This window comes from Lampris incognitus, chromosome 13, assembly GCF_029633865.1.
Source record: "Lampris incognitus isolate fLamInc1 chromosome 13, fLamInc1.hap2, whole genome shotgun sequence".
NCBI classification, from domain to species: Eukaryota; Metazoa; Chordata; class Actinopteri; order Lampriformes; family Lampridae; genus Lampris; species Lampris incognitus.
In genome coordinates this window covers 30,803,656-30,875,744 of record NC_079223.1, presented here as the reverse complement: position 1 = coordinate 30,875,744, position 72,089 = coordinate 30,803,656, and positions in this window count along the sequence as shown.

The following is a 72,089-nucleotide window of genomic DNA, read 5'->3' as shown; positions in this document are numbered from 1 at the left end:
CCAGTATCTCTTTCTCATCGACAGGGGAAGCATCTGACATGAAATGTTGCTGCTGTTTGTGCTTGTGTGCTCACAAGCCAATAGAATATCCTCAAAAGTTTACTGTGGCAAATGGGTGTGTGCATGTGTGCGTCCGTGTGTGTGTGTGTTTCGGCCGTGTGTGGTTGCATCTGAAGCTCCATGTGCCTTCTGTGTAGGGCAGAACTGAAAATGACAGTTATTAGGGATGGGAAGACGATGTTCTTTTATTCATTTTCATTTCTTGCTCGTTGCCTTTTGCCTCTCGCCCCCTCTGCCTGTTTGGTTATCCATTATTGACTCTCGGGCTCCTCTCTTAGTGTTCACAGCCTGTCAAAGATGCCATGGGTGTAATAGGAGGGGACATGGAGATAATGGCAGAAGAACCCTCAGTAAATAAATAAATGAATAAATAAAATGGGAAGGAAAGAAAGAGTGAGGAAAAAGGATAAATAAATCAAAGAGAGGAGGGCAGGTTGAAGGAGTGAAAAAAGGCGTGGACGTAGGAAGCGTTTCAAAAGTTAAGGCAGATGGACACCGAGTACTGAGAAACCCGAAGGCAATTTTGAATGCAGGATAAAGATAAAACTGCCACAAAATAATAGCGGGGGGATCTAGGGTGGGGGGAATGTATGGTGCCAATAGTGGGGTCTGTTTGTGAGATGTGTGCAATGAAAGCTACGTGTAATAATGGAAACATGTTTGGCGGGGTGTTGTGACGATGTGCGTGCGCCTGGCTACCAAAGTCCAAATCCATTGAGCGAGGGGTTGTCCGAGGAAGTCTGAGTCCGTGATCCAGGAAGTCAAATCTGAAGGGAGGGGTCCAGGGAGAGAGACGCGGAGGGAGATCGCTGGAGGGTGTCCGGGAAAAGCGATGGTCGCTGGGGACGAGGAGCAAGGGAGACGTGGGGAGCCGTGGAAGTCACGGAGGGAGGGTTTTAAGGGAAACAAAGACAGGAACACATGAGTTAGACACTGGGAGGAACAAAACAACAGCGTGGGAATAGACATGAGAAAAGGGTTACTAGGATCCATTGGACTAGGCTTGTCAGAGCTTTTACCGCAGGGTTCAGTATGTCGAAGCCCAGAGAGGCCTTCTGGGAGGCTTCTTGTACAGGGCTGCCTGATGGATGATGGCAAACATCTGGTGCAGCGCAGTGCTCGTCTCCTCAGAGCGCGAACCGAGCACTCGGATGTTCCCGGCTCCCGAGCTGGAGGAGCGGCTCAGACGTGCCGGCGAGGCAGCTCGGGGCAGTGAAACCACAACAGATCATTCATTTCATCTTGCGTGATCTCTTGCCACATTCTCTGCACTCACCAATGGGTGGAAACCGAGAAAAGAGTGTTACTCATGTAAAAAAAAAAAAAAGAAAGCCAAAGAGTCAAGATGTTCAACATTATTTCTATAGTCAGTGGATATAAAAAAGTCTACACACCCCTGAAACCAAGATAAATCATGTCAGAACTTCTTCCACCCTTAATGTGAAATTGCAACCTATAATATTCAAGTGAAAAACAACCACAAACATTTTTGGAAAAAAAATACAAAATTGACAATAACCTGGTTGCATAAGTATGCACTGTATTCAGAATTAACCAATCACATTCAAACTCAATTTAAGTGACTGTGATTAACCCCCAAATAAAGTTCAGCTGTTCCTGCAGGATTTTTCTGACATCTTCTTGGTTGCATCCCCCCGCAAAAGCCACGGTCCACAAAGAGCTTACAAAGCATGAATGGGATCTCATTTTTGAAAACTATCGAGCAGGAGAGGGGTGTAAAATAATTTCCAAGGCCTTAGATATACCATGGGACACAGTGAAGACAATCATCAACAAGTGGAGAAAATGTGGCACAACAGTGACGTTACCAAGAACAAGACTTCCCTTCAAAATTGATAAGAAGACAAGGAGAAACCTGGTCAGGGAGGCTGCAAAGAGGCCTACAGCAACATTAAAGGAGCTGCTGGAATTTCTGCCAAGTCCTGGTTGCTGCCTACATGTGACCACAATCTCCCATATTGTTCATATGTCTGGCTGGGCTATGGGGTAGTGTGGCAAGACAGGAGAAGTTTCACACGGAAAAAAAACATCCTAGCCTGGCCAAATTTTGATAAAAGATACAGCCAGTCTCCCAAAACCATGTGGGAAAAATGTATTATGGTCTGATGAGACGAAAATTGAGCTTTTTGGTCATAGAATCATGAATAGCTCCAAATACTAGTCGATTTTGACAAAAAACCTTCAGGTGTCTGCTAGAAAGCTGAAGATGAAGAGGAATTTCACCTTTCAGCATGACATCGACTCAAAGCATACATCCAAATCAAGAAAGGAATGGCTTCACCAAAAGAAGACTAGCGTTTTGGAAGGGCCCAGCCAGAGCCCAGACCTGAATCCAATAGAAAATCTGTGGGGATAGCTGAAGAGGGCTGTGCACAGGAGATTCCCGTGCAATTTGACAGATCTAGAACGATTCTGCAAGGAAGATGTGGGAAAATATTGCCAAGTCAAGATGTGTCAAGCTGACAGACTCTTAACCCAAAAACACAGAGTGCTGTAATGAAACCAAAAGGTACATCAACAAAGTAATAGTTTAGGGGTGTGCACACGTATGCAACCAGCTTATTGTAAGTTTTGTATTTTATTTCTTTTTCCTAAAATGTTCCAGTTTTTTTGTTGTTGTTTTTTTTTTACTTGAATTTTATAGGTTGCAATTTCAATTTAAAGGTGGAAACAGTTCTGACATGATTTATCTTGGCTTCATTTTTTTACATCACAAAAATCAGCCATTTTAACAGGGTTATGTAGATTTTTATATCTATTTGTAAGTTATATGTATAAAAAAATGCTATATACAGATGTATAATGTAACGCTGTTATTCACATTTTCTTATACAATGCAGCCTATCCGCAAACCAGGAAGTAAGTTTTAACATTCATGGGTTGTCCACCAGTGACATCACTAGCAGACACAATGTTTGAGGCATTTCAGAGACACACAGAAGACTGCTCTGTATTGTGGCTACCAATGGAGTGTTATCCCTACAACATATACATAATGTTGAAAATCGTAGTTGTTTCCCGATAAGACAATAGGCAGTGAAAACACATCTACACAACTAAATGAAGAGCAAATGCATAAATGATACGCTTTTTAAATGAAGTACCAGACATGACCAATATGACCGAAAGAAAAACTTCCCCAGCTGAGCAATCATGAGAATGCATGAATAAGAATTATAAAGCAAATGTCACATTACACAATCCACATTGGTAATACTTCCTTTCTTAACCTATTCCCTTACTGAAGGCCCAAACACGTGTTGTCTGTAGTTATTAGCAGAGTCAAAGAGCTACCGAATCCCCCCCCCTTTTTTTTCTCTCCAATTGTATTTTGCCAATTACCCCACTCTTCCCAGCTGTCCCAGTCACTGCTCCACCCCCTCTGCCGATCCAGGGAGGGCTGCAGACTACCACGTGTCCCCTCCGATACATGTGGAGTCGCCAGCCACTTCTTTTCACCTGACAGTGAGGAGTTTCGCCAGGGGGACGTAGCATGTGGGAGGATCACACTATTCCCCCCAGTTACCCCTCTCCCCTGAACAGACACCCCAGCCGACCAGAGGAGGTGCCAGTGCAGTGACCAGGACACAATACCCACATCCAGCTTCCCACCTGCAGACATGGCCAATTGTGTCTGTCAGGATGCCCGACCAAGCCGGAGGTAACACAGGGATTTGAAGTGGTGATCCCCGTGTTGGGAGGCAATGGAATAGACCGCTATTCTACCCAGACGGCCATGAGCTACCAAATTTTTGCAGTGTCTATATTGTCCAGTCTGTCTTGATGGATGAGACAAATCAGCAGTGGACTATGGTACTGCTGAGCGATTATTTGAGTCTTCTTAGGGTACCAAAACTCCTGTCTCGTTTTAACACAAGTGTGCAGTGATACATTATGGCCCACCTGATGCAATCATACAATAGCAAACCAGCTGTTCTGTTCAGATTTGTCAAGTTGAAACTCTGTCCTTCCTGCTCCTGTGAAGCAACAGGGAAAACATGGCACAGGTTTTCAGAGAGATTGGCGCTGTTGGATGGATTTAGTGAAGCAGGATTGTGCTGTTAAATTGGTGCAGACAGGCAGGAAATGTATAAAAGAAAAAAAAACAAGAACCACACATTTATGATGAGAGAAAGTGTCGGGGATTACTCGTCCCCTCCATCTATAATGGCTCCCCCTTGGAGGGAGGACAGAAGGACATGTGGTTGGTAGGACAGACAACAAAGGAGGGGAAGATGCTGAGGTGCTCTGCCATAGAATTTGCCACAATGGCAAAGGACCAAACAACCTAACAAGAGCGCTACGGATTTTCTAACTCTGCCACCCAAATGCAGGATTACTTGAAAGAGAGAAAGAGAGAGATGGGAGAGTGAGAGAAGGAAGTTAAATATAAAAGAGGTTTAAGAGACAAAGTAAAGGTAGAAGGAAAAAGGGATGTGGGGTCAGGGAAAGAGGAGTAGTGGCAGGGGGCAGTGGTGCATGGACACCAAAAAAAGTGATTGGCAAGAAAGTGAGCGAGAGGAAAAAGCTGGAGAGGAGGAGAGAAGAAGAGACCTGAGAGAGCAAGGTGTTCCTGATGGAGGTCACATGTTGAGGTTTGTTTGAGCGTACTGGCGCACACACACACACACACACACACACACACACACACACACACACACACACACACACACACACACACACACACACACACACACACACACACACTCTCTCTGTCACACAGCTGTTCTTAACAAGTAAGAAGCCTCTGAGCAGAAAAACTGTGATGTCTCTGGTGGCAAGTTGCAAAAAGCTTTCTCTTCACCTCTCTCTTTCCCTCTCTCACAAACCATTTCCAATTTCCTCACTGCTCAACTTCCTTTCTCTTTGTTCCTACTTCTTACCCTTTCTACCCTTCCATCATCTGGTCATCCATCCATCCATCCAACCTTCCGTCGATCCATCCATCCATGCATCCATCCATCCAACCAAACCACCATCATCCATTCATCCATTAGTCACCTATCCATCAATCAATGTCAGCTGTCTATCCAAAAGGTCACTCCCACAAACCATTAGTCTATCGATTAATTCATCAGTTCATCATGTATCCATGCTTCAATCCACTGATCATCAATCACTCTCTCCATCCACCCATTCATCCATCCATCCATTCATCCATCCATCCTTCCAACTAACATTCCATCCACCCATTCGCCAATATATCCATCCATTCATCATTTATCATTTTGTCAATTCATCTGCCCCTCCATTCATCTATCGCTCCAAACAACCTCTTCATCATCTATCATCACCCATCTTTTCTTGTCCAATCCATCCAATCCATCTGATATGTCTCATCTAACATTGGCTTAGAGAAAAAAAAAACACAAGACAGCAAGACAAGACAGTCAGAGGATACCAAACTGTGTACTCTGACAATTTATACATTCCCCTATAGGGCGTAGAAGTTTAAAACTCAAAGCATTTGCTCTTTCCTCATCCCTTTTCCTGATCCATCTCTCTTTCTCACCTCTTCACGTCTTCTCACACCCCACTTCTGCCTGGCAAAACTGAGAAAGCTGGCAAGTCCCTTGAGTAAGTTGGGGTGAGAGAGAACGAGCGGGAGAAAGAAAGAAAGTGATACTAGAACTGGGATCGGAAATGTGTGCAGCACTGATACAACACTCATGAGTACAGATGAATGCAGATTATTGTTGTTTGTATGTGATTGTCTGTATTAAGACACACATTGGCGGCCCCTTTACTCTCCATTGGACTTTCCAGGCATCTTCAGAGAAATTATCCTGGATTTAGGAGCTGAAGGTCACATGAACAAGATGGAAAGCACAGTCAGTTGAATAAATGAAAATAAATAGAAGAAATACTGTGAATTCCCATTACTTCTGCGAATTCAAAGCTGCTCACGTGTTTCTCTTTCAATTTTTAAGGGGGCATCAATCTATTTTTAGGGAGGCATATGCTTCTAAAATGTAGAACCCTGTCATCTGAGGACCTCTTTCTTAAGTGCATCTCTTAGCTTGCATGCATGCATGCAAACTGTCCAAAGGAAGGTCTAAAGTGTCTCAGATCGCAGAGCTGCATCACTCACTACAATTTAGCTAGTGTTTAGCTTTGTCCACATTAGCCACAGGGCAACAAGGACATTTGATCCACTGGACTGCCAACAGTCCCTTAAGGTTTATTTTCCGAAAAATAAATAAATACACAATGCAAGAGTTCAACGTTAAACTTGTCATGTTTCTGAAACTAGGCAAATGCATATTGTAGACAAACAGACAGACAGACAGACAGACAGACAGACAGAGAGGCAGATAGACATAGATAGAAAGATATATTTCCAAACTGAAAATAAGGTAATCTGATGAGGTACATGTATTTCTAGCCATTTAACTTCGTGCAGTAATGAACTGAAACTGTTGGCAATGTTGTGTGTTCTTAACTGATCTGACCGTTGCCCCGCGTCATCATTTATTTTTACCCTCTCCTCACAGTGCGGCATCCAGTGCAGCAACAATTTCACAAAACTGATCCACACTGTCATAGCAACAACTGCCAAACTTCACCTAAAGGGCTCTAGTTTCCGGGTCATAGCGCAGTCGGGGGTGCTGGCGCTGGTTCACGGCGCAAATCGATCTAAGGTGGGGCAAATACTTTTCTGCTAATTTTGGGACAAACTGCGCTGGCGATAATCGGGTTTATGGGAGGCGCAGTTGTAAAAGGGTTGGATTAGAAGGAATAAATTATCAGTAGGAGTGGTGGGGGTTGTCTTCTATTACGGCCAATCAAATCAGCTCCTCTCATTCCCTTTAAAAACCGCGCGTTCTCTGTCATTGCGAACAGCCAATTTCATAATGGACGGCGGAAGTCCGGACCGACTAAGGCGGGAAATCGTCTCCCGGGAGGAAGCGGATGTCCTTGTTCATGAGGCGCGGAGTTGCCAGGTGTGCATACAAAATACTTTAACACCGATTCCAATATGAGACAACACGAAAACATGGTTATTTGACAGGCTACCGTTTAATGTGTCTTTGTTCTCACCAGCGCCTTTCTCTCTTGCCTGCTCATTCCATGAACACAGCAGGAGACCTTAATGGTCGAGATCACGGATCAGTTAGCCTCGGCAATCAATTCGTTCTTTCAGGTTGAAGAAGGTTAATGGAAATCCCCGTCACCATGTTGTTTTCCATGCATAATGACGCATATTGACTGTTGTATGTTGGAAGACAATGATACACGTCAAGCAGATATTTTGATTAGTGATTGAACAGATTTAGGACAGCAGTCATTAGTTAAATTGTTCACGAAAGAGGCCGACATAATATACACAAAAGGGGCGTGTGTGAGTTTGGATACTTAGTGCACCTTCTCCTAAAGCCCGGAAACGAACACAAACACAAAACGCCTGCGTTTGCGCTATGATGACCAAGCGGAGACGCAGGCGTGATATTTGGTTCTATTTGAGCCCAAACTAGCAATGCGCCACCTGATTTTGACTGACACACCCTCCATTGCGCCCCCACGCCTATTTCGGCGGAAGCGATGTCATGATGAGCCCGGAAATTAACAAATGCGCGCGGGAGAGACAAAAACCACCTCCCGCTCAACGAAGCTGTCACGTCTGCAATAAGGCTGCCGCCGGCCTTGCGCCGACCGGAAGCGAGATCCTAGAAAGTTACGGAGTGAAAAAGTTGATTTTTAGGGATGATTTTTACCTAGATTCAGTCTAACTTTACATGAATGACACAGCTTTCATTAAAACAAAATTCTTCAGTGATGTGCGAGTGCGTGTACCAAATATGTTGTGTTGTTTTGACTACACTAAACACTGCTGCTTGCAAAAGCATTAAAATCAGCGCGCGCGCGCGCGCGCACACACACACACACAAATAGAAGAGGATCCTTCCACAACTTTTCCAACGATTGTGCACAAAAACAGACAACAGTCTCCCTACCCTACCTGTGTGTGCCCACATACACACACACACACACACACACACACACACACACACACACACACGTAAGGGCTTCTCAATGCGCTGTACATCGTACCACCCTATCTACTGTATGCTAACCCAACAGACCTGAGTGATAAACCACTTCCATTTTCTCCCTCAGCCTGTTTAGAGAGAGACTGGGGGAAGTAGAGGGGCAGCGAGAGATACAGGCACATCAGAGAAAAGGAGGTAATAAGAAGAGGCGTGGATGAGGAGAGGAAAAAAGGGAGGTGTACGAGAGGGAGAGATGAGAAATCAAGAGGGAACGGAAGAAAAAGGGTGAGAGGGCATGTTTATATTGCTGCGAGGTGGAGAGATAATATGAGGTACAAATTATTCATGTGCTTACGCTTATAGCCACGTCTCATGAGCAAGACCCATTTATACCTGCACACTCCGAACAACATCAACACACAAACACATTAGCAAATGTGCTGCTGACCAGATTGCTGTACAATTCATGATTCATGGCAGAAAAGCACAAATACTGAATGTGTAATAAATAATCATTGCACCCAAATTTAATCAGCAATATCCTTTCTTTCTTTCTTTTTTTTTGTTAAATGTTAACACATCAGTAGCACAATTTATAAAGCCGGTAAGTGGTATAAATAGGGTTGTATGTGATATCTGGAGTGTTGCCAAAGGGAAATGAGTGGTGGCTACTGGGGCAGGCCTAATGGATGTATTCCAGCGGGACGGGTCTTTTGGCCTGGGCACCAAAGAAGACAAATTGAGCTTCTCATATTCTTTCTACTCTATCTTGCATTCCCTTCATTTGATTTCACATTTGCATCTAAAGATGACACTTTTCAGTTGGAGCCCTATGTGATTTTAACTCTATGCACATTAGTAACTGCATCAGAGGCTCCATGCCAGGGCCTGAATCCCACAGCTCACAGATATTTGGCAGCTACTTCACATGCCATTGAATTGTTTGCACGCAGAAGCACATTGTCATTGCACATTTCCCCGAGAGCAACATTTGTGTGCATCAGCCCAGTGTTAGAATGTATGGCAACTTTGTGGCAATGCGGGACTCTCTACCATCACAATCCTGTTCAAAATGATCTGCACCATCCTGCACAGTATTCACCCGCATTGGTCACAAGACAAGGCTACATCGCTCAGCCAAGCTATAAAGTCACAGCTCTATGCTCGGTTTAATGTGCAGAGATTTAGCAAGATTTACAGCACCGAAATGAGGTCTCTCATGGACTCCCCCTTCTCTGCACTTTGTCCATGTATTATCTGTGACAGATACAACTCAGCAGATAACTACCGTGAGCGGTAGCCATTATTGTACAAGCAGCACGATTTGCAGTGCGAGCAACTTTTCCCAATAGCTCGCGGCAATCTAGAAATAAGAGAAGATGAGAATGGATGTAGATGAGAGAGAAGTGCAACAGTTTGTTTTTCTGTTTTTTTTATTTTAGTCAAAATATTAACAAATACCTCCAGCTCTTAAATCATTAGAATTCTATAAGTTTTCTGGAAGAAACAAAGATAAGGACACTTCTTCATACCTCTGGTAGTAGTGTATATACAATGTCATTTGAGGTATTTTTACATGGCATGGGCATACTGCAGGGCAGCAGCATGGTTACTGCAACTTCATGTGGTGAGCATGAGTGCAATTATCCAGTTACACCTGGATTTTGTAACCGTTCATAATTGTATCTATTCCTCTCTTTTTCTTTTCATGCACTTTCTTCGCCCCTGTTTCTCTTCCACTCGTTTAGTACTGGTCACCATTCTACTCTCTTTTTATCTTGCTTTCCATTTTTGTGCCTCTGATATTTCTCTTTTCTCCCACATTCTGTCTCTCTCTCTGTCTCTTGCATGACTCATCTGCCTTTGAGTATTTTCCCTCCATGTCTGAACAGGTGCTCAGCAAATCATTTGATGTGTGATGCAGATCTTAAAATAATGATCCCCAAAGACATGATGGATATCTGTACCCACGTAGCGGCACAGCTATTACCTCCTTTCTGTCCTCTTTAAATTGATGAGAGTGAGTGAGTGAGTGAGTGAGTGAGTGAGTGAGTGAGTGAGTGAGTGAGTGAGTGAGTGAGTGGGTTACATTGAGTGAGTTTGAGTGACTGAGTGAGTTTGAGTGGCTGAATGAGTGAGTTATAGTGAGTGAGTGAGTGAGTGAGTGAGTGAGTGAGTGAGTGAGTGAGTGAGTGAGTGAGTGAGTGAGTGGGTGGGTTAGACTGAGTGAGTGAGTTATAGTGAGTGAGTGAGTGAGTGAGTGAGAGTGAGTGGGTGGGTTTGACTGAGTGGGTGGGTTTGACTGAGTGAGTTATAGTGAGTGAGTGAATGAGTGGGTGGGTTAGACTGAGTGAGTGAGTTATAGTGAGTGAGTGACTGGGTGAGTGGGTGGGTGAGTGAGTGAATGAGTGACTGACTGACTGACTGACTGACTAACTGACTGGGTGAGTGAGTGAGTGAGCCAGCAAGTGAGTGAGAGAGTGAATGAAAGAGGGAGTAGCCTGCTGGGAACAGGGCAGATGTAGAGAGTGTATGTTACATGTGATCTTGGTTGACAGATGTGAAACCTAAGCCATGTTAGCATTGGAGAGAAAGAGGCCAGCAGAAAGACAGAGATAGATGTGAAACTTAAGTCCAAGATAAAGAGAGGCAGAAGGATGGAGAGACAGAAAGACAAATGGGAATCTTAACCCATGTAGAGGTTGAAGGACAAATATACAAGGCAACCAACCTATTGGTTTCCACAAATAATGACGCTGCTTACTCAGAGCACATCTGTGTTTGTGTGTTTATAATGTGTGTGTGTTTGTGTGAGTTTGTAATGGAACCTGACACGACCATGCCCAGCTCTGTTCTCACAGTAACGAAGAGTGTGTGCCGCTGCTTTCTGAAAGCCAATGACTGGATACTGCAAATGGTATGTGTGTGTGTGTGTGTGTGTGTGTGTGTGTGAGGGAGGGAGAGAGAGAGAGAGCGAGAGAGAGAGAGAGAGAGAGAGAGAGAGAGAGAGAGAGAGAGAGAGAGAGAGAGAGAGAGAGAGAGAGAGAGAGAGAGAGAGAGAGAGAGAGAGAGAGGTAGAGTATGTGTCGGGTGGGGCGCATGATGACACTAACTGTTCCCACATTCATCAGATGGCTGTGACACAAACATACTTATACACAAGCAGGCACCCATAGGCACAGAATTCCCACTGCACACACACACACCTACATACTCATGATCAGGAACTTACAAGCAAACACACACACACACACACACACACACACACATTAGAGAGAAGTGCTTCAGTGGCCCTTTCAGCTTCAGAGTCAATTGAATAATTCAAAGCAATTAATGCTGGCTAGAGCCCCAGCTTCTCTCTCTCTCTCTCGTTCTCTCTCATTGCCCTGGGAAAAGATCTCCTCTAGTCTGCCAAAGCCCACGTCATTAAGCTTAGCACATGCTAACAGCTAACCCATCCACACTTGATGTCCCGGGCTATGTACGTAGCGTACAGATGAAGCCATTTTAGATGTCCCACGTTGAGATGCAACAATTTTGTCTCATAATATACTCATTCAGTATCATTGTATAACATTTGGGAGACTGTTTTGAGCAGTTCTCACACTGGATAAAAACAGGTTAAGTGCATGACCTCTACACTGAAAACCGTTGCAGATGAATATCGGTTTTGCTTCTATCAAGAGACATGCTGTTTTGTTTTTGAGTCTTTCGGCACTGACATGAAATCTCTCATTTCAATATTATTAGCTTCTTAAGTATGGACATCTAAAGCTTCCAAACGGTCATCCATTTCAGAGACGGAGAACCCCCATGTGGCTTTCCATATGATGCCCTAGTGTTTTGTTTTTGTTTTTCCTTCTTCTTATGATCTTCAACCGTTTGGTCCAACTAAGTGGTCATGGAGCATTTTAAGCAGGTCGGTCACGTTGAAATTCAGAATGACGCAACTCAGGATAGTGGTGGGATTGGATTCAAGGTCATTTATTGATATATTTTGTTTGTTTGTATATTTAAGAGTCACCTCTGTCCCCTTTCTTGCGCTCTCTGTCTCTATATATCTGTGGTGGCCCTGAAAGGTCGAACTTTGCGAGACTATAGTGGCTCGCTGACTGGCTGAAGCGTAATCAAGCGTGCAAGACTATTTCCCCAAACTGTGAAAGATAGAAACCCACGCACGCGCACACACACACACACACACACACACACACACACACACACACACACACACACACACACACACACACACACACACACACACACACACACACACACAGGCCTTGCTAGGCTATTTCCTGGTTCTGACACTGTGTCATTTGTTACACAGACATCTCTTCTCCTTCACCCACCTGGCTGGACCATGGCCAGAGTTGGTTTTGTTGTGTCTGCCTGCTCAATAAGAAAGGCACAAAGGAGGAAGGAGGGAGAGGCAGAGAGGAAGAGAGCGATAATAGGGGGAAAAGATGAGAGAGAGAGAGAGTGATCTGGGAACAGAGGTAGGGATGGGGCAAATCTGGGATTGATAGAACTTAGTTTTGCCTCCATTAAGATTTCATAAATTCTTGATATGTTTGCCATTATTGCAATTCTACTTAATATGATTAATGAATAAGCAGAATCAGTTACCTTTTGAGCTCTGGAGAGGATAAATGAATCCTTGGATTGATGGATTTATGTATCAATGGATTGATAGACAGATAGAGGGACTGTAAGATGGGTGAATGACTCTTGTATCATGGGTTGCTTTTGCTGTAGTTGTCATATAAGTGAAGGGGAAGAAGTAGGAAAAGAGAAGAGAGACTTGATGGGGGATGAAAAAGAGGATGACATAAATGAATGGAAGAAAGGACATCTCTGGATTTTTGATGGTACAAAACATGAAAGAGGATGTCGGGTTCTTGTATGGGGAATGGATGAAAAGATAAATGATGGATGGATGGATGGATGGATGGATGGTTGGATAGATGGATGGACAGACAGATTTCTACATTGACAAGTCTTGTCTGAAAGATGGTCACACCCTGTGTTGTTAATTTTAACCAATAAGCAGGAGTTGGAGAAAGTGATTGAGGATCAAGGAAAGAATAGAGAGAATGGAGGAAGGGTATGGGGGAAAGATGGCAGTTAGCAGGAAAGATGGGGGGACAGCTGATGGATGGGGATGGGGATGAATGAGGCAGGATTGTATGGGGGCAAAGGGAGGAGGAAAGGGCAGAGAGAGGTTTGGATTGAGGGACAGATGAAGTGAGGGAGAGAGGGCTGGGGCAGAAAGCTGTATGGCAGCTAGACACAGTCCATCATGTACCCTGTCGCGCAATGAAAAGAGGAAGGACAAAGTCTAACCAGGATTTATCGTCCATGTCTCGCCCCTGGAATAAGGCTTGGGATATAGATCATTACTGGGGACACAAATAGACTCATATGCACTTGGGCCGGGGTCAATTCACTTTCTTTTTCAATCTGTTCAAAATGTCTCTCCGTGAAGACCACACATGCTAATGAAGTCCTCCAACTCTGCGCAAAAAAAGCATTAAAGGCATGTTTTGCAGTATAACGCGATGAAGAGAAGCTGTGATTAATTCACCGATGAGTGTGCACTGGATGTAAAATATCACATTGTTCTTGCATCATATCACAAGAATACTGGTTATCAAAGGCTGATTACACCAGTTTGTTCTTTTGTGGGGCCATTTATCGTTAACTCGTCTATTGCAGCTCTGATCGATCTACTGACTTTGATAGCTTGCAAGTCGTTGGGTACTAAACTGATGTTAATGCTGCAATGGATGGATATTATTCTGTACGCGTTCCCCTGAGCTTTTATTTTTATTTTTTATTTTTTTGGGTGGCATGATGGCCCAGTGATTAGCACTGTTGCCTCACAGCAAGAAGGTCCTGGGTTCAAACCCCAGCCTGTCCCACATCCTTTCTGTGTGGAATTTGCATGTTCACCCATGTCTGTGTGGGTTTCCTCCGGGTGCTCCAGTTTCCTCCCTCCATCAAAAAGACATGCATGTTAGCGTTAATACTCCTGTCTGTGCCCCTGAGCAAGGCAATGGAAAGAAGAACTGGAGCTGGTCCCCGGGCACTGCAGCTGCCCACTGCTGCTATACAATAGGATGGGTTACATGCAGAGAACAAATTCATTGTAAGAATACAATGTCAAATAAAGTGGCTTTCATTTTCTGTAATTTAGTCAGTGGTAAGATTTGGACTCATCTGATCCAATGCATGTTTTTCAAAATCTTGAAATCATTGCCCATTTCTGAATTTCTTTCCAAACCAATGTCTTTTTTAATGTTCCCCCTCTTTTTCCCCCCAATTGTATCCGGCCAATTACCCCACTCTTCCGAGCCATCCCAGTCACTGGTCCACCCCCTCTGCCAATCTGGGGAGGGCTGCAGACTACCACATGCTTCCTCCGATACATGTGGAGTCATCAGCTGCTTATTTTCACCTGACAGTGAGGAGTTTTGCAAGGGGGACGTAGCATGTGGGAGGATCACGCTAGTTCCCCCAGTTCCCCCTCCCCCCTGAACAGGCGCCCCGACCAACCAGAGGAGGCGCTAGTGCAGCGACCAGGACACATACCCACATCTGGCTTCCCACCCACAGACACAGCCAATTGTGTCTGTAGGGACCCCCAACCAAGCCAGAGGTAACACAAACCCTAATGTAAGTAGGTGTGTCCAAACGTTGACCGATACTGTACGTATATATTTGAATATGCGTATGTGTAAGAAAACAACAGTTTTGGGAGCGTCGTCATGATAAAGACTGTGGGGCATTCCCACCAACCAAAAACATGGAACAAGTTTGTGAAACAGAATGAAAAATTAAGTCATTTTAAAATTATTATTGCTGGGTGTCTAGGTAGCATAGCGGTATTTTCCATTGCCTACCAACACGATAATCTCCGGTTCGAATCCCCGCGTTACCTCCGGCTTGGTCAGGTGTCCCTGCAGACACAGTTGGCCGTGTCTGTGGGTGGGAAGCTGGATGTGGGTATGTGTCCTGCTCGCTGCACTAGCGCCTCCTCTGGTCGTTCGGGTGCCTGTTAGGGGGGGAGAGGAAACTGGGGGGAATAGTGTGATTCTCCTATGCGCTACATCCCCCAGGTGAAACTCCTCACTGTCAGGTAAAAAGAAGTGGATGGCGACTCCACATGCATTGGAGGAGGCATGTGGTAGTCTGCAGCCCTCCCCGGATCAGCAGAGGGAGTGGAGCAGCGACCGGGACAGCTTGGAAGAGTGGAGTAATTGACTAAGTACAATTGGGAGAAAAATCCCGCCCCCCAAAAAAAGTATTTTTGCTAATATCCTGATCTTTGTGAGTGCTAAAGCCTTTAATATGTTACAGACAGACAGACAGACAGATAGATAGATAGATAGATAGATAGATAGATAGATAGATAGATAGATAGATAGATAGATAGATAGATAGATAGATAGATAGATAGATAGATAGATAGATAGATAGATAGATAGATAGATAGATAGATAGATAGATAGATAGATAGATAGATAGATAGATAGATAGATAGATAGATAGATAGATAATAGCAAGTAATGCTAGCTAATTAAGCGTTCCTCACTGCACTCCATTTTGTAGGGGAATTGGTTGATGTTGAGCCGTCTCATGAATCATCAGTTGAGCACCATGCTGCAGACTAAATGGTAATTTCCCTTGGCTCATAACCAGTGAATTAGAGAGTGACTGCTTTTGTCAATGGGTCCAATATGTTAAGGACTGTAACCTACATCAGGGTCCATTATCACTGTGGTGATTTGCAACAGATGGCTTTGGAAAAAGAGAAGGAAGGTAACGGACAGGGACATGGAGAAACATAGCCAAACAGGCTAAGAAACAATTACAAGTGTGATAGAGAGAGAGAGAGAGAGAGAGAGAGAGAGAGAGAGAGAGAGAGAGAGAGAGAGAGAGAGAGAGAGAGAGAGAGAGAGAGAGAGAGAGAGAGAGAGAGAGAGAGCGAGAGCGAGAGCGAGAGCGAGAGAGGAATATGGAGGGGGTAATGACAGGGACTTAGATAGACAGTGTCTCAGAGAGAAGAAGACATTCTAATGCCGCCCTCGAGGGTTACTGATTGTAATGACTGTAATAACGTTACATGATTAGTTACTGTAATGACTGTAAATCAGGCCCTGCTAAGGTGGAAATACTTTTATAAACTCTGAAAGGTCAATAAGTAACCTGTGTGTGTGTGTGTGTGTGCGTGCGTGCGTGCGCACGCACACGCCTCTAACTGGGTGACCCCACAAATCAATTTAATACTTTTCTTGGTCAAGCTTTTCTCCCAAATAATGGCTTTGCGGGGCAGAATTGGAGGAACAACTCATTTGCCACCATATGAAATGGAAACAGCTGAACATCCCTTTCTCTGCCTCCCACTGTTGCATAGGTGAAAGACATTTTGACCAAGGGTTTCGACCAGGTGGAGATAATCATACATCACTTTTGCAAGAGGGACTTTTTATTTTTATTTTTTTCTTGAGAAACTTAAATGGGGTCAAAGAGTCACCAGACTGAGGGGGGTTTAATGAGAGTGTGAAATTATCCCCTTTGTCACCCTTGCCCTCGGGGGAGGCTGAAAGCAGTGCTCTGTGTTAACAAAACATACACGCACACACACACATGCACACACACACGCACCTACACCTTTGCTAACTGTCTCTGCCTGTTCCTCATTGTCATCTCTGCTCTTTCCCCTTTAAGTGCAAGCAAAGTGCATGTGGAGGTCCTGTGTGTGTGTGTGTGTGTGGGTGTGTTTGTGTTGCCAGTTAGAATGGCTTTCCGCTGTTATTTGCATGGTTTTAATTAGGAGAGCTCTGTGTTTCTTTGTATCCATTTATGAGTCGGCATGTGTGTGCGAGAGACTGTTTTGGATTAAAAGAGGGCGGTACCACGGGCCTGTTCTGCATTAAGTGGAAAATTACCTCTAGCAGGTGGGTCAAAATAGGGACAGGGTAACGGTTTTAAAAAACAAGGATGCTGTTTTGCCTCTTAAACGCTGATGCCGTTAATAGCTCTTACAGCGCGTAAGTTTACCATCACCGATGAAGCAAATACTTTAGACTATGGTTCGAAGTCAGGGAAGTGAAGTCATATAACGTGGAGGTATATTGTGGCAAAGCTGTTCAGACAGTGTTTTGTCATCTGCAGGAAAGCAGGAAAAACCACAAAATGAAATGTCAGTCACTAAACGCTGCAGGCAAAATTAAAATGGAGACGTAGATAAGGTGTGAAACATGTCCTCGGAGTTTAAAACTGGGCTGAGTAGCATTTAAGGCAATTGGGTCATTTTGGATGGACAAGCGATAGGTGAAATTGTGCTTGAATATATTTTCTGAGCGTGGAACCTAATTAGGGTTGCTGTAGTGCCACAGAGTGCTTTTAGAGATGAGGAATAAAGTGATTTGACTGGCTGACAGCTGAGACCTGGAAGGGCAGGGGCGATGTTAATATTGCTAATCCATGGTTTCGGAGATATATTATCATAATGGATTAGGAATGTCAAACAAAGTGTCTTTTGTTGTTTGTCAAATGACTTTGCTCCAAAACTTGTATAATGTAAATTTTTTTTAAAAACTCACAGAAAAGAAACAGTCATCTTGTGAGGTAAGTGACAAATTTGGTCTAAGCGAGACCTTTTCAGGGACAAAGACCTACTGCCCGAGTGTCTAGACATCCTTCTTTTGAAATTCAGATCTAACCCTATTAGCTGAGCGGTACTTGTGATTCGTAGAGAATGTATTCATAGCTATCAATTGTAAAAGGCAAAACAATAAACAAGTGATTCTGTTTTTGTTTTGTTTTTTAACTGGCGTAGTGCTTTATCCATCATGCTAAGGGGATGTACTTCCTGCAGCAGCTGAAGAAATCCAACCTGCCACAGAATAAAAGCTCAGTTCTGCATGGCTATTGACGAGCACCCTTCTTTATATGATTGTATGGCGTGGTTCAATCACCTCAGGGAATGTCCTACAGCTCTCCATCCGGCCATCAGAGAGGCCCATCGGCCCCAAGCTGCCCTTTCTCCAGGACCTCTTTGACCCCGGGTTGATGAAGTGTGCAGACAAGATCATGGCCAACCCTCGCCACGACATCGTCCGGGCTCCCCTTTACAAGAAGCATTACTGCACAATATTTTTTTTTTAATTAAAAAAAACAAAGCACGAGAATAGTTTCTTCCTCAGAATGGCTCTCATCACCAAAGAACAGACTTCTCTCAACCCACTTCCTCCCTCTCTCTCTCTCTCTCTCTCTCTCTCTCTCTCTCTCTCTCTCTCTCTCTCGCTCTCTCTCTCGGTCCAACTGTAGCACCATAAACATTAATAAAAATGAATACTCTAAGACTACACCTTGTCCAATGACAACTTCATCAACTATCTACTATACTCAACAAGCACCAGATGTGTAGTTAGTTTTAAGTAGCCAAGTTATACTACTATAATTAAAACAACTAACTCAGGGTAATTCTGCTAATACTGGAAATATAGCCATTCCTTTTGACACCATGTTTCTTAGTGGAGCAACACTCTCATTTGTACTGTACAGAGGACAGTAATTATGGTCTGAGCACCTTTACTTCACTTGGCTCCATATACTTACATCTTCTACTATTTCTTAACCCATTAAGTCCAATTCTTACTTGGCTAGCAAAACATCATCTGATTCTTACCATTAATTCAATTTGTAAATCGGTGTCATCTGCATTTAATCTCAGTGTGTACCCCACCCCCCACCCCCCCAAGCCATTTGAGTAAAACAGTACTTTAATAGTATCTGTAACTGAATACTGTCGTGTTTTACCAGACTAACACACAGGACTGAAACTCAAATTTCTTTGCAGTATTGTCACACTATTAATATGGCGTGGTGGCCTAGTGGTTAGCACTGTTTTCTCACAGCAGCCCAAGGCCGTCCCAGGTCCTTTCTATGTGGAGTTTGCATGTTCTCCCCGTGTCTGCGTGGGTTTCCTCCAGGTGCTCCAGTTTCCTCCCATCATCAAAAAGGCGTGCATGTTAGGGTTAATACTCTGCCTGTACCCCTGAGCAAGGCAATGGAAAGAAGAACTGGAGTTGGTACCCGGGCGCTGCAGCTGCACACTGCTGCTATACAATAGGATGGATTAAATGTAGATCCAAAGGAGTTGAATCAAGTGCGACTGGACTTGGTATATAAATATATACCAAGTCCAGTCGCACTTGATTCAACTCCTTTGGATAACCATGACCTGGATGAATGAGAACACTCATAGACATTAAATGCAGAGAACCAATTTATATTGAAACCTGTATAATGACAAAATAAAGTGGCTTTTATTAAGCATGGCACACATCAAGCAGTTACCTAAGTGTGTGCCCTGTGTCTTAATTTCTCCTTTTTTCTCCTGCTTTATACTCGTTCTGAGAAACCCCGCAGTCAGACTATCAAGCGTAGCGGCCTTGAGTGAAGCTACAAAGGCATGGTATGCAGTCTTATCTATTGCGCTCTACTCCTGTTTCCTGTCCAGTTTATTTCATAAGTAAATCTTTGTAACTGTCCTCGCTTGGACACTATTTTCAGAATGTCACCACATTGTCGAGTTGTTGTGTGAGCTCATTTACTCTGTACTTTTCCACTATGCATTGACCACGTCTGTTTTCCCCTTACAAACACATTAATTGTTGTTTCGCAATCCTTGTGGTGTAAGTGTGCAGAGTCCCCTTCTCCACAACAGCAGCTATTATTAATGATAAAGTGATGGCTCTATTATTATTATTGATAAAGCGATAGTACTTTACAAGAATTGGCTTCACTGTCACATTTACTTCCAGTTTCACTGAGCCACATAAGAGATTTAGCTCAGTTGTCAAATGATGATGAACATTTTAAGAGAGGAAATATTTGTGTCCAGTGAATTAAGAATTAGTGGGGAGTAAATGCTACAACAATTACACTGCAGTTACTGTTTACAGGCTGGATTGATTGTGAGTGAAAGTGATTGACCCCAGGCCTGCCTGGAGCTAGCATGACTTAGTCCAATACAAGGATTTGCTGATGATGTAATATGATGTCTGTCGGTTGGGAGCAAGGAATGAAATGTTGATTTGCTTGCTCAGCATATTTTATTATTCCCTTCTTATTTCACCATTTTATGTTTCGGCGCATTTCTGCAACAGCAGCAGAATAACTACCTCTTTCTATGGACAAAATGCAACACAATGTTCCCCCCTGTTTCTGAAGACTGTCTGATTTGGCTAGTCCCGGCTACAGATGCTTGCAAAATTATCTGTAAGTGTGTCAGTCATCTTGCAAATCCTAATCCAGCATTAATATGTCCATCAAAATGTTCAGCGATATTGACATAGATTGTTTAGGCATGCTCTAAAAGAGTTCAAGTTGGAGTTTGAAATATAAACTCTTTTTGGAGACACCAACCACCATCATAGGTGGAAAAAAAAAGTCAACACAGTTTAGTTAATTAATGTAAATGTGGACTAACCAGCCTGTACAAAACTCATGTTTCACTGTCGTGGGGAATTTTCTGGATCCCCGATAAGATGTGATGCTGGGTCTCTTTACCCTGGTGTATCTAATTATTACTTGGGGCCTTTTGAAAGTATTCAAAATAGATTTGTCCTATTTCTCAACAGCCATATCTTAATGTATTAAGAGCCAATACTAATGCCTCAAAATGTATTCCATGATCCCCCAAGACCACCCCTGTCCACACACACACACACACACACACACACACATACACCAAGGACCATAATCTCAGTAGTGGTAGTAGTCCTCTATGATTAATCAAGGTGACAAAAACATTAAAACATAGATGACATATATACTTTGAATAGCCGCTATTGTGTCCCCTCAAAAAGCTAATGTTTTTTCTTTATATTTAGACATCCTATCTATTCCACTAAGCTTCACGGGAGATTCTGATTATGAGGTAGGTACTTACTGTCAGATGCAGTTAAATGTGATGCAGCTCTAAAAGGTTTGAGTGCCTCTGGTTTTGACAAGCTGTGGGTGAAGTACACTCAGTAATTCAGGTAAATTAGACAATGGCATAACTTCAGAAAAAGGCTTTAAACAGGTGTTTTTGTGTCCTGGGTAAATATATATTAGTGGTGGGCGGTCTGATTCTATGTGTTGAGTCAGTGGATATGAGTAAGGACGTCTCAATGAATCTTAACTTCCAAACCACTCAATAATTTCTAGTGTGTCGAGCTTCTGGTACGTCTGATACAAGAGTCCTCAATGCTTCTTATTTGTCCTGTGCATTAGTTCAGTTCAGGGCTCACATGCTTGATCAGTGTTACATGATGGATTGGATGCTCATTGATGGCTTACTTAATATTTAGCAATCATCTCATCATCATCCGTTTCTCCGGGGTCAGTTTGCTGTGGCAGCAAGCTAAGTAGGGCACTCCAGACATCCCTTTCCCCAGCAACGCCCTCAGCTACTCCTGGGGAATCCCAAGGCATTCCCAGGCCAGACTGAACATGTAATAACTCCAGCAAGTTCTGGGTCTACCCCGGGGTCTCCTCCCAGTGGATGTGCCCAGAAAACCTCCAAAGGAAGGCACCCAAGAAGCATCCTAATCAGATGCTCGAACCACCTCAACTCGCTCCTTTTGAGGTGAAGGAGCAGCGGCTCTACTCCGCACTCCCTGTGGATGTCCAAGATCCTCACCCTATCTCTAAGGCTGAGCCCAAACACCCGACGGAGGAAACTCGTTTCAGCTGCTTGTATATGCGATCTCACCCTTTCGGTCACTACCCAAAGCTCATGACCATAGGTGAGGGTTGGAATGAAGATTGACTGGTAAATTGAGAGCTTTGCCTTCCAGCTCAGCTCCCTCTTTACCACAATGGTCCGGTACAACGTCCGCATTACTGCTAATGCTGCACCAATCTGCTTGTCAATCTCCCGCTCCATCCTACCCTCACTCATGAACAAGACCCTGAAATACTTGAACTCCTTCACTTGAGGCAACAACTCATCCCCAACCCGGAGGAAGCAAGCCACCATTTTCCGGTAGAGAACCATGGCTTCAGACTTGGAGGTGCTGACTCTCATCCCGGCCATTTCACATTCAGCTGCAAACCATCCCAGTGCGTGCTGGAGGTCACGTTCTGATGAAGTCAACAAAACCACATCATCTGCGAAGAGCAGAGATGCAATTCTGAGGTTCCCAAAATGGACACCCTCCTCACTTTGGCTGCACCTTGAGATCCTGTTCATGAATATCACAAACAGAATCAGAGACAAGGTACAACCTTTGTGAAGTCCGACACCCACCAGAAATGTGTTTGACTTTGTGTCGAAAATGTGGACACAGCTCTCACTTTGGTTATACAAAGACCAGAAAAATACTCAGCAATTTTACCAAAATGCCAAAACTGTACTGTTTGCTGAATTGGCCGCTTGATGTACTTTTTAATGCAAATTGAGGTTTCCTATTCAGCATGGGAATGATCAGATGTTGCATTTAGACATGATCTGTTTAGCACTGTTTTATATGTTCAACCAGGGCCATCACAGGGGCGGGGGGGGGTGCAAAACCCTGCTTACTGACATGCATGAATCACGGTCACACAGAGCCTTTCTACTTCTACTGCACACGTAAACTTGGTGCAAAACATTTTTAACAAGTAGAATAATACAGCATCATCATGCACATAGTCTTAGCTATGACTTTTTGCTATTATAGTCTTTCATGGGGCGGCATGGTTAAGGAGGTAGAGTGGGTCGTCTAGTAATCAGAAGGCCTTTGGTTCGATCCCTGGCTCTGAACCCCTAACTGCTCCTGATGAGCAGGTTGGCACCTTACATGGTGGCCTCTGCCATCAGTGTATGAATGTGTGTGAATGAGGGATTATGAGGCATACACTGTAAAGTGCTTTGAGTGGTCAGTAAACTAGAAAAGTGCTGTATAAGTGCAGCCATTTACCATTTACCATTTCAAAGGGGAAAAAAAATCTGTAAAACTATTGGCTTTACATCATCAAGTCAGCTCAGCTGTCACTTTATTTTGGCATGTTGAAGTATGCAGTATGTTACAAATCAATATTTCAGGTCTATAGCCTACATTTCATTCAGATTTTAGCTCATTTTTCAGACCGGCCATTACACGTAGCCTACGGTCACATACCACAAGCCACCATAACTCTGAAAGTGTTGACAAATTTATACAGTGATCCCTGCAGTGATTTATGAAATTCTTCCTTCTTTTTACTTTTTCTTTTCTTTTCTCAGCACCCGACTAGTGTTTACAAGATCAGTGGCGCTCTTGTGCAGCCGACATTGTTTCCCCCTCTCCTTCTCCCTCGCAGTGAGCAGCGAGATGGAGCACGTACCACGTAATGACGCATTATTGAAAATGAAAAAGCCTGAATAATTTAGTAATTTTTTTAATTTGACCTTGACTATGTGTAATAATGGAATCATCACACAGGAATTTCATTTTAGAAGCATGTTGGGTCAAGAACAGTCATAGATAAATTATATATACATATAATAAAAACTACGGGATTGCAGGCCAGGTATGAGGCCCTGTGTGATTGCACACTTCACACAGCCCATGGATGGTTCTCCATTCAACCATTCGAGTTTTATAGTATTGCTGAATGCAGCATATACAATGAGTCAATACAGTATATTTGGTATGTACAATTCAGTATGCATTATTCTACATGTACCATTTAAGACTTGATTTCTGTCAAACTCGATTTTCCATGCACTTTGTAAAACTTACTCCAAGCATTCTTAATTTAGGATTGCATGTGGATTTCAGTAGACTTTAGCAATGGAGAGGGACCCTCTCTCTGGACCATTAAATTGACATTGTATATTTAAGGTATTTATTTTGATACCCTCGTCCACGTTTTTCAATGAGCACAACAGGAGGATCGGGCTTACGTCCTCACCTCAGCATTAACAAGCAGCCAGTAAGTGAAATGTGGCATCCTGACATGATCCCTGTGATCCATGAATGACCACAAGGGATTGAAGAGCTAAGAAAAAGAAAAGCAGGAAAGAAAGAAAGCTAAATAGAGAGCGAGAAAGAGGGAGCGATATGGATTTATTTGCCTAACTAAAAGCTTACGCTCATGTTGTTCTCATATTTGTTATTCTCTCCAAACATTGCTAACTATTTTTGTTTTTTTTTTGTTTTTTTGTTTTTGTTTTTAATTTTCGGACTTTATCCCCCTTTTTCTCCCCAATTGTACCCAGCCAATTACCCCACTCTTCCGAGCTTTCCCAGTCACTGCTCTACCCCCTCTGCTGTTCGGGGGGGGGGGGGGGCTGAGCGCTGGGGCTGCAGACTAACACTTGCCTCCTTTTTAGGGAGTTGTTCCTTATCCGATGAGAGGGTCTAAGGACAGGATGTTGTGTTGTTGTAAAGCCCACTGATGCAAATTTGTAATTTGTGATACTGGACTATTGACTTGACTTGACTTGACTCCTCCGATACATGTGGAGTCGCCAGCTCTTCTTTTCACCTGACAGTGAGGGTTTTTGCCAGGGGGACGTAGCACATGGGAGGATCACATTATTCCCTCCAGTTCCCCCTCCCCCCTGAACAGGCGCCCCGACCAACCAAAGGAGGCATTAGTGCAGCAACAGGATGCATACCCACATCCGGCTTCCCACCCGCAGACACGGCCAGTTGTGCCTGTGGGGACGCCCGACCAAGCCGGACGTTAGCACAGGGATTCGAACTGGCAATCCCTGTGTTGGTAGGCAACAGAATAGATCGCCACACTACCTGGATGCCACTGGATTCAACTTTTAAAATTATGTACACTTCAGAGAGAGATTGAACTTTTTATCCCATTAAATGATATGGTTGAATGTTACCTCTTGCTTTTGAATTGTTGCATCACCAGCTGGTGATGATCGGCAATTCACAGTACCTACCTTACTAACAATTTTACCCAGGAAATGAACTTTATAGAGTTTATTTTTTTTATAAACCAGAAAGATCGCTAGACATCATGAGACCTGTGATGCTACACATTTGTTTTTTGTTTTTTTGTCTTGAAAATATATTGGCTATGACGCATTTTTCATGGTAAAAACTTCTTTGAAGGCTTGAATTGTGAAGCAAATCCACATCTTAAATGAAATGAACGAGAATAGATCCAAAGAGTCAAGACCTAAATCTGTAGTTAAAGCAGCATGTGGCACCGCAACTGTGCTATGAATAGCTATTTTGTCTCCTACAATCAGCTTAAGTGGTTAATGATATTTAGACATGTGTCTTATGAGCTGACCTAGTGCTTTACTGAGCCTGAAATAAACTTTTGAGATCCACTAAAACACATTTTACTTTTATTCTATTATCTTATGGTCACATGAATGATGTAGTTGTATTATTTAGTTGTCATTGACCTGACGTGACACACTCCGGAAAGAACTGGCCTATTTTCCCTGAGTCTTGCTGTACAAGTTCATTGCATATGTAGAGTTGTGCTGTACAAGACAATTAACTGTGAGCTTTTTTTTTTCTGTGTAGAAAACTGATAAAGGCAGCTCCTCAAGTAAACTTGCAAGCAAAGTACTTCATTTTCATAAAGAAAATCCAATTTCATCCATGATGTGTTGTTCTTGCAATTAAATATTGGCTAAACATGTTGCATTAATAACAGGCTTCATTAATGTCAGGTAGGAACAACTTAATGACCCCGCACCATATTTAATTTTGTCTGTTAATAGTCGATTTAGCAGTTTTAGTTTAGTAGTTTTACTGAGCTTGATGCGAAGATGTTTACCACAGTTTACTTTTACTCACCATTTTTGTTTGAGTTTGGGTGGATGTTCCTAGCTTTGTCCTAAACATATTTTTATTTTGTTTTTTCACAAAAACATTGGTAAATGTATTGCAGTACTCTATGACTGATTGGTTTACTGGTGATTGAAACAGCTTCTATATGAAACAAAGAATAACAGGTCTTGCAGTGTCATGGTGGCTCATCCAGTCCCCAGAATGTTGAACCAGCTCATCTGGACACAACGTTTACTGACAGATCCGTTTCATCACTCATCTAAGTGACTCCATCAGTCTCAATTGACTGCAGGTGTCCCCACCCTTATAAACAGTGGCAATACAGTGGCATAACGATCGAAACCAACGATCGGTGTCATATGCAAAGGGGGTACATCTCTCGCCATTTTACAATGCTGTGAGTAATCTGTGAATAGTACACATGGCCTTTGAAACTCCAGTTAAAGGTCACACCCATATTTGCATATGAAACTGTTCATTGGTTTCAGTCAGCTGTATTGTACTGTGTTGTTTATAGGGGGGGGGGGGGTTCCTACAGTCAGTTTAGACTGAAGATCTCACTTAGATGAGTGATGAAACGTATCTGTCAATAAATGTATCTAGATGAACTGATTCAACCTTCGTTGATCCTCTGTGAATAGCATACATGGCTATTTTAACTCTAATTAAGGGTCACGGTAATTTGCATATGGAACTAATCGTTGGTTTCTGTCATTATACCCCTGTATTGTTTATAAGGGTGGGGACACCTGCAGTCAATTGAGACTGATGGAGTCACTTAGATGAGTGATGAAACGTATCTGTCAATAAACGTTGTGTCCAGATGAGCTGATTTAACTTTCTGTGACTTCATTGCCTGGATTACTGAGCACGAATCAAGACCCTCATCCAGTTGTTACATATCTGTGAATGTTCTCATTCATCCAGGTCATGGTTATCCAAAGGAGTTGAATCGAGTGCAACTGGACTTGGTATATATCCGTGAAGATGTTTCGCCTGTCATCCAAGAGGCTTCCTCAGTTCGTGCCTTTCTGACTAGACCAAGCTAGTCTGACTGGCTGGTGATGAGACTCAGAATTTATCCTCTATGGGTCGTTGTCAGAGCTATTGATATGCGTGGCTCTCTTGGACATCGGAGCACAGGAGAGCCACGCATATCAATAGCTCCGATAACGACCCATAGAGGATAAATTCTGAGTCTCATCACCAGCCAGTCAGACTAGCTTGGTCTAGTCAGAAAGGCACGAACTGAGGAAGCCTCTTGGATGACAGGCGAAACGTCTTCACTGATATATACCAAGTCCAGTTGCACTTGATTCAACTCCTTTGGACAGTTGGTACATACCATGTTGATTCAACCTGAGAACATACTAGACTGCCACTGTCTTGTCTCTCGTTTCCAATTGGCTCTTCAGTGTTCTGTCAAATGAGGATGAAAAACTGCCAAAATACACAGTTTAGAATAAAGGCAAGAGAAAGTAAAGTAGAAAATAATAGCATTTTAAATGTTCCATGAAATAGAAATGTTGCTAATTTTAAACGAATGTAGTTTGCTTCTATTTGCACATGGCACTTCTGTTTAGCACAAAACAAAAAAACAACAGCTGCTGTTTAAATTTTGGGATATTTGAAAACTCAAAAGAAATCTAACTGGATGGAATGATGAATTGAACCTCTCCTTGTTAGACTTCACCGTATGGCTCACTTGGCTTTGAAATATTGGTTGATTAGTGATGAAAATGGTTCTTCCCGAGTCAGTAATGAAACATGTCATAGCTTCTGGGTGAATGGCTCCCTTAGTATCTATTGCCGTGCAGATTTACAAAATGACTGCAGAACCTGTCACATTAATAAATAATCCAATGGATTTACATTAAATGAAAAAGCTAAAGGCCACCATTTTAATCTGCCCACCTGTACCTCTTCCCAACAAATCACAAGAAAACAGCTGGAGCTCCAGGGAGAGGAGCCTCAAAGCTGGGAAAAACTCAATAAGACTTTTTGAAATCATAACCAAGTTGGGTTATGATAACTAAACGCAGAGCATCAGACACATAACCCAAACATGTTGTCTTTCAGATTTAATTGTGTGTAATTAGTCAGGGACCATAGCCATACAACACAGATTATCCTGCTAACCCATAACAAATCGCTGATGTCCGGACCTTATTGCACAGGATCTCGCTTAATCCAGTGTGATCAAGCAAGTAATATCAACAATGGAGGCAGGCAGACTCAGTTTGCGAGGTTAATAATGGCTCTGTGGTGGTACGGCAGACTAATATGCTCATAATCCAATGCTGTTCACGGTATTGAGCCACAGTGTTGTCCCTGGCTCAGCTGGGCATCACAGGGAATTCTATACATACGCTGCTTTGGATGAAATTATATGCTATGCTAATAAGTGAATATTCATCATTGTCGAAATAATTTTGAATAAATGAACGAATAATAAAAAGACCAACTCTGACATAAGCTCTTTTTTGTAGTTGTAGGATATATTTCACGTCCCAGTGGGACAATTTGCATTACAGTGAGTCGTCATTTGAACAGAGCAAACAGCACACGTACCACAGTAGATCTGAGCAGAGAAACGACCATATATGCAGGTAATGCAGCTGCATTGGGCCCCGCAAGAGTTTAGGGCCCACATGCCCGGACCCCTCTTTATCTCACCAATATTGTATCAAAGATCTCGAGTGCTGTGTCTACGGTATACGGTATGTTAAAACACGTGCAAAGTGTAAAGCGTCCAGGTAGCATAGTGGTCTATTCCATTGCCTACCATCACGGGGATCGCTGGTTCGAATCCCAGTGTTACCTGCGGCTTGGTCGGACATCCCTACAGACACAATTGGCCGTTTCTGCCAGTGGAAAGCCAGCTGTGGGTATGTGTGCTGGCCGCTGCACTAGCACCTCCTCTGGTCGGTCGGGGCGCCTGTTTGGGGGGGAGGGGGAACTGGGGGAATAGTGTGATTCCTCCTATGCACTACGTCCCCCTAGTGAAACTCCTGACTGTCAGGTGAAAAGAAGCGTCTGGTGACGCCACATGTATCGGAGGAGACATGTGGTAGTCTGCAGCCCTCCCCGGATCGGCGGAGGAGGTGGAGCAGCAACCGGGACGGCTCGGAAAAGTGGGGTAATTGGCCGGGTACAATCGGGGAGAAAAAAGGGGGGGGGGAAATGTGCAGTGTGTGCCAGTGCATAATTACGGACATGAGTACTCCAGCATACTACTGTGTACTACGCAGCAGGACAGACAATTTCACACAGCAAAAAGCCCGGAGAGTGTGCCTATGATGTAAGTAGAATTTATTTATTATTTATTTGCCTAATAATCAACCTGCACACTTATGTTTTGTGTTTTACCAGGCCTGTAAGCACACACGAGAGTGCCGTCACCGATGATGTTTTCATGTGTGTCAAGGTGCTCTGTCACCGATTAGCTTTTAATTGGTTATGCTGCTCCGACATCAGATTTTGTTAAGTAGGCTAGTCTATCACTGTCTTGGCCTTGCTGATATGACTCATCAGCTATATATAGCACGGTGGGCTGTTTTCCTAGTAATCATTTCATCATTTCATTACGGCATCAACTGTGCTGTGCATTTCGCTGTTGCTGGTCGTTTTAAAGCTGCATGCGTTCACTTCCTTCATTCGCTACTCACATGGCGTTTTGTCACGTGTGATTGTGGTGGGCAGGCCAGGGCCCACTTTGGACCATCTTGGATTGGGGCCCGGCACTGATTCTTTATGGCGCTGGTAGATTCAAAAAACAAAAACAAAGAAAGAAAAAAAGTAATAAAAATATAAACTAAACTTTTTTTTAACTTGTGTTGTGTCTACATTTTTTATTGTTTAATCACCCCACTCTTCCGAGCTGTTGGGCGCTGCTCCACCCCCTCTGCCGATTCGGGGAGGGCTGCAGACTACCACATGCCTCCTCTGAGGCATGTGGAGTCGCCAGCCGCTTCTTTTCACCTGACAGTGAGGAGTTTCGCCAGGGGGACGTAGCGCATGGGAGGATCGCGCTATCCCCCCCTCCCCAGTTCCCCCTCCCTCCCGCACAGGCGCTTCGACCGACCAGAGGAGGCGCTAGTGCAGCGACCGGCGGTTCCATCAGTCATCCTGGCTGGCGTTCGTTCCCTTGGACACTTCTCAGGTCCACCGAAAAACTGAAATGATGAATGAGACACTGACGGATCGTAGTTTAACATTATAAAAGCAGGCTATATTTAGTCCTATTAGCTAACATAATAATTGGTTAAATCATTTAGGGGTTACAAAAAACCTTGGATCACTTCTTTTTTTTTTAAACCACTGATTTAAGGAAGTATTTGTCTTATGTGAGGTGAAAGTAAGGAGACATAAAAAGATATTAAATATGGCACACACGAGGCCATGACGTCATTTGCAAATTTGCATTGTTTTCCGTTTCCGGTGTGGGAAGATGGCTGTGCAAATTTGCATTTGCAGCGGCCCCACCCAGTGCCATCCATGCAGTGTCTTTGTGCACGTTTGCACCGTTTTGTCTTCGTTTGATGGCGGGGACAGCTGGTGCTGGATCGGCTGGGAGACCGGGGCAGGCTAAGCTAACAGCTAGCCCATGCAGAACAGCAGTTCTGATAACACCGAGGGCGGTCTGGCGGCGGCCTCACCTGGCGTTGACTGTGGTGTTTTTGATGTCGTCATGTGGAGTGCGGGGAGGTGTGTCGAGGGTGTCTGGCTGGAAGAGCTGGCGCTGGATCGGCTGGGAGAGCTTGGTCTGCTTAGTCCGGTGGGACTGGGGACCATGGCCCCTGCCTGGAGCTGCGCCCGAGGTGGAAACGCTGAGGGCGCTCTGACAGGATGCGGAAGCGGGGCAGGCTAAGCTAACTGCTAACCCATGCAGACTGGCGGTTCCATCAGTCATCCTGGCTGGCGTTCGTTCCCTTGGACACTGATTTTTTGTATATGTGTTAGTTTGGATATGGTGTGTTCTTGTAGTTTTTGGATGTGTTTTTGTCTTTGTGTTGTAGTGGGCTGGGGGAAACAGCATTTCGATTCATTTCATGTACGCAAGTGCATGAAGTGAAATGACAGATAAAGTGTCCCTGATTCCTGAAACAGCGTGGCAACCATTTCAAAGGCCCAGTCTGTGATGTATTGGACCATATCAAATTGAGGTATATTTAGATAGATAATTGAAGTTTTTGAGTTATAGGTTGATGCTTACAAGCATTACCACTGTAAACAAACCTTTTACGGCATCAGAAGGCATTTGGCACTCAAATTTAGTTGTTGTTGGTCCTTCAGAGATCTGTCTGTCAGTTTGGGAGGGATAGAAAGCAGGTTGCAGTCCTGTGTTTTGTATTTTGTTTTGTTAACATTTGACTTGAGGATTATTCTTTAAAAACTTCTAAACAAACACGTTACTCCTTGTATTGAAAAATTCACTCTACCCCCGGCATTGTTTGTGTTTTGACTCACTAGATATGGGTGTTAAACATGATGGCCCGAGTGCACAGTCGTAAATGGAAAAGAAAGACATGACTAGAGAGGCTGGCATCCATGCTTATGTATCTCACTGTCTTACATGACAGAACACGCAAGAAGAAAAGTCTTTAATACGACAATCTGACAAAACAAAAACAGCATAAAAATCAGTCTAGGCAGTGTTGTAACAAGTTGATATGCGACACAGTCTCTTTCATTTGCCACAGACTTTTATTCGACTGTATATGAACATCTTCTAGCTGGCTGCAGCAGCTTGTTAATCTCTTCAATGAGTCTCTCTCTCCCTCGTTCGCTCTCTCTTTCTCCCTCCTTCGCTCTCTCTCTCCCTCTCGTTCTCTCTCTCCCCCCTCGTTCTCTCTCTCTTTCTCCCTCCCTCTCGTTCTCTCTCTCCCCCGCTCTCTTTCTCCCTCTTGTTCTCTCTTTCTCCCTCTCTCTCTCACTGTCTCTCTCTCGCTCTCTCTCACACACACGCATGCGTGCACATGCACATGCACACATGCACACATGCACACACACACACACACACACACACACACACACACACACACACACACACACACACACACACACACACACACACACACACACACACACACACCTCCTCCTTCGTTTCAGCTATGTCTCTGTGAATCATAATCAGTGTATTTTAAATGTGAGTCGACAGCATGCTAGCTAACAGAGCATTGGTTTAAACATACCTGCTGCTACCAGCAATTTAATATGACAGCAGACCACAGAGCAAGCGAGCTCTTTATAAGTGTGTATGAGAGAGAGCAAGAGAAAAAAGAGCGAGCGGGAGCGAGCGAGAGAGAGATGCGGAGAAAGAGCAGGAAAGAGGCTGTAGCTACGTTTCCATCAACGTTTTCATGCAAAATTTTGACAAAATATCCTCAGTAATCCAGTTTGTGTTTAACGCTCACTTGAGGTGACGAAGTTAGCATGTTAAGAGAAGATATGATAAAGGTGAAGGAATGGAAATGCATTTTTGAATAAATGATAATATAGGAAACCAAGTCAATAGTCTCTGCTTTCACTGTTGTAACACTACTGTTCATTGCATTTCCTTATTGTTGTCTTTGGCCAGTGTGGACTATGACCTGGTACAGGTGAGATAAACAGATAACAATCCTTCCAAAGGAAAGTGGGTTGTAATCATTGTATTTCTCACCTCTGGCAGTTGGAACTTATGAGCCGTTGCTCTAACTGTTATGACTGAGCAACTATTAGCAGTACTTTTGTGATGACATTGTCTTGTTGCACCCTGCACACGAGAAGGCTTTTTGTTCACTCAGCAGCGGTTGAGTGAAACACCGATTTGCATTTGCTATTCTTGACTTTTCAAAAATTCCATTAATTACTTTTCCATCAAACATCTGAACATCTGGATGGAAACACAGTTAATGAAACCAAGAGGCAAATATTTTTGCAAACGTGTGTGTGTGTGTGTGTGTGTGTGTGTGTGTGTGTGTGTGTGTGTGTGTGTGTGTGTGTGTGTGTGTGTGTGTGTGTGTGCGTGCACAAGACAGACAAGGTCTGTGAGACAGAAACACAAGCATGTGGGTGCATTGGGATGGGTATCAAGAAAGAAAATAAGTGAAGAACTGGATATAATGTGTCTGCTCAGGAACATGAGAGAACAAGCCGCCTATGTGTGGAAAAGGTAAAGAGGAATAGATATTTCTCAGTGTGTGCGGAACGGTTTTGTTTTCATACGCCACACTGAGAGCATTTTCTACTGACTGATTAGTTGAGCTGTGTTTTAAATAACATTAACATCAGTGTGATTCAGGTTTGGTTGAGGTCTTCAAAGGAGCTTGATTTACTAGTTAATGACAGTTCACTTCAAAGTCACACGACACACATGCACAAACACACAAAAACATCTTTCATGTCCCCATCTGGGTTACAGCTTTCACCGCAATACACTAGTCATTAGTCACGTCTTCACTAAATTATCCAGTTGGATGTGTGTAGGCATATATACAGTGCATCCGGAAAGTATTCACACCCCTTCACTTTCCCCACATTTTGTTATGTTACAGCCTTATTCCAAAATGGATTAAATTCCTTTTTTTCTCATCAATCTACACACAATACCCCATAATGACAAAGTGAAAAAGGTTTTGTAGAAATTTTTGCACATTTAATGAAAATAAAAAACTGAAATATTGCATGTACATAAGTATTCACATCCTTTACTCAGTACTTGGTTGAGGCACCCTTGGCAGTGATTACAGCCTCAAGTCTTCTTGGGTATGAAGCTACAAGCTTGGCACACCTATATTTGGGGTATTTCTCCCATTCTTCTCTGCAGATCCTCTCGAGCTCTGTAAGGTTAGATGGGGAGCGTCGCTGCACAGCTATTTTCAGGTCTTTCCAGAGATGTTCAATGGGGTTCAAGTCTGGGCTCTGGCTGGGCCACTCAAGGACATTCACAGACTTGTCCTGAAGCTACTCCTTCATTGTCTTGGCTGTGTGCTTAGGGTCGTTGTCGTGTTGAAAGGTAAACCTTCGCCCCAGTCTGAGGTCCTGAGCGCTCTGGAGCAGGTTTTCATCAAGGATCTCTCTGTACTTTGCTCCATTCATCTTTCCCTCTATCCTGAATAGTCTCCCAGTTCCTGCCGCTGAAAAACATCCCCACAGCATGATGCTGCCACCACCATGCTTCACTGTAGGGATGGTATTAGCAAGGTGATGAGAGGTGCTTGGTTTCCTCCAGACGTGACGTTTGGCATTCAGGCCAAAGAGTTCAATCTTGGTTTCATCAGACCAGAGAATCTTGTTTCTCATGGTCTGAGAGTCCTTTAGGTGCTTTCTGGCAAACTCCAAGCGGGCTGTCATGTGCCTTTTACTGAGCAGAGGCTTCTGTCTGGCCACTCTACTATAAAGGCCTGATTGGTGGAGTGCTGCAGAGATGGTTGTCCTTCTGGAAGGTTTTCCCATCTCCACAGAGGAATGCTGGAGCTCTGTCAGAGTGACCATCGGGTTCTTGGTCACCTGCCTGACCAAGGCCCTTCTCCCCCGATTGCTCAGTTTGGCTGGGTGGCCAGCTCTAGGAAGAGTCCTGGTGGATCCAAACTTCTTTCACTTACAAATGATGGAGACCACTGTGCTCTTTGGGACCTTCAGAGCTGTAGAAACTTTTTTGTACCCTTCCCAAGATCTGTGCCTCGATACAATCCTGTCCCGGAGGTCCACAGACAATTCTTTTGACTTCATGGCTTGGTTTCTGCTCTGACATGCACTGTCAACAGTGGGACCTTATATAGACACTTGTGTGCCTTTCCAAATCATGTCCAATCAATTTAATTTACCAGAGGTGGACTCCAGTCAAGACGTAGAAACATCTCAAGGATGATCAGTGGAAACAGGATGAACCTGAGCTCAATTTTGAGTGTCATAGCAAAGGGTGTGAATATTTATGTACATGCAATATTTCAGTTTTTTAATTTTAATAAATTTGCAAAAATTTCTACAAAACCTTTTCACTTTGTCATTATGTGATATTGTGTGTAGATTGATGAGAAAAAAAAGGAATTTAATCCATTTTGGAATAAGGCTGTAAGAAAACAAAATGTGGGGAAAGTGAAGGGGTGTGAATACTTTCCAGATGCATTGTATATATATATATATATATATATATATATATATATATATATATATATAACATTAGCAGCTGATGAGTGCGAGACGCATGAAACAGGCCTGTACTGCAATGTATTAAAATCTTTTTTCCTGTATCCGTGTTGATATATACACACACACACACACACACACACAAACACACACACACACACACACACACATATGTATATAAACTTTGTTAAAAGAAACACTCAATGGTAGGGAAAGTGCTCAACAAATGAAGAGCAAAATAATCCAGTGAGTCAAGTAAATTCTTTATGAGACAGTACAAGCCTGTTTTATGGCATAAGCATCATCAGCTGTCAATAAAGCTACTGTGAAAGAACACACCATTTACTGCCTCATCATGCACATCACAACGTGCACAACGTCCAATGGGGAAGGGAGAGGTGTGACATTCAGAAATTCAAAAACACGCGATCACTAACAGTCCAATGTGTGTGTGTGTGTGGGGGGGGGGCTATTTGTCTATTGGCATGATTTATTTATTATAATTACAAAATAGGATATATATGTGTGAACTGCTGGCCAATTCATTCCTGTTATTCAATGTGGACATTTCTGGTTTGCAAATGATAAAATATTTTTCAGTTAGACATAGATTACACATTTTACTACTGGTTGAATATGCCCTGTTCTTTGAGAGGATTTTCCAGGTGGTTGAATAATGAATAAACAATTCAACAACATCTTCATCACAACTCCCTTCCCCATTGGACACTGTGCACGTGATGTGCATGATGAGGCAGTAAATGGTGTGTGCTTTCACAGTAGCTTTATTGACAGCTGATGATGCTTATGCCATGAAACAGGCTTGTACTCTCTCATAAAGAATTTACTTGACTCACTGGATCTTATATAAATATATATTATATATATATGTGTGTGTGTGTGTGTGTGTGTGTGTGTGGGTGCATGCATGTCTGTATGTGGGTGTGGGTGCGTGCGTGTGAGTGTGTGTGCATGCGTGTGTGTGTGTTTGTGTGTGTGTGTGAGTGGTGTGTGTGTGTGTGTGGATGTATAAAGTCCTGATTACACACATCAAAAGAAAAACCCACATTTAATTACTTAACACAGAGTGAATATTCATGCAAAATGGATAAAACAGATTCACAGGTAAACTCTCTGTTTGTGCATTAATGTGCAAGTGTGTGTGCGTTAGTGTGTGTGTGTGTGTGCACATGTGTGTGCATGCATGCATAAGTGTGTGTGTGTGTGTGTGTGTGTGTGTGTGTGTGTGTGTGTGTGTGTGTGTGTGTGTGTGTGTGTGTAAATGTTGTGGCCCACTCCACTGGTACAACCATGAAAAAGTCACTTGTGTCTTTTTCACTTATTTGTCACATCTTAGCACTCAATATGGACTACACAATGATTTTGCCCTTACAGAGATAACAAAGGAGAAGAGGGAAATGGAGATAGGAGGAGAGGAATAGTAGAAAGAAAAAGAGAGGAGAAGAAAGAAAAGAGGGATAGAAGAGAGGAGATGAGTGGAGGGATGACAGTAGCAGATGGAAGGAAAGGGAAGGGGATGAGCTAAGGCGAAGATATAAGTGAGGAGGATAGGAAAGATTAGGAGAAGGGATGAAGAGACGAAGAAGAGAGCTCAATTAAGGAGGACAAAGGGTGGGAGCCGAGTAGAGGAGGAGATGAGAAGGAGAACAGGGAGGGGAGTCTCTGCTACTTCCTTTTGCCTTTCGCTCTCTCAGACTCGACTTCCTGTTTGGCAGCTCATCGCTCCAGGGTCAGGGGCAAAAATAAAATCCGCACACAAACAGCACACAATGAGACAAACGGACTCGTCAACGCACACACATGCGCTTTGGAAAACCCAAAGACACACACACACACACAAACACAAACTCACAATGCACTTCCACTCACATTTTGACAAACTCGCACACGCTTATTTTTTGCAACACTCTGACACTCATGCAGACTCCCTGCCATTGTTATGGTTTGAATTATTAACTAATTGTCCTGGATGTTGGAGATGTGATGAGATGCAGCGAGCGTCTGCCTTATTGTCTGAGCGATGTTACAGCAAAGCGGCCTTGTAATTCAGTAATGAGCTCAGGGCGTTCTTCTGTCTCCTCTGCTTCGCTGATATGAATCTGCAGACTATTCAAACACTTTCATCAACACTAAACCATGTTTTATTGATATTATCAAATGGCGGCGGTGCACTTCAGAAGTACAAAGAAAGAAAAAAAAAGAGAAGGAAAACAACAGAACCCGGGGTAAATATTTTACCCCAGAATTGAAATCAAAACGTAAAATATGTCCAATAAGTCTGTTTGGGGATCAAAGAGGCAAAAAAAGAAAAGAAAAGAAAAGAAAAGAAAAGAATGGCATAATTTCTGTGCTTAGTCATCAACTTTTTTGTCCATTTTGTTTTTTATAGCCCCGAGAAACAATGGTTAGTCCAAGAGACTTTTGAGATTACCACGTTCCCAACCAGCTTTCGGAAAAAAAATTCAAGCATCATGAATAATTAGGTGCTGCAAAATAAACTATGCCAATTAAGGAAGGTTTCCATCAGATCTGATTTAATGATTTAATAAAACCCTGAACGTAGGCCTATGAGTCTCCGTACTTTGACACCCGCGAGAAAGATGGAACAATTAAGATGAAGAAACGGCTGATAATGTATCCTAGTCACTTTTTTTTCTTAATTCAGCAAATGCCTTCCCATTGCAATTTATTGCAAGTCTTTATATTGAATAACAATTTCATCCACCTCAAACGAACATACAAACTAATACAAATTGTGGGGATTTTGTTTGATATTTGCATTTTCTGTTAGAAACAACAACACCTACTACTACTACTATTACTACTACTACTACTACTACTATTACTACCATTACTATTACTACTTCTATTACTCCTCCTACTACTAGCACTACTACTAAAACTACTACTATTACTACTACTACCACCACCACTACTTTCGGCTGCTCCCGTTAGGGGTCGTCACAGCAGATCATCCGTTTCCATCTCTTCCTGTCTTCTGCATCTTCCTCTGTCACACCAGCCACCTGCATGTCCTCCCTCACCACATCCATAAACCTCCTCTTCGGCCTTCCTCTTTTCCTCTTCCCTGGCAGCTCCATATTCAGCATCCTTCTCACAATATACCCAGCATCTCTCCTCCACACATGTCCAAGCCATCTCAAGCTTGCTTCTCTTGCTTTGTCTCTAAACCGTCCAATTTGAGCTGTCCCTCTAATATACGCGTTCCTAATCCTGTCCTTCTTCATCACTCCCAATGAAAATCTTAGCATCTTTAAACTCTGCCACCTCCAGCTCCGCCTCCTGTCTTTACATCAGTGCCACTGTCTCCAAACCATATAACATAGCTGGTCTCACAACCATCTTGTAAACCTTCCCTTTACTCTTGCTGGTGCCCTTCTGTCGCAAATCACTCCTGACACTCTTCTCCACCCTCTCCACCCTGCCTGCACTCTCTTCTTCACCTCTCTTCCACATTCCCCTTTACTTTGAAAAGTTGACCCCAAGTATTTAAACTTGTATGCCTTCGTCACCTCTCCTCTTTGCATCCTCGCTATTCCACTGTCCTCCCTCTTGTTCACACATATGTATTCTGTCTTGCTCCTACTGACTTGGATGGAAGCACTTGGATGGAAACATGGTTGTTTTCCTCACTAAGTAAGATCTTTCAATATATAGTGTGATTGTGGTGGGTATTGATGCTGTGACGCTGCTGCATTTGTGGGGACGACTCCCTCAACACCATCGTGTCATAGAAAGAGGCTGAGCAACTTTGTAGAAACCTGTTTTCAAACTTTGACAGAAAAATGGGTTTGCACTGGCGGATGGGCGCTCTTTTTATAGTTTTTTTTTCCACTAAAGTAGGCCCTCCCAAAACCCTTGTGTATTATATCTGGACTTGGTACCCATCACGTTTTTATGTATCTACCTCACACCAACATTAACCTGTAATTTAACCTACATTTAGATTAAAATGTTATTCTGCAGCATTTCCCCACATTATTTCCAAACTCATTTTAAATCTGAACGTCAGACTAATGTGACAGCAGGCTTCGCGGACATGCACAGAAATTTCCTGCTCAGCAGTTCAGAAACCACATTTTCCCAACAAATGGAGACTAATGGAACAGCCGACTCTTCAGGTTATGAAACAAAGCTTGCTCAGCAGGTCAGAAGCTACACCGACTGTCACACACTGAAGGAATGCTCTTTAACGGCAAGCAACTTTTGGCAATGAAAAGGAACTGCATATGGGATGTGGCTACACAATACTTCACAACTATGCCAGCCCTTGACAAATTTAGGGTCCCATCTTGGCGGTGAGATGGATTTCCCTACTTCGGCCCACAGCGGTGTGTGTTCTTTTCTGACAGAGCCACTGCCTTCTGCTTTTGACTTCCTTTGAAACTGCCTTTATGGCCCGCTGTAAGCACCAACCAGGAATCTCTCACTCCATTAGTATCCTGATGGTAAACGTGACGACAGATTTATGACACCCCTCTTCCACGAGGCATCCCCGGGCTTTTCAGCTTTGCCGTTCATCCTCAGCTGCTAATTCAGTGTGCATAAACATATTCCTTTCATATGCCATCGTGTCTGCCTCTTGTTGTGGCTGCACAAACCACGGTGAGCTCTATAAAGTAAAGCAGACTGCTGAATTTGGGATGATTATGATGATGCCAGTGCAGAGTTAAATGTGTTTGGCTTAGGTTTGCTCAAATTTCTCAATTCCTAGTCACCCCCATTTCCACCTGCATTCACTTATGCCTTCTGAAAGAAACCGCCGCTGAGATCAAGTCGCTGTTGAGTGTGGGATATTACCTATTCCATTTGTTGATGCCCTGCCATCTTTCTTTATTTTTTTTCTACAAAATCCGTCTTTTCTTATATGCAGGGTTGTTCGTGTATCAGTCAAAACATTCAAAACTCAACTGCACTTTCAATGTTGTATCCCCGCGAACACTGTCTCACAGACAAAACATTCATACACAACTCATTTGCAATTCCCAAAAAAGCATTTGCTGCCAACGTTCTGTGGTTTGCAAAATACACTGACTGGCAATGTTTTGTCACATGTCTGCAATGCATATCAACAACACATCAAAAGTTGCCAACTAATAGATTAGAGGTGGTCAAGTTTAGGTTTTACGTTACAGATGTTTAAGTTTAGGTACGGGTTTGCTGTGGTTAAGGTTAGGGTACGGATCTGGGGGATAGATTGATTGTAAATCGTAATTATCCGTGTATGTCGTGTGTCTTTCCAAAGCCTGTATAGAGAAAGGTGAACCACCACCTGAGTGCAATGAGACAGAAATAAAGTGCTGTACCATCCTTTGAGCATCAGGTGCCCTACTGACCATCTGCTAAACAGAGTAGACTGCATGATGGTGAATGGAGCTAATGACCATCACAGTCTATTTTTTAATATTTATAAGTAGCTGGATGATTACTGTCTTTGCTACACAGCCTAATGTTTTGCATTGAATACATAATTATGTACATTTTCTTAAGAAATGCCATACCTAAACATAACCATCTGTTTTGTTTTGTTTTTGTTTTGTTTTGTTTTGTTTTTTTTGTGTTTGAGGGATTTTGTTTTCCCCCTTGTTCTCCCCAATTGTATATCCGTCCAATTACGCCACTCTCCCGAGCCGTCCGGGTCGCTGCTCTACCCCCTCTGACGATCCGGGGAGGGCTGCAGACTACCACATGCCTCCTCCGATACATGTGGAGTTGCCAGCCGCTTCTTTTCACCTGACAGTGAGGAGTTTCACCGGGGGGGTGTAGTGCGTGGGAGGATCATGCTATTCCCCCCCATTCCCCCCCCCCGAACAGGCGCCCGGACCGAGCAGAGGAGGCGCTAGTGCAGCGACCAGGCCACATACCCAAATCCCCCCCCCACACACACACACACAGACAAGGCCAATTGTGTTTGTAGAGACGCCCGACCAAACCGGAGGTAACACAGGGATTCGAACCGCCGATCCCAATCACCATCTTTCTTAAGAAACGTCCTGTTATAAAACAGCTGAGTCCTGAATCGGAGCTATGCAGCCAGCAGAATGCCAAAATACTGGATCATTGATGTACCCTGGTACTTACTGGTGCCTGAACCGGCCATCTTTGCAAATTTGCATAGTCAGAGAAAAAAAATAATCTCCTAAATGGTTCATGATTTCATGAATATAAGATCATAGAAAGTTATCTTTTTATCCACCACCTCTTAATATTCTTAAAATCCCAATAAGAAAATGGTCTCTTACAGAGTTGAAAGTCTCGTTGACCCCAATTCATTCTATTCTGGTTAGCCCAGTTTTTAGTGTTCAAAGTCGCCCCCTGGAGGTAGATGCAGATACTCGCGTTGAGAAATCCCCGTCCACTCCCCCCCTACGCCCCCCGACCTCGTTTGCGATTGGTCAACAACGGCACGTGAGTCGTTCCGTGTTTTGCGGGCCGCTTTTTTTCCTGGTCTCGTGAAATTAAAATAACACAAGTCGTCTAGACGAGCGTTAGTCGTGGATTTTCGCGCGTCATATGTAAATGATTCTGCGCGGGGCTCTAACAGCAGTCACCTAACAGTCGGTATGTTATTGATACGCATTGTTTGCATTACTTTTGGAAATGCAAGTAAGTTGTTTACGAACATTTTGTCTGCAAAACTGGGTTCATCTCTGCATTATTTACCGGAATTTATCTAAGTGTATCCCTTATTCATGTTATTGTTTGTTTGTTTGTTTGTTTGTTTGTTTGTTTACGTGTTGACTTCCACTTGAGAGAAGTGTAGTCAGCTGGGAGGGTCAACAGTCAAGTCCAGCGGTGGAGACATTTTTGCAGCGTTCCCCGCTTGCGGCCAGCTGGACTCCCCATATTGACATCGGGTAAGTAAGTCCTATCAGCAGATTATGAAGTCCCATGACAACAAAGCCATCTGCCTCAACCTTCCCCCCTTCTCCACTCTTTTATCCCACTCTCTCCACGTTCCCATTGCCTCAGTCATCCAGACTTCCCATGCATAGAAATGAGAGGCCGTGTTTCTGTTCCCACCACGAACCTCTCTCTAAAATATATTCAGACTTTTTCCACCTCCCTTCTCCTCTCTCTTGTTAACCAAATCCCACGCAATATGGGTATTAAAATATACGGGGGGGGGGGTACAGAAAGAAAGAGGGGGAGAGTTCGGGATGGAAGAGGTGAAAGAAAGAGATGAAATGAGAGTGTAAGCTTATGAGAGTGTTGCAGGGGGAGGTAGAGAGAGCAGGGTGAGAATGGAGCATGGCCTTCCCTGGCTAGCGTGTTAATCTCCTCGGACTTGACATTTGAAAACCTCAACTCCTCTTTTCCTCCTCTCTCCTTACTCACCCCTCTTCTCCCACCCTGCTCCCGGAGCGCTGATGTGTGTAAATCCAGGGCTGTCGTCGCAGAGACTAAACTTCTCCGTGGCTCCAAATCCTCTCTGAAACCCGGTGGGATGGCGACTCCTCGGTGGTAAAATTCACCTTGAGCCAGTGACTGTGACTTTACACGGAGAGGTAATGAGGCAAATTAAAGGCAACGGCACACTGGTAACCTCTTTAAGCAAATGGAGATGGGTAATATTGCCTTAAGCGTGGCTGAAATGATCTTGTCTCCACAAAGGCCTCAGTAATTTTCTCACAAATTTCACAGGGGAGCTGAAACTATTGGAAGCCCACTCCTGATCCAAATGGAATTTCAATCCATGATTTGATGCAAAAATCATATTTGAATGTCAGATAGACCTTGTCTAATGGTTTAATCAGGGAAAAAAAATAATATGAAGAGTGCTATTCCAAATGCTATAATATAAATCAGAAATGTGTCATGCCTGTTAAGTATGAGTTATATACTAAATTTCAATATAATTAGGTATATTTGGGCAAGTGAAAACAATAGATAATAACAGCTTCCTTATACTATGATAATTGGAATAGCAACGAGCTCCATATTTGATGGACAGAAACCCTTTTTTGTGATTCAAATGCTCATCGGCTAATTTCCCATTCACTGGTCTTAAGAAGCTATACATTGTGCCTGTAAAAAGTTACATCATCACAGTCTATTTCCATCACTTTGACCCCTCCTCTTTGCCACATCAACTGACCATGCATTTATTTTTTTAATATTTTTTTTGTGATATTTAGGACCTATTTTCTGCTATATTTGCTCAAAGTTGTTTTTTGTTTTGGGTTTTTTTTTTTGGACGGGGGGCAGCCCTGCAATGTGTGTGTGTGTGTGTGGGGGGGGGGGGGTGTTTATTCTAATTTGATCCTGAACTGAACTGACCTGTCAGGATACATGCCCAGCATAATAATGGCCATGGACACACGCGGGCGTGTGCACACACACACACACACACACAGAATTCTACGGAGCATGGCCAGGTACCACATACCAAAGGGTTCTGTATGTTTGATTTTTCGTTTGAGATGGGGGTGGGGGGGGTCACTCCAATGCTCTGTCTGCCTGCTGGTATTGATGAATCCATTATCACAGCTCAGCTTATTCTGCACCACACTCGGTGATCAGACGTCCCCCATGTCGGGTCTTGGTTTATGAGAGTGGAGCATGGAAAATGGAAATAAAATAATGCTAAACAAAGGTATGGAAGCATGGTCTATTGGCTTGTGAGTTCACCCCATAACAAATGTTTTCGGTTCACACATGGCCACTCCTGCCAGTACCATTGGGTAACATCCTCAACGTCTTCATAGAGAATAAGTACTAAGTTAATATGTGAATTTTGGACTGCACTTAATGAAATCCTATATTTATCCATCCATTATCCAAGCCCCATATCCTGCTATCCTTTTTCTCCCCGATTGTATCCGGCCAAATACCCCACTCTTCCGAGCCATCCCGGTCGATGGTCCACCCCCTCTGCTGATCCGGGGCGGGCTGGCGACTCCACATGCCTCCTCCGATACATGTGGAGTCGCCAGCCGCTTCTTTTCACCTGACAGTGAGGCTTTCACCAGGGGGATGCAGCATGTGGGCGGATCACGCTATTCCCTCCAGTTCCCCCTCCCCCCCAAACAGGCACCCCGACTGGCCAGAGCCGGCGCTAGTGCAGCGACCAGGACACATACCAACATCCGGCTTCCTACCCGCAGACACGGCCAATTGTGTCTGTAGGGACGCTCAACCAAGCTGGACGTAACATGGGGATTTGAACCACCGATCCCCGTGTTGGTAGGCAACGGAATAGACCGCTACGCCTCCCAGACGCCCTCAGGTTGCATTTAAATTACAACTTATTTTTCATTGTACGATATATCTACTCATATTACCTTTAGCTTTATATAGATTTTCTTTAATTTTAAATCAACGGATGTACCAAATCAACCTTGTAATGTGAATACATACTTGGCAGAAGCAGACTCGTATTCTGATTCACTGCTCCAGATCAATATCTTGTGCTTTACTTTATGAAGCTTGTCACTGTGCAGTGTGTGGACACTGCCATGCTTACACCAGGTGACCCACCGACTAAGTCTTCCATCTTCTTGATGGATGGTATCAATGTTCATGAGAGAGGAGTAAAAAGTTGTACAAACACTAAATTTAGCTGGACAGCACAGTGACGTATTTTGAACTCAAAAACAAAACGCAAACATCTTTCTCAATCCACTCTCTGTTGCCTCTGCCTTTCTCTCTCTGTCCTCTCCCTGCCGCTTTCAGTTAATAGTTTACATCTAAAGCAGCTGGAGGCCAGCTGTCAGTCATCAAGATAACTCTGCCCCGACCACACACACACACACACACACACACACACACACACACACACACACACCACCCTGGGGATCAGTCTGTCAGTCAATGAGCGTGCATGTGCGTGAGTGCATGTGAAGCCAGTTGCTTTCTGTCCAGATGAAGCCACTGGCCCACACCCTCAGCCATCCATCACTAGAGTAAGGACCGAAAAAAGAAAAGGTGTGTGTAGGGTGGGTGCTGAAGAGACACTGAGTGATTGTTAGACAGACAGAGAGAGAGAGAGAGAGCGAATGTGACTAAGAAGGAGCGAAAAACGCATAATGAGCAATACAGAAACAATAAAAGAGGATGAGAGAGGGAGACTGGGCGGAGGGACAACACTTTCCAGGAATCCTTGCTGTTGACAAAATCTCAGGAATGCTTGTTTCAAAGTGGAAAAGTCAAACGGTGAAATGTGTTTCTTCCTATGAAGAGTCCACGAACCCTGATTTTGTTTGGGTATTACATCCCAGCCATCGCTGAGATACAATGGGAGCCTGCACATTAAACAAGGCCTAATTGCCCACAACATCTGTGCAATGTTTTTTTTTCTTTTTTTTTTTCTTCTTCTCCCTGCTGCATCGATAAAGACTTAAATGAAAAATAAAACATTTATATAAATGACACAAGCCATGGTGTGGTGTCCTGGAGCAGGGGTCATCTCGCTTGTTTGAAAGCTGTGGCACATCTCCAACCCCGGATGCTTTGAATTCTGAGTGAGCGAATGACAGACAGTCGGATGACCCCTTTGTCAACCTTCAGCCGCTCTCAGTTTGGCTGCTGTCAGCCGGGCTAGCTAACCAGCTTAGCTCAGCTAGACTCGGCTTGCTCAGCCCCACTCAGACACAGAGGGCTTTAAGTTTGCCAGAACTTTGTTTATTTGTTTTTTGTTATTATTTTTTTCATCCATTTTTGCAACTGCTGTAATGTTGGGGTTAAGGGAACACTTGCAGTTTTCTCTCTCTCATTCCCTTACCTCCTTTTCTTTGAATGCAAGAGTCGTTCAATGCAGCCGGCGAGCCCGCGGTGTGTGCAGTAGGTCAGCCAGAACATCGGTTCACAAAAAGTCCAGTGCAGACGCACTAGAACTCAGAAATATTGCCATCAAATCTTTCTTCCACTTTCCATGTGCATATTCTTTATCTTAACCGGAAACAAGTGGATTGCTGCTCGATGAAACTGGTAGTTTGAGCACTTTTGTTTATATTAAGCTTGATCTTATTACTGGCATTTCTTGATTTTTATATTGAGGACAATTTTTTTTTGTTTGTTTTTTTTTTTCAAAACTGAGACGTTCGTTAAAGCCACTGGAAACCTAAATCCACAATAACCTTCTATCTGTGTAATTTAGGGTCTTATGTACATATATAATAGTAAGCATCTAAAAAGTATTAGAAATTAGTTTCAATCCAAATTTGAAATATTGTCATTTAAGGTTTTATAAACTTTCCTGATACTGGGTTTGAATTGGGTGCGGTTATGCTCCGACACTTAATATGAAAATTACGCAATTAGTTTAAAGAACACACATCAGCTTCTGCTTCCTGCTCTGATCCTGAATCAGACGGCTCAAGCGTATAGGCCTGGGCAACGCTTGATTATCCCTAAAGCCATTGCTGTGTGGGTCCACACCTTTACCACGCCGGCGTACGCCTGTAGTGCGCTGAGTTGGCAGGGTTTGCACACCATTTATAAGGAGCCTCAGCCGAGAAGGGTTCAGCTGCAACCTGCAGTAGTAGTACGAGTACAAGACATGCCCACTCCCTCATCACTTGCCCTAACCTTAACCGCAGTTGGGGGGGGGGGGCTTTCTTGTGCTGTCAATCAGAATCAGAATACTTTATTCATGCCCGAGAGGAAAATGGGTATGTCAGCTAGGCGTTTGTTGATCTGGCATGGGTGTTTCTTGTACTGATGAGGGTGTGTGGTGTGTTTGTACTAGCTGCAGGCTGCAGATATATACGCTTGTCTCAGCCGCCACATACGCTGGATGCCCCATTCAAGTCAAGAGGTGAAAGTGGTATGTATGCCTACCTTGACCACATGGCTGATACAGACATAACAGGGTGGATGCCAAGCAACAATGTAATCTTAAATTGCTGACTAAAGCCGGTGTATCTGCTTAATGCGCTGCATCTCTGTGGCCTCGTTATCTCACCAACTATGAATGACACAATAAACCTTGATCGCTCTGACAAAGCCATGCTTTGTTTATGGCGATGCCTCCTCCCGCTGGCGAATGACTTCCTCTCCATTTAACAGATAAGCTCCTCCCTTGGCGCTCATCATCACTTCTGTCCGGATTGTGCCCTGGCTATCGGAAAAGGAGCGCACCCTGTGACTGTTGCTATGAGGTTGTTTGACATAGGCGATCCGCCATGCCTACACAGTCTTGAGAAATGGTCTAAACAGCAAGATGAGTTGTTTTTCAAACTTGGTTTTCTAATAGTTATGAATGTTTATTTTCACTCAGATTTTTATCGATGCTTAAAGAGACACTCAACTGTGATATCATATATGCATTTTTACTATTTCAAGCCACATTTCCATAGGCTATATGGGAAGTTTATTGTGGTGCTTGTTAACCTTCTTGCATTGGCCCATTTTAGATGAAAGATACAAACATATGTTGTTTTGCTTACTCCAAAAAGTCCCATAACATCATTTGGCATAAAGTGGTCATTTGGAGACTCCAGTGGCCACCATGATTATGCATATATTCAAAAGTGGTCAAGAGCTACAGCCATTTTAGTTGGGGTACATTATTTTTGTCCTTGGGCAGAGAAAACAAGGGGCATCTTAACAGGTTATATAGGCTATACTATTGATTAAACTAACTATGGTTCGCTTGTTAATGGTTTGAAAATTTACACTGGGATTGGAAAACCCAGACAGAAAGGAAGTCTGTGACCTATGTATTCCTGCTGCACATTCACACATTATACTTTCACAGCTTAGTTTTGCTGCTGGTTAAGATTCCCTCCGCCACTTTAGTCTACACCTGCTATTCCATTTCCTACAATACGGGGATCACCGGTTCGAATCCCTGTGTTATCTCCCGCTTGGTTGGGCGTGCCTGCTGGCACAATTGGCCGGATGTGGGCATGTGTCCTGGTCGCTGCACTAGTGCCTCCTCTGGTCGGTCAGGGTGCCTGTTTGGGGGGGGGGGGGTAGCATGATGCTCCCATGCGCTACGTCCCCCTGGCAAAACTCCTCACTATTAGGTGAAAAGAAGCGGCTGGCGGCTCCACATGTATCGGAGGAAGCATGTAGTAGTCTGCAGCCCTCCCTGGATCAGGAGAGGGGGTGGAGCAGAGATTGGGATGGCACAGAGGAGTGGGATAATTGGCCAAGTACAATTAGGGCAAAAAAGGGGGGGGGAATCCCCCCCCCCCGCTGGAAAAAAAATCCACTTCAGGGTCATGGGGGGCTGGAGTTGATCCCAGTAGACATCGGACGGAGGGCAGAAAGACACCCTGGACAGGTTGCTATACCATCCCCAGGTATACACACACACACACACACACACACACACACACACACACACACACACACACACACACACACAATTTCAAGCGTATGATTCCACTACCATACAAGGCTCTGGACTAACGGAGGAAACCCACACAAACATGTAGACTGAGAAAACTGCACAGATAAGGTCTGGGACTGAACCCAGCAACCTCCTGCTGTGAGACAACCTTGATAACAGCTAAACCATCCTCCCGTATTGTTTCATGTTCTTTGATTTAGGAAGGCTTTGTACAGCATATTCCATACTGGCAACTGCCTTATGACCTCTACATTGACAGTATTATATATAACACACCATTTACTGGATGCTTTAATCCATACCACTTTAGGACTGAACGAGTGCACACATTTCTTCGTGTGTACAGCCGCTGTGGAAATCAATGTCCAAATCCCGGCAGTCTTTTCACACCGAAGGTGTCTGATTGTTTTGTATATTCTTGCGGAGACTGTGTTCTTTATTAATTGTGTTCCCTGCTTCAGCAATGCTTGTGGGGGTTCAGGTTTGTCAGAGGAGATTTGTAATTGACAAAACACGAAATGAATTCCTCTGATCTGGAATTTGAGCTTCAGTGCCCACAGTACAATGTACACCTCTGTTTTGCTGTAGGATCGTGTGCACGTCTTAACTGGGGATAAAGCCCTTCAAACCGCACAGCGATGGTGGGAGTATAATGCGACATAAAACGAGAATAAGAAACATGAATCTTGTGTATTTGTGGAGTGTTGATGGCGAGTTAAAGGTGGAAATGCACGTTTCTGCTCATTCCCTTTTTGTTTTTTTTACCCCCCCCCTTTACTCCAAATTGTACTTGGCCAATTACCCGACCCTTCTGAGCACCACCCTCTCTGCCAATCCAGGGAGGACTGCAGACTACCACATGCCTCCTCCAATACATGTGGAGTCCCCAGCTGCTTCTTTTCATCTGACAGTAAGGAGTTTCAGCAGGGGTACGTATCGCGTTGGAGGATCACACTATTCTCCCCAGTCCTCCTCACCCCCCCGAACAGGAACCCTGACCGACCAACTAGAGGAGGCGCTAGTGCAGCAACCAGGACACATACCCACATCCGGCTTTCCACCCGCAGACACGGCCAATTGTGTCTGTAGGGACGCCCGACCAAGCCGGAGGCAACACGGGGATTTGAACCGGAGATCCCCGTGTCGGTAGGCAACAGAATAAACCACCACGCTACCCGGACGCCCCTGCTCATTCCCTTTTAGCATGTGAGCCTTGAAAAGGATCAATATTTTGGTAATTTTTTGTTATTTTCTCTCAGTGACACCTTTGCATTTTTTGTCATTTACTTTTACCATTTTCGGACAAACGCTAGCTTCAGATAAAGGGGAGGATGCTAGTTTATGTACCGTTGTGGCTAATTGTGTGTGTCTTACAGAAAGCTTTACTGGCCACACAGTAAACAGGACGGTGAGAAATTGATTCAGTAACTCATGCCCATCAGGTTATTTTCACATTCATTTTTTGTTCTTCCTCCACTTTAACAGTGTGGTGCAGTGCAGTATTAAGGGTTTTACTGCCGGTTCAATAACTATGTGCAAATATATATACCATGGACAGCTCCAATGATTTTTCTATTGGTTTGCTTTATGGAAAGTGTCCTAATTAACATTCATATCCTCAGCCCTGCATTTATGTGTTTATTTGTACTTTAACTGACCACAGACACTGTTCCCTACACAAAGAAAAGAAACAAGCCATGAACCAGAGCCACAATAATCCATGAAACGTTAGAAGTGTGTGTGTGTGTGTGTGTGTGTGTGTGTGTGTGTGTGTGTGTGTGTGTGTGTTTGTGTGTAGGTGATCTGACAATGCCAACTAACATGGTTGCATAAGCCTGTGTGTGATCCGAAGATAACAGTTTGTGTGTGTGTGTGTGTGTGTGTGTGTGAAATGCTGAATGGCAGCTTCATAACTCAGCCAATTCCACAGTGGGTGGTTGCATTACACTATTATGTTACAAACATGACAAATCACTAACTCGCTGCTTGCTAATTGTCCCTTGGGCCAGGAACAGAGCCGCTTGTTATAAGCGTGTTACCCTGAGGGAGTACACAAATCCACTGAAAAAGGCATGCTGCACACATTAGGGAAAACTGTTACTAAATCCAAACGCATAACAGATTATTAAGCGGGGGATAATACATTTTTTTATACGTAACGTACAAGGATTCCAGTAGATGGCTTGAACATGTTTAGGTGGTCTGGTGTCAGCGTAAACGGAAGTTGATGTTAAATTAACATTATTGTCCAGTGTGGCGGGGTATGGTGATGCAGTGGTTAGCGCGGGTGCCTCACAACAAGAAGGTCCTGGGTTCGAGCCCCGGGGTAGTCCAACCTTGGGGGTCGTCCCGGTTTGTCCTCTGTGTGGAGTTTGCATGTTCTCCCCGTGTCTGCATGGGTTTTCTCCGCATGATCCGGTTTCCTCCCACAGTCCAAAGACATGTAGGTCAGGTGAATCAGCCATATTACATGGTCCCTAGGTGTGACTGTGTGTGTTTGTGTGTGTGTGTGTCGGCCCTGTGATGGACTGGTGGCCTGTCCAGGGTGTTTCTCCACCTTCCACCCAATGAATGCTGGGATAGGCTCCAGCATCCCGTAACCCTAATTAGGATAAGCGGCTTGGAAAAGGGATGGATGGATGTCCAATATGAAGACTGACATTTAAGAAGTCTAACGTGGCCATTGTACTCTTGAGGAGTGCTAATTAACAATTAATTCATCGATCTAAATAATTTAAAGTGAGGCGTGCTGTCCTATTGTACTTCTTATTACAGTGGGCTCGTGTGTAAAGCCACATAGCTTAAGTGTCCGTAACCAAAACCACTTGAAGGATACTTTCACTTTTCTTTAAACATAGACGACATCAAAACAGTGTTTGGTATCATCCAAAATCCTACAGACAAAACCTTCACTGATGGTTTCAGTATTGAGAGACCCACCACTTTGCCGAAGCTTCTGACTGGACTTCAGCACAGTCCAATGGGGCAGTCATTTCAACCTTTTTTGTTTTTCGACTTTTTTACCCTCTTTTCTCCCTAATTGTACTTAGCCAATTACCCTGTTTCCCGAGCTGTCCCATTCGCTGCTCCACCCCCTCTGCTGATCCGGGGAGGGCTGGCGACTACCACATGCCTCCTCCGATACATGTGGAGTCGCCAGCCGCTTCTTTTCATCTGACAGCGAGGAGTTTTGCCAGGGAGACATAGCGTATGGGAGGGTCATGCTAGTCCCCCCAGTCCCCCCCCCCATCAGGCACCTTAACTGACCAGAGGAGGTGCTAGTGCAGCGACCAGGACCGCATCTGGCTTCCCACCCGCAGACATGGCCAGTTATGTCTGTAGGGACGCCCGACCAGAGTCCTTTGACCCTTGAAACATCAGGTGTATCCATGCATTACACAGAAGTCGTTACAAGACATGCTCGCCCACAGAAAACACGCACAGGAATAAACACAGATGGAAACGTGCACACACACACACACACACACACACATACACAATACAGCCATGTCAGTGGTTTTTCAGTGCTTCAGATTAAAAACATATGCCCAATTAATTTGCATAATTCCTACAAGAACTTTGTTTTCTTTTATGGAGTTGTTCTTTTTTATACACGTTCGCTCTGCCAGTTCCTGCTTTCTCACTTCATTCTCTCCACTGTTAGACTTTATTTGACTCTGAGGTGTTGTGTTGTTTCCTGTTCTTAATCAGTGTGTGTGTGTGTTTGTGTGTTTGTTTGTGTGTGTTTGTTTGTGTGTGTGTGTGTGTGTGCATGCGCACATCTGTACACCTGTGTGATGTCATACTGTGCCGTTGCTTTCATGTGTTTCTTCCCTTACGGCATGTGTGTGTTGGTATCAGTGTGTGGGTGTTTGTTTGTTTACATGTATATGTGTGTGTTTGTGGTGGCTTCAAGTTCAGAGCAGCCCTCTAAGTCATCGTTTCATTAATAATCAGTTCCCGAGGCGGAACTGTGTTAATGATGGAAAAGGGATGGCAGCATGGTGCCAGATGTCATACCTTGTTATTGTTGTTGGTCAGTAGTGTGCACGGCCGGGAATGTTGACTGAAAAATATGCACATTGTCATTTCAGAAGACAACATATCTTGCTCAGCTGGTGTACTGAGTGTGCTTGTTTGATTAAATGTATGCACAGCAAACATTGCCGCTTGCCATTGCTGTTGCTGTAGTATTTGATCTTAAGGAATGTGTGCGCTTGCTTTTTGAGGCATCTTTTTAAGCGATGCCGGTTGAATGTAGAGGCATGTTCACAAAATATAAGAGGGAACGTAATGCTTTCTGCCTCCTTGCAGAAAGCGCTGAACCCCACAACCACTCCAATGGGTTTGCTCAGTGGCCAAAAGCAGAGGACTGTGGTTCTACCAGCCGCCTCCCACCCGGCCGCGGCTTCACCTGTGTGCGACTCTGAAGCAGGACGTCTTCAGGTAAGCTTCCCTGGGGGGGAGGGGGAGGTAAAATAAATTGTCTAATGCAAAAGAAACTTTAGAAGTGTGTTCAAAAATCAAGTTTTGGGTGGCAAAAAAAAATAATCTCTCACAATGTCAGCAAAGGGTGAAATCATAGTGTGCGTGTTTACTCACTCACTCCCCCGGTCGCACTTTCTCACACGCAAACACACACACCCACACACGACTCCGTCATCAGTCTGAGATAAGACGGTGGCAGGAGACGGACGAAGTGAGGGGTCCCGCTGAGTGAGGAGACGCATCAAAAACACCTCGGTGTGTGTGTGTGTTTATGTATGTGTCCTAGTTGACCTGTGCCCGGCAGGACGTCCAGGCTAAAGACAACCAGAGGAATTTTCACACATTCCCAAAGCAACATGCTGCCAGCCGTGCACACACGCAGACACACACACACACACACACACACACACACACACACACACACACACACACACACGGGCCAGCAGAGTGTGAAGGCTAACAGTTAACCAAGGGGTCATCCAAACATTCAAGAGAAGTGAGTCACTGGGTTCAGAAAGTGAAAACAGTGTGATGAAGATGCTATTAGACAATGTAAACTATCGGAAGAAAACAAATTAGTCTTCACTTTATGACAAAATGGCTTCATTCATTTGATATTGTCCTATTTGACGTTCAGAAAAACTAAAATCCGTCACTATTTTTGCCACCGCTGCTTGACAGGAAATGTGGGTCTGTCATTGTTTTCTTATAGTTTTTCTTTCTTTGTTTTGGCTTGACATTTAATTTCACCATCACAATTTTGATAGTTTTTTTTTCGTATTATCAGTTTAAATATGGTAACGTCTGCACAGCTACCACCATGACAGCACAAAAAAAATAATATATATATATATATATATATATATAAATAGTGTTTTTGTGTGCTGTCATGATGGTAGCTGTGCAAAAATTGCCATATTTACCCTAATTAGGATAAGTGTCTTGGATAATGGATGGTTGAATAAATATTTTTTTTTGCTTTTTTTTTGGTCCACTGACAATATAAAAATGTGTTCTCAACATACATTAGTTTGCTGCATTCAAAATATCTGTGCATGATTACCGGTGTAAATAAATTGTTAAAATACTTGAATTCTCTGGTGTGTGTGTGTGTGTGTGTGTGTGTGTGTGTGTGTGTGTGTGTGTGTGTGTGTGTTTGGAAAGCTGATTGAGCCTTTCATTAACTTTGGTGTTTGGAAAAGACAGATTTGGGATCCCAACATAAACAGGCGGGTTGCCTCCCAACCTACAATCAAAACATGATTGTGGCAATATGCCTGTCACTCGTCAGTCAGATGAGCGCTTGATAGATAACAAGACCGACAGTGTGTGTAAGCTGGGGGAAAAAATAACTCTACTTAAATTCAGATTTCTCTCTTGGGTTTGGTAATGGTTGTAATGTTTGCATTGAAAATGCTGTCATGTTTTTGAATTGCAATGGGAAAATTACTGTCTCCAACAAAACACGTTTTCTAGTTCCTGGTTGTCATCAAACTTTTTTTTTTTCGTGGCTTTCATTCATTCATAGTCATGGCATTTAGAAACACTGACTCTTTTTTTTTTGGATTTTTTTTCTCCCCAATTGCAAACGGCCAATTACCCCACTCTTCCGAGCTGTCCTGGTCACTGCTCCGCCCCCTCTGCTGATCCGGGGAGGGCTGCAGACTACCACACGCCTCCTCCGATACATGTGGAGTCGCCAGCCGCTTCTTTTCACCTGACAGTGAGGAGTTTCACCAGCGGGACGTAGCGCATGGGAGAATCACGCTATTGCCCCCAGCTCCCCCTTCCCCCTGAACAAGCGCTCTGACCGGCCAGAGGAGGCGCTAGTGCAGCGGCCAGGACACACACCCACATCCCCACCTACAGACGCAGCCAATTGTATCTGTAGGGACGCCCGACCAAGCCGGAGGTAACACGGGGATTCGAACCGGCGATCCCCGTGTTGGTAGGCAACGGAATAGACCACCCGGACGCCGAACACCGACTCTTTCGACTGTTGTCTCTGATCCATTACAGTAAACAGCGCTGGTTAATTACCTGAAATGTAAATTTGCCAACACTGGTTGACATTCTTAGCAAATATCTAATGGCATCTTTGTTGGTTCAAGCCTTGATCATACATTGCGCCAATGTTTGAGATGCTGTTTCCCTGCCAGTGAGATTTCCAGAGAGGCGTAGTTGCAGAATTTCGCTGCCAAACTTCCTCGAATGTGCTGCACTTATTTCAGTATGATGCCAGTTAATGGGGGTGCATGCACTGGGAGTGAACTTGGAAAGCCTTAGAAAGAGTAATAGCATCACCCTCCATGATTGGGTCAAGTGTTCATGGTGTTTTCTTTTTTCTTTTTCTTTAGCTGTAAATGAAGCCAGCAGGGACTTGTGGAAGCCAACTGGGATAAAACCTACTCCGAACACATTTATATTTACCAAGAAATGTTATTTGGTTGCCTTTGACTTGTTTGAGCAAATGTGTTTGTGTCCTGCAGAAAGTTAGTGTCTTTCCAAAAGGAAAAAAGAAATGAGCCTAATGAAAATTAATGTTGCATTTCAAAATCAAAACGCCAATTGAAATTGAACTGCTAGCGGTCCAAGGAGTGGTCCAAGGAGAACAATATTTTGGTTTCCTGTTGAATTTTGCCAACAAATGCAAATTGAACACAGCTGCCAATTTTTCCAAGCACAACAACGCCAGCATGGAAACATTTAAGGATGCCTTGAAGAGAGGCTTAGTTTTGAAACCAAGAAAGGTGTCGTGGCAAAGGATACCCTGGGGAGTATCTCCAAAAGCTCCCCCGACCCTCTCCTCGGCTGTATTGCTTAGCAGCGAGCAGCCGTCGATATCATCTAATTGAAATGACTGGCGCGAGAAAGAGGTAAACATCATGCTCTGTCTTAATTTGAGAGAGAGCAAGGAACAGGACAGACGTACCGAAACAGATGGACACATGGAGACGGGAAGGAGATGGAAAGAGCGAATGAGACGGAGAGTGAGAAGGAGATATTAAGCAGAAAAAGAAAGCAAGTGGGTGGGCACAGGCTGCAACTTACTGTGAAATCCAGTGTCAATATTTTGTCAGAAGCCTAATCTCCTGTATCTGGTGAGGATGTGAGGATGCCAGCTTGTGGGATGTGTGGTGTGCTGGCTGTGTGTGTGTGTGTGTGTGTGTGTGTGTGTGTGTGTGTGTGTGTGTGTGTGTGTGTGTGTGTGTGTGTGTGTGTGTGTGTGTGTGCACGTGCACGTGCTTGCATGCATGTGTGCATGTATATATGTGCGTATGCGTGTGCATGCATGTGTACATGTGTGTGTGTGTGTGTGCACATGCCTGTGCTTACATGCATGTGTACATGCATATTATGTGTGTATGTGTGTGTATATGCATGTGTACGTGTGTGTGTGCGTGCACACGCTCATGCTTGCATGCATGTGTGTGTGCGTGCATATGTGTGTGTGTGTGTGTGCCTTTTCACTCTCTAAGACAGCTGCCTCTATTATACTAAACTCAATGAGGAGTCTTACAATGCAGTTTTCTCTCTCACACACAAACATTTTTGCCATCCATATCTTTTTTTTTATACAAGCAGGCCACAAATGAGTGATAATTTGAGATAAATGTTGAAAAAAATTTGAGGTTACGTATGTAGATCATGGCCTGATTCCCGCTGTTTCAGTCAGAAAGAACTGGCCTAATTCACAACAGTGGTAAACAAGACATTACGAGAGACAGAGAGAGAGAGAGAGAGAGAGAGCGAGAGCGCGAGAGAGAGAGAGGAACAAAAGATAAAGGGGGCTAGATAAGGAAATTAATCATAACATTGTAGAATTGGGGCAGTTAAGACAAACAAAGTGAAACAATTACAATTACATTCACTCATTTAGCAGATGCTTTTATCCAAAGTGACTTAGAGGAGAGTAAACTCAAGCATTACCAAGAGGCATCACAGAGCACTAAATGGTAAAGGGCATTTATTATAAGTGTACCTTAGATCATCAAGTAGGAGTGATGAGAAGAAAGAAGGCCACTTTATTTTGTAATTTTAGGTTACAATGAATTTGTTCTCTACAGAGAACAAATAGGATGGGTTAAATACATTTAACCCATCCTATTGTATAAGAGGTGAGCAGCTGCGGCACCCGGGGACCAACTCCAGTTCTTCTTTCCATTGCCTTGCTCAGGGGCACAGGCAGGATTATTAACTCTGACATGCATGTCTTTTTGATGGTGGGAGGAAACCAGAGCACCCGGAGGAAACCCCACACAGACAGGGGGAGAACATGCAAACTCCATACATAAAGGACCTGGGACGGCCTTGGGTTCGAACCCAGGACCTTCTTGCTGTGAGGCAACAGTGCTAACCGCTGGGCCACTGTGCCGCCACCATGAATCAAGTTAGATGGACAATGCCACTTATCAGTATAGGTGATATATCATCACCATGAGTGCATATCATGTACCTGTATTTGACATGATTCAAGACTCAAGGTGTTTATTGTCACTCCTGTTGTGTAAGTACACTCGTGTGAAATTCGGTGACGGAGCCTCCCAGTCAAAGAATTTCCCCCGAGTGTACTCATACAGCTAGACTGACAATAAATCATGTATCTTGGTAGCATCTGTGCTCATATTGTGCACATGTTAGTTAAGTGCGATCTTTATTACCGTACCAATGGGCAAATGATGTTCTGCAAAATCATCATGGAAGGCACAGTCATGTAAAAGATAATTTGAACACTGTCACTGGTAAAGTGCATTGATGCAAGGTTTCCTTGGAAGTGGTCATACCAGTCATTTATTCTCAGTTCTGAGAATTATTTGAACGCCGAGACAACCAGTGTTAATACCAGAGGGATCAGTTTGAAAATGAGCGTGCAGAAGACGATTAGAGACACTTGGGTGGACAGTAGGTTTCTCACTTCCTCTCTGTCTCGCTGTTTCTCATGAGACGACTCAACATGGAGTGGAGGTAAGCCTGTTGCTGGACTACTAATTTACTTTACCGCTACAACAGTCAATATAAGATGGCAGCATGCCAGCAGTAAACAGAATTATGGTCCACTGCCCTCTTCCGAGGCATTATCTTATTTGACAACAAAACGTGAACATTCGGTTAAGATCAAATCTATTGATGGCTGTTGGGAAAACACTTACTGTACACGTCTTTATTATCACTCACCCACCACAGACAGTGCAGAGGGGGAGGTGATGGAGCAGGCCGACCATAAAGGCCGAGCTCATGGAACGTATCATTACATCAGTGCAGCAAAAATATTCGACACCATGGTGGGATTATAGTGTAATGATATAGTCATATCTTTTTTTTTAACATCAGTAAATCACTGTTATACTGAGGGAAGATTGAAATGTAATTATTTCATTGTAAACTGATATTGTAGCCTTTACAATCACCTAATCAACTCATTTGAACCGTGCAATACAAATGCTGGTACGCCAAATGCCACGTGTGAAAATCACATTGTAACTGCACCACAAAAAGATGCATCCGCTCATCTGGACACAACGTTTATTGGAAGAAACGTTTCATCATTCATCTAAGTGACCTCCTCAGTCTCAACTGACTGCAGGTATCCCCACCCTTATGAACAATAGTGACATAATGACCGAAACCAATGATCGGTTTCATATGCAAACTGCCGTGACCGTTAACTAGAGTTTCAATGGCAATATGTACTATTCACAGAGGATAGCGCAGGAGAGCTAACATGTCAGGCCAGGACTCCGCAGTCTGCACCCATCTACAGGCCAGTGGCCACTCTTTCAAGGATGAGGATGTGCACATCCTTGACAGGGAGGAATGCTGGTTTGAACAGGGAGTCAAAGAGGCCATCTATGTTAAGAGGGAATGACCATCTCTGAACCGAAGGGGAGGCCTCGGAGTACATCTGTCACCATCTTACAATGCTTTGAATGCAACTATTCCCCAGTCCTCTGTGAATAGTACACATGGCTATTGTAACTCTAGTGGGGAGGCACGGTGGCCCAGCGGTTAGCGCGGTTGCCTCACAGCAAGGTCCTGGGTTCGAACCCCAGGCTGTCCTTGGTCCTTTCTGTGTGGAGTTTGCAGGTTCTCCCAGTGTCTGGATGGTTTCCTCCGGGTGCTCTGGTTTTCTCCCGCCATCAAAAAGACGTGCATGTTAGGGTTAATAATCCTGTCTGTCCCTGACCAAGGCAATGGAAAGAAGAACTGGAGTTGGCCCCCGGGTGCTTCAGCTGCCCACTATACAATAGGACAGGTTAAATGCAGAGAACAAATTCATTGTAAGAATACAATGTCAAATAAAGTGGCCTTCTTTCTTTCTTCTAGTTAATGGTCACAGCAATTTGCATATGAAACTGATCGTTGGTTTCGGCCGTTATGCCACTGTGTTGTTTATAAGGGTGGGGATACCTGCAGTCAGTTTAGACTGAAGAGGTTACTTGGATGAGTGATGAAACATACACTACCGTTCAAAAGTTTGGGATCACCCAAACAATTTTGTGTTTTCCATGAAAAGTCACACTTATTCACCACCATATGTTGTGAAATGAATAGAAAATAGAGTCAAGACATTGACAAGGTTAGAAATAATGATTTGTATTTGAAATAAGATTTTTTTTTACATCAAACTTTGCTTTCGTCAAAGAATCCTCCATTTGCAGCAATTACAGCATTGCAGACCTTTGGCATTCTAGCTGTTAATTTGTTGAGGTAATCTGGAGAAATTGCACCCCACGCTTCCAGAAGCAGCTCCCACAAGTTGGATTGGTTGGATGGGCACTTCTTTGAGCAGATTGAGTTTCGGGAGCATCACATTTGTGGGGTCAATTAAACGCTCAAAATGGCCAGAAAAAGAGAACTTTCATCTGAAACTCGACAGTCTATTCTTGTTCTTAGAAATGAAGGCTATTCCATGCGAGAAATTGCTAAGAAATTGAAGATTTCCTACACCGGTGTGTACTACTCCCTTCAGAGGACAGCACAAACAGGCTCTAACAGGTACTATTTAATGAAGATGCCAGTTGGGGACCTGTGAGGCGTCTGTTTCTCAAACTAGAGACTCTAATGTACTTATCTTCTTGCTCAGTTGTGCAACGCGGCCTCCCACTTCTTTTTCTACTCTGGTTAGAGCCTGTTTGTGCTGTCCTCTGAAGGGAGTAGTACACACCGGTGTAGGAAATCTTCAATTTCTTAGCAATTTCTCGCATGGAATAGCCTTCATTTCTAAGAACAAGAATAGACTGTCGAGTTTCAGATGAAAGTTCTCTTTTTCTGGCCATTTTGAGCGTTTAATTGACCCCACAAATGTGATGCTCCAGAAACTCAATCTGCTCAAAGAAGTGCCCATCCAACCAATCCAACTTGTGGGAGCTGCTTCTGGAAGCGTGGGGTGCAATTTCTCCAGATTACCTCAACAAATTAACAGCTAGAATGCCAAAGGTCTGCAATGCTGTAATTGCTGCAAATGGAGGATTCTTTGACGAAAGCAAAGTTTGATGTAAAAAAAAATCTTATTTCAAATACAAATCATTATTTCTAACCTTGTCAATGTCTTGACTCTATTTTCTATTCATTTCACAACATATGGTGGTGAATAAGTGTGACTTTTCATGGAAAACACAAAATTGTTTGGGTGATCCCAAACTTTTGAACGGTAGTGTATATGTCAATAAACTTTGTATCCAGATGAACTCGTTCAACTTTCTGTGAGTGACTTACCTGGATCACTGAGCATGCATACATCAGAATCAAATACTTTATTCATCCCCAAGAGGAAATTGGATACAAGACATTGTAACTGCATGTTATCGAAATGTGATCACAATGTAACTGGTTAATAGGTCAGCCATTAACCAGAATGACTAAGAGGTAAACCTCTTCAGATATGGATTAAAAAACAAATACGCAACGCTAAAGTTGCCTTTTGGCCATCACAATGCACGCATTCAGTTTCAGCTCCCGTGTTCACTTTGACAGCGGGCGTTAGTCCACAGGCCTGTTGTGTGGTTATGCTATGAGTGCAGTACTATGTACTTACCGTTGTAACTGTACTTGCCATCGCTACCAGTCTACTCATCACCAAGACAACTTACGAGGGATAAAGCCTGCCCCCTTCACAGTCTAGCCAATGAGCATTGTGGGTTGTTTTTCGAGGACATAATTATTTGTCATTTTTTGCTTTTCTAAACAACCGATTGGTTGTTTTGGAGGTTGAGCAAGTTGATCGCATTGTTTCTTTTTTTTTCCTTTTTTTTTTTTTTACGTGAGCTAATGCAAGAAGCTAATGCAAGAAGCTAATGCAAACCTATGTGTTACATCTCTCTCTCACGAAGATGTGTGACTAAGTTTTTTTTTTTTGTGCTTTTTTTTTACCTGGTGATGCTGGTCGAATGGCTTGGGTCCTGGGCCGTTCTGGTGGCGTCTGGACACTGCTTGGCATCCTGCTCACCATATTCTTCATAAATGGTATAATTCCTTTATAATTCTGTTGGCCTCTTTCAGTGTTACATTCTGTTAAGTGTGTAAACACGACATCCATTGCACGTTGTCCGACTTGGGAGAGAGATTCCTCCATCTGTTGCTCTCCCTGAGGTTACTTCCTATTTTTTCTCCCTGTTAAAAGTTTTTTTTTTTTAGGAAGTTGTTCCCTATCCGATGTGACGGTCTAACGACAGGATGTTGTGTTGTTGTAAAGCCCCTTGAGGTAAATTTGTAATTTGCGATATTGGGCTATACAAATAAAATTGACTAGACTTGGCATACTAAACTTGAACTTAAACATGACCTGAAATTTAAAAAATTGAAAAGAAAAAAATCAATTTGATCTGAGCCCCCCCTTTTTCTCCCCTTATTTTCCCTGTCACTTCTCCAGGAGGGCTGCAGACTACCACATGCCTCCTCCGATACATGTGGACTCGCCAGCCGCTTCTTTTCACCTGACAGTGAGAAGTTTCACCAGGGAGACGTAGCGCGTGGGAGGATCATGCTATTCCCCCCAGTCCCCCCTCCCCCCCAGAACAGGCGCCCCGGCTGACCACAGGAGGCGCTAGTGCAGCGATCAGGACACATTCACATCCGGCTTCCCACCCGCAGACACGGCCAATTGTGTCTGTAGGGACACCCGACCAAGCCAGAGGTAGAACTGATGATCCCTGTGTTGGTAGGCAGTGGAGTAGCGGCTGCTACACCGGATGCCCCCGTCTTCTGAGCTTGTTGGTGTTAGATTTGCATCAGGGAGTGAGAGTCTGGTCACTGTTGCAACGTTTACCCTGCTGCGTCAGAATCCGGCTTCAAAGAGCCAACCATCCCTAGCCGTCCCCTTCCCCAAGTAACCTTTTACCGACCCCAGACCTCCTAGAGGAGACGCAGGTGAAGACATCAGACTCTCTCTCTCACTTTATTTCCTTTTCCTGCCTCCTCTGATTTTGCTCAATCTCTGTCTTGCTCTTGTCTGATTCTCCATTCAAAAACCTAAACTTTCCTCGTGATCCACCATGGCGGGCGAAGGGGAGTCACTGCTGAGGCGTTAATATGAGGAGATAGGGCTCTGATTAGACCAGCCTGGAGCGTAGAAGGCAGGCTAATGTTTAATGTCGTCTGTCTGATTGAGGCATAGCAAACAGGTGATTGCTATGCAGCTCTGCTCCCCGCCACTAAGTCATACACAGGGCCTCTCTCTGTTCTCTCTCGCCACCTCTCCGTCTCTCACTCTTTCTCTTAATTCTCCATTACTGCCGCCCTCTCTTGCTAAATCTCTGCACACCTCCCTTTCTCTTTCCACGGTCGCCTCTTCAAATATCCCTTCGTCTGTCTTTCTCTCTCCCTCCACGTATCCCTCCCTCATTGATCACCGGGCTCTGGGTGCGTACCCATACAGTGTCTGTGTTTGGTTTACTGTTATAAAGTTAATCATAAGAAAAAAAATACCAGCAGAAATTTGGAAACCAGATTCCAAATGTTCTGCTCCCGGATGAGAAAGCACAATGGCCACTTATTTTAGGAGAGGGCCGAAGTGCACACCTTGCAGCACAATATGTGTCAGAATGCCTTAGCCTAATGGGTCAGTGAGTGACCAAAACACTCTCAATTAATGTCAGTTGCTGTTCAAGTGCTCTTCTATGTTTCTGCCAGTTCTATCTACTCCTTTTTCCATTTTTTTAGTGTTCTGTTGACCTGTTTTACTGTCACCTGCTTTGACAACATTGTAATTAATGCAGTCATGCCAATAAAGCATCATTGAATTGAATTGAATAATCACGCCTGCGCTTGTTGTGTTAAGTCCCGTGCTTAACGTGTCAATCTTGTGGAGTGTCACCATCTCGTTATGCGTCAGTACACGATAACCAGGTGAAATCCTGCATTTAGTTGGCTTTCATTAAAGAGATTGTAGCACATCTATATTTTAACACACACACACACACACACACACACACACACACACACACTCCATTTTTCATTTATTTGGTCTCGCGATTACAACCCACCTTTACCTGGCTGAGTCTTGGATTCCATTTCTGTCTTTTTTTTTCCATCCCTCATTTCCATGTCTGTGCTTTCTCTTCAATTATCCCGCTTTCCAAGCCCCTTCCTCTCTCTCCGCTCTCCTCTCTCTCCGCTCTCTCCACTCTCTCTCCATTCTCTCCTCTCTCTCCTCCCTCTCTCCCCTCACTCCTCTCTCCACTCTCTTCTCTCTCTCTCTCTCTCTCTCTCCACTCACTCTCTCTCTCCCCCCACTCTCTCCTCTCTCTCGCTCCTCCCTCTCTCTCTCGCTCTCTCTCCCTCCTTTTGAATTGACCTGGGGTTCTGTGATGGAAGATGGCCTTATTAATATTGTCAAAAGATGTGCTGTTGTTAAATTTTGTTTCCCTGTTCAATAAATTCAAATTCTCTCTCACTCTCTTGTTGCAATGGTGATGGACAGGTTGACGGACAAGATCAGGCAGGAGTCTCCATGGACGATGATGTTCGCGGATGACATTGTGATCTGTAGCGAGAGTAGGGTGCAGGTTGAGGAGAGCCTGGAGAGGTGGAGGTATGCACTGAAGAGAAGAGGAATGAAAGACAGTAGGAGCAAGACGGAATACATATGTGTGAATGAGAGGGAGGACAGTGGAATGGTCAGGATGCAAGGAGTGGAGGTGACAAAGGCATTTGAGTTTAAATACTTGGGGTCAACTGTCCAAAGTAACGGGGAGTGCAGTAGAGAGGTGAAAAAGAGAGTGCAGGCAGGTTGGAGTGGGTGGAGAAGTGTGTCAGGAGTGATTTGCGACAGAAGGGTACCAGCAAGAGTTAAAGGGAAAGTTTACAAGATGGTTGTGAGACCAGCTATGTTATATGGTTTGGAGACAGTGGCACTGACGAAAAGACAGGAGGCGGAGCTGGAGGTGGCAGAGTTGAAGATGCTAAGATTTTCATTGGGAGTAATGAAGAAGGACAGGATTAGGAACGATTATATTAGAGGGACCGCTCAGGTTGGACGGTTTGGAGACAAAGCAAGAGAAGCAAGATTGAGATGGCTTGGACATGTGTGGAGGAGAGATGCTGAGTATATTGGGAGAAGGATGCTGAATATGGAGCTGCCAGGGAAGAGGAGAAGAGGAAGGCCAAAGAGGAGGTTTATGGATGTGGTGAGGGAGGACATGCAGGTGGCTGGTGTGACAGAGGAAGACGCAGAAGACAGGAAGAAATGGAAACGGATGATCCGCTGTGGCGACCCCTAACGGGAGCAGCCGAAAGTAGTAGTAGTAGTAGTCGTCTCTCACTCTCTTGCTCTCGCTCTCTCTCTCTCGCTCTCTCTCTCTTGCTCTCGCTCTCGCTCTTGCTCTTGCTCTCTCTCTCTCGCTCTCACTCTCTCACTGTCTTTCTGCGTCCCAACTCTCCCAAAGTCCCCATCATACCAACTGTGTCAACAGCCTCACTCTGGTATTGCAGATGCTGTGATAGCCACTGGCCATCGATCAGTCACTGCAGTCCCTCTGTTAAATAGACACAGTGAGAGCGACGCAGACAGAGATGGCAAAGATAAGAAGAAGGGAAAGCTATGAGATAGAACTGGGGAAAACAGGGTGAAATAGACGAGGAAGTAAAGGAGGAAGGCATGGGAAATTCAGCAGATGTGGACGGGCAATCGAAAGAGACACGCAGTACGTCTTCCTCCCTGTACAGCTAATAACATTATTCAGGTTTAAGCTTCAACAAACAATTTGCCTGTGAAGGTGCCTGGGGCATTTCTAGGATCTGTTTAGGGAGGCTTCAGCTCCCCCATATTTGATCTCTTACCTTGTAATTTTGCGAGACCTTTTTTTTTTTAAGCCATCAAGCCTTTATCTTCCACAGCGTGAAGACAGGACTGACAACATATTCTCCTATTTGTCATGTCTCTTTGTAAGGAAGAATATTCGCGTATAAGCGCTTGTCAGCATGTGCCGGTTATGTTTCGAAAAAGCCCTCAACACAAACATGTTTACCGTGCAATGCCCATTTTTTTGACATTTGACTGAGTGTTTTAGTTTGGCTCCAAAATGCTCTGCGCCCTCTTTGCATCGGGCCCGATAGCCCGACCTGTCCAGAGGCTCCAGGCTGTCAGGGCTGTTTCAAGTCTTAGCTCAACATTTCTTATACATGTCATCAAAACCATCAAAACACTCAAACATATTTTCTGCTACACATTTTGAGAGATTTTAAGAAAACGTGGGCTGATGTGTTGTTCGACCAGTAGCTGTTATCATTACAAAACAAAAAAGAAAAGAAAAAGTGATTTTTGTTGCTTGAAGTGCACTTGTATAAAAGCTTTTTAAAGCATTTTGCTTAGCCTGTTTGCAACACTCAACCTTTATGTCCAACCTTTTTAATTTACATGGAAAAGGATTGCAAAACAACAACATAACAATAATAAAACGATATTTTAAAAATAAACAGAACAACATGATAAAACAATATGAGGAAGTTTGAACCCAGCCCACTTTGGAATTCCTGTCCTGTTTGCCCTTACATCATTTTAACAGAACCGTTTATTTTTTTTAACTGTATTTTAAACATATAGTTGAAATCATTTGAGATGAGACATGGTTATTTAAAAAAAAAGGTTTAATGTGTGCGCACATTTCAGGTCCTTCTCTTCCTTTTTTTATTTTTTTATTTTTTGGAGACTAAATTTAAACACTCCAAGACCAGATTGGGATATATTGCAAATCCCACACAAAATTAATACACATTGGTGCTTGAAGCATGTGGGACTTAAGCGCTATGTCAATACCATATGTCTAGCATGTCATGTGGAATAACTCTAAGGGGGTTTCGTATAATTTATAAATGTATGCTGGCTGCTATCGCCAATGGTCGATGAGGGTGCAACAACCCTTTTCTTTGAAAATACAAAGACCGATTTAAAAACAGCAGGGTTAAAAACCATTAAAAGACTAAAGATAAATGTTAATTGAAAGACTTTTTTAGTCAGGGAGAGAGCTGCGTCCCTGTAGCTTGCAGTTATCTCCCTGCCCCTGGCGTGACTCTTCGTTGGGGTAGAGTGGCAGTACAACCTGTCTCCAGCCAATTAGGCTAAATGGAGGCAGCTGTGACCACACCCCACTCACCACAGCTGGGTTGTAACGGAGTACAAGTAACGCTGTTAAGCAGTGGCGTCGTGGGGGGGCCTACCAAGGCCCAGAACGGGGGGGGGGCCCTCGGGAAGCCCGGAATTAAAAGTTTGTTTTGGTTTGCAAATTTTTTATTTCTGACTAATTAGTGTCATAACTTCTGTTAAAATTGGTTCAATACGTCTGTTGAGAGTTTTTTAAGAAAATAGTGGAGGCTCTCTGAGGCCCCGCTCTCCCCTCTCTGAAGCCCCTCTCACCCCTTACAAAAGGTGCAAAATGGTTTAGTCCGCCCCTCACGAGCATCTCTCAGTGCAGCTCATCTAGTCCTACAAGCACAGGCACAGAGTCATTTTTTTCAATCACTGCAATATAATCAAGTTAGGTTGAAATAGATGAATGTACTGTGATTGTAAATAATATACAATATGCTAGAACTCAAAAAAGTGATGAATGAGAGACAAAACAGGGAAGGGGCCTACAGAGACTGCTTATTTGTAGGACCCAGAATTTTGTGCTACACCCTTTCAATCTTCAAATCCCATCTCAAAAAGTATCTTTTCAAACGGACATATTCAGTCTGATCCATGCTTCATTGAGTTTTGTGCAGAAGATGATTGTTTACTTGTCTGTTGTATTAACTTTTTATTGTCTACCCTAATTTGTTTTGATTTTATGCTGTCTGATACAGTGCTGCTTTTTTTTTAAATGTGTTCTGTAAGGTGTCCTTGGGTGCTCTGAAAGGTGCCCACAAATAAAATGTATTATTATTATTATTATTATTTGGCCCATGTTGTGTTTTGAAACACCAGTATGCATATCACAGATACTTGAAAGTTTGAGGAGAATGGTTTCAGACTACTTCCCTCTTATCAGTGTTGACGTTACGTATTGGATGATGTGTTCACGTTTCGTTGGTGGAGGAGAATGAGCTCATGTAAAAATTAAAAAGAAAAAGAGGAAAGAAATCATTTGAATGATGAGCTTACGCTGAAGTGTGGAACTCAATGATAAAAGTCATAGAAAACATGTTGGGGCTAATGTTGCTCTGTCACTTAGCACTTCACGAGCTTACGGTAGCAGCATTTTAAAATGGGCTCAACTTTAAGGGGTTTAGCACACAGCTGCGTGTTGAGTTTAAGGTGATTACTCTGTGAAAAGCAGCACGGATTCAGCTGAACCGCTACTAAACTACAACTAAACCGGAAGTACGATCAAATCGCCTTATTCTGCCTGAGAAAAAAGCAAATCAGAGGAACGGCACATATAGTCCATGGGCCAGACGATATTTCGGTACACTCAAGGTGGCAAAACTTACTTATAATTTTTGAAAGGATCCATGTCTGTAGATGATATTTTGGTATGATAACCATTCCTGAGTGGCAGCTGTATCACAGTTATCAGCTCATGAAGTTAACCACCCCCTAAAGTAAATTGCATTTTAGACGCTGGTGCATATCCTGGTTTAGCCTCATGGTCAGGACATTTTTCAATGTTCTATAATATTGTCTTTGGTATCATTTTAAAGGGGACCTTCTTAGCTTTCATTCAAGCCCTGTTGTGGATATTTCTCACAAATATAGAGGTCACTTGAGCTCTTCAACCCGTCAATAACACACATCTTTCTGCAATGTTCGCCTAAACTATATACTTTCTTTTAGCCCTGTGGCATCTAGGAATATCAGGGACACAAAACACAAAAACTGGAATACTCACAGGACTGTAAAGATTCAGGAAATGTATAATATACCCATACTATTTCATTGTGTGAGGTGATTGTGAGCCTTAAATGAGAACTAGACCAAAGCCAGTTAGGTCACAAACTGGTCTCTATACATTTGTTTAAATACACAATCAAAATACATGATAAAAAGGAATACCATAGTGAGGTAATGAACTATTTTAATATTTTAAACAACATTGACATTTACATATACTTAGTCAATGATACATGTAATCCCATATCATTAGTGGGTATATGTAATGGTAATGGGTAGGGTAATGGGTATATGTGAATATGGTTACATTATTGTTATCAAGCTCTGGGTAACCAAGTCCAGAATCAACATCCTGTGCATCAATAGACTACGACCACAGTAATACCATCAGAATCATCACACTGTCATTCATCAAACTGCTCGTTTCTCTCATCATCTGACTCCCCAAGTTCAAAGTCCAGTTCTGGACCATCCTGCTGTTTTTGGTTACTGCAGGTCTGTAACCTGCACATGTCTGTGCATGGAAGTCCATTTGACAGGCACATGCAGCTTGGCATTTTGCATGAATGCACACACTTGCATGTTAGCATTTCCAAGACCACATCTGGTGCAGGTGGGGAGCACATCCAGTAAATGGCCAGCTTGCCTTCATCGTCTGTCCATCCATACTCAGTAGGGCTTGGCACCACAGGGTTAGCCTGCAGACAGCACTTCCATATTGCTGCCTGATAGTTGGCTCGTTGAACATGCATAAAGAGACAGTCTCTACATGGTGGTAGCTGGCTGGACTCAACCTCTCCCCTTTTGGTGCAGAAGAGCTGGTAACGCAGTTTGTTCACCTCAGCAGTGCTGCTATTAGCAACATACATCCGACAGGTGAACTGCTCAATTTTCTGGAACAGCTCATCACTCACATTCCATGTCTGTCCCAGTTGACTAAAAGTCTCTTGGCAGGAAGTGTGCTTTCTCACTATCTTCAGGGCATTCAGCTTCCCTCGACCAGCGAATGCACTGACAGTGTCGCAGCCTGTGAAGGCATGTAAGCCACTTAGGCTGTCACAGATGCTGTCTCCAAGTGAACTTGCCAGTTTGGTGATGTCGACAAACCGTGTGCGGTTCTGAGTCCCACACTTCTGGTAGATGGGACAGGTGATGTCCTTCTGGAAGCCAAGACAAAGCACCATGACATCAGTGTCCTCAGCTGTGATGATAACTGACTTTGAGCCCGCATTTGCTGCATGCAATGCATGCAGGAACAGACGGGTGTCAGCTTCTTCATGTGTGGAGTGCAGTTCTGCTGCTTCCTCACACCCATCTTCTGTCAACTTGTAGCAGGTTTCCTCACAGGTCATGTACAACACCTTGCCATGCAGCATAGCTCTGTATCGTGGGAGTTTCCACTCTTCCACCAGAAACTTGATGAGACTGGTCTTGTTGGAGGAACTGCACAGAAATTTTCTCCACTGCTGGACGTGGTGTCCCCCTGCAAGATTCTTGTACTGGAGAGTGATGTCTGCACCCCGGTTCAGTCGTTCAGCATCTTTGATCGAAGTCTGGTGATAGACATCAAAAACAACATCAATCCTCCCACTCTGTGCTCCCTCATGGAGGACCTGGGTCAAGGCTGACTCTGCCACCTGTGCAAAGGTTTTGTTGTTGCCATTCATTTTTTGGACCAGGCTCATCCCATCAATGATGGAAGTAGATGGGATTGGGATGTCTTCTGCAGGAGATACATTCTTTTCAAGCTCTCTGGCAAGTGCAGCCTTGTTTGTTTTTCGTAAGGACCCATCAGCATTTGCCAGTGCCCATGGTAGTGGGCCCAATGGGTAGGCAAGGACATCCTTCAGATTCACCTTCCTGCTTTCAGCCACCAGGATCATGTGACTGAAAAGGTTTCTATCTGCCTTCAGAACCACATCCTGTGCTTTCTTTCCATGAGCTTGTTTTGTGCTGACATTGGAGAATGTTTTCAGACTTTGCTTGGTCATCTTGTCGTGGAATTTCACAGGTGGTGGGTCTGCATCTAACCTTGTTTGCTGGAATGCTTGGTAGGCCTCTTCTCCTTTCTCAAGAGCTCTCAAGAGATCTATGGTCACATCAGGTGGAGCCATGTTGCCAGTGGAGAGGCTAACCAAATCAATCTCATCAGGGGACATAGGATTGAGCCAGTTATTCTCCATAAGGTCCATGAGAGACTGGACATCTGCTTCATCTCTCTTGATCCTTGGACTCTGTAGATCTGGATGAGACCATTTGCACCTGCCTTGACCTGCCAGGTCTCTCAGCTGTCTGAGGTACATGCTTCTATACTCAGTTGTGAGATAATATTTGGTCACAGCTCCTGGCTTCAAGCTGAATCCCTTTGTCCCTCCAGCTGTTTGGGTGTCTTTGTTCACCGTTTCTTCTATAGCTTGGTCAACAGGGATTCGGCCAAAGGGATTGGTGGAGCCCAGTTGGACTGAGAAGCCTCCTTCCATGAATTCTGTGTACACATCTGGGTGTGTGATGGGCAGCTCAGACATCTGGGCGTAGTAGTAGGGGAGGTAGCGTGCATAATTCATCCTGTCAAGCAAAGCACCATGGGATCATTGCTCGAATGCTAGCCAAGTGTAGCATCCAGTCTCCCTCTCTGGATGCTCGGATGAGCCCCAACAAGATTTCAACCATGTCCAAATAGGACATCCAGAAGTTCGAGAGGCTGCCGTTTCCACCTCTAAGGAACTCACGGTAGACTTCAAATAGATCCATGATGCGTGTACAAGAGCTGTTCTCGAGGACCTCCTTCAAAGCATGTTGTGAGACTTCTTTCCCAAGGCTGTCAATGGTCTTCAGTGTCTCATTCAGGTGAACCATGTCATTCCTGTGAGTTTCTTCCAACCAGGACAGGAAACCATTCAAGGTCAGTCGCATGAGAGCCTCATACAGGAGCTTGTGTAGTCGCACTGCCCTGTTGTACTTGCGGCCATCCATAACACCAGCAATTGAGCCTTCTGCAATCATGCCAGACTCAATGCAGAGGTCTTTGAGTCCAGCATCTTGGAAACGCTTTCCTATTATTCCCGGCAGTGTGCAGATGGTGTAGAATACCCCAAGCCTAACGATGATATCATGGAACTTGTCATGGTGTTTCCATGTGATCTCGACAGCCTTCGCATACAGGGCTTGGTCAAAGACACAGACAATCTTCCTCAGGCCTAAGCACTGCATGATGCTCAGTGACTGGTTAAGCACCTCGTTGACAGTAGACATTTGTGTCGCTGGAGTATTGATGGTAGGCAGATAGCCTATATTGTCGGGGATGACCGTCATCTCTCCTCGAGTCAGGATGTTGAAGCCTGTCCAGCTGCTGACTGACTGTTCTTCTTGTTGTGACATGCGGGCTAGGACCCAAAGAAGGTTTTTCTCTCTGGCAAGCTTAGTATTGGCTGCAGTATCGGCATCTGACTTTTTGCTTTGTGGTGGCCCTACCCGTTGTCCAGCATTGTAAGTTGGTAACATTGGTGGGGGTCCATCAATGCTTCTCTTCTTTGTTTTGGGAACAGTGGGCATGGGTTGGACAGGAAGTGGGTTGACTGGCTTTGCTTGCACAGCAATCCCATTGACTCTGTGAGATGTTCCCTCACCACTGACAGTTTCTTCAAGACGGTCGATATTGTCCCAGGCTAAAGTTGTGAATATGCCAGGATGGATGTTAGCTGGAAGGGCAATGCCACTCGCTGATGATGAGAGTTTCTGGAGACACAGGGCAGTGTTGATCTCTTCCATCTGTGAATAGGACACACTGTGACCAAGTCGGTTGAGGATGTTTATCAACTCTACATTTCCTGTCAACGATTTGACACTGAATGGCAGAACAATGTGCTTGGAAGGCTTGGTATTTCCACATGTCACTGCATATACTATGTCATGGCCAAATGACTGCAGAAGGCACTGCACTCTCTGGGATG